Below are 70,779 nucleotides of genomic sequence, written 5' to 3'. Positions count from 1 at the left end.
CTAGCCATTTTGGAGTCAGGAAGGAATTCTTCTCCATCTGAGGCAAATTGGTGAGGCTTCAGATGGGTTTTTTTGCCTTCCTCTGGATCAACTAGCAGTTAGTCAGATAAAGAAAAAACTAAAAGGTTGAACTTGATGGACGTATGTCTTTTTCAACCTTACTTACTATGTTATATTGGGTGGTGTTGTCATGCCTTGTAATCTATTGCTTAGGGCCAGTGTCAAGAGTCCTGCTGTCCCATAGGGGGTTATTTACTAAGCTCCGAATACCTGAAATTCCCCAAAATCCGAAAAATTCGTGATTTTTTTTATAAAATCAGACTTTTAAAAAAAATCACAAATTTTTCAGAATTTATTAAACCCCAAGGGCTAAAAGCTTGAATATAAAACCACGGCATCTCAAACCTGTCGAGGTTGCATAAAAGTCGATGGGAACCTCCCATTGATTTTTGGTTGTGTTGGGGGTTTCGGGCAATTTCACTATGTTTTCGGATCTTTTGGGTGAAAACTACGAAAAATTCAGAGATTTCAAGGAAAATTCATGAAAAAATTGCGAAAATTTGATCTTTTCCCGCAAAGCAAATTTTGGGAAAATGTAATAAATAAGCATCAAAAACCTGAGCGGGTTAGATCGGAGTTTGTAGCAGCCGATATTGAGATAAATTCGGACCTTGATAAACCCCCATAATGTCTCGTGATAATTAGCTACATTGCTAAGGTCACGTAAACTATTTTCTAGTTGCGTTTTATTCATGTAGTTTAGGTAAATTAATTCTTGCCTGAAATGTCTGTATTTAATGAATGCGATATATATATTGACCTAAATACATGTTAAGAAAAACCATATAGGCAGCAAGGGGAAATACCTGCAAAAAAGAGACACATTTGGTCAAATTTTTTGTTCAAACATGCATGCCACACAAATTAATGGGGTGCAAGGGAAGGCTCACGTGTTTGCCCACAGCCACGTAACATGCAATGCTGCATGCACAAACTGGCATGACAGTAAATGAGCATAATTTAGTCGCTAAATCAGTGTTTCATGTGCACATGTCTGCTGTGTATTTGAGTTTTGAAGAAAATAGATAGAAAATGTTCCAACTGTGTTTACCAATCTAGCTTTTGGCAATGAATGCAGAAAACACATTTCCTCTGGCAAGTTAACCACGTGTGATTTTTTTTTTTTCTTATAAACCCAGAAAATATCTAAACCTAAACTTGTCCTGATCACTCTGGAGCAAAGTAGTCATACCCTAGGGCACAGATCTACAGCAGCCATCATCAGATCCAACTAGTTTGCACAGTTCTTGTCAGCAGTTCACTAGCTCTAATCCCAAAAGCATGTGTCATGTAAGAACAAAAAAATCTTCATTTTTCAGGTGCATGTTTTCTAATATTGGGGTTCTTGACCCTTCTCCTTTGTGATAGTTTGGCATAATCTCCAGACACTGACTACTCTTCACCCTTCCTTGGACCTAGAATACCATCTGTATGTTTTTTTTAATTGGTAGAGCGAATAAAACACATCCCATACATCCTATGCTAAACTTCAACGGTGGTATGTAATAAAAAAAATAAAATGTAAAGGTGGCCATACATGTTCAGATTAAAGCTGCCGATATCGGTCCCTTAGACCGATTTGGCAGCTTATCTGCCCATGTGTGGGGGCTCCCGACGGGTCCTCTCGATCGATAGGCCAGATATCGATCGGTCAAGTTTGATTTTTTTGTACGATCCAGAACCGCATCGGCTAGTTGATGTGGTCCTGAGACCCATCGCAACCCAACGGCCGAACGTTCGGATTCATCCGATATATCGCCCAGCCGTTAGTGGGCATATCGGGTTTAGATCCGCTCATTTGGCGACCTTGAAAAACGAGCGGATCTTATAGTGTATGGCCACCTTAAGAATATCATCCAAAAGTGGTTTTGTCTCTATCTGCAACTTTTGTTCTATGGTTCATGCTATTCCACAGGGCCACCGATTCTCCAGAGAATGCTAGCATGCCTTTACTACTTTATACCATTATTACCTTAATATGAACCAATGTTTCAGGCCAAAAAAGGACCATTTCAGAAGTTGTGACTACTGTATGTATATTAAAGCTTTTTATCTCTTGCTTCATACCGACATCTTGTGGTCAGACCAATGAATGTTACAAAGATATACATTGTTACATAAATGAACAAGGGGACAGTATCAATATTTAACCTAACCCATACGTTTTAAATGTAAACATTCATTTATAGATTTTGCAAAGAGAAAACGCACTGCTAAAAGCTTTGGAAAACTGTCTTGTTGCAAAGGTTCCACATATCACAGAAAATAGCATTCTCAGCATTCTTGTCACTCCCTTGTAGACCAGTTGAAATACTTTGATGATGGGGAACGCCCCATACCCCAGCAACATTATTGTCTTACTTCCTTATACACATCCCTGGAAAGAACATATTTAATTTTGTCTTTGTTTAATTATTTTTACAGCCAGGCACTAGTGGGCAACAAACTAAGTTCAATATTGTGAATCGGTTAGTTAGGACTTGGGATGTCTTTTTGTGGTTAAAGGAAGACATCTTTGTATGCTAATTCTATTTCCAACAAGACATGTCCTGTTGTTTAATGACAAAACAAACACAAGTCAGTCAACTGGTCAGATTAGTTGTACATTTCTCACAGAATCCATATGGCCATCAGGCTTGTGTGTTGATGTAGAGTGTGTGGGGGTGCATGATATTGCCTCTAATCTATTTATAGTGTCATTGATCTGGTTCATCTGTTGTTTTTATGAAAGAGCTAATGTATAGAGAAAAGTGTTATTGTAGTTAATTTTATCTTACCTCTTTAAAGGAACAGTAAGATCAAAAAATAAAAGCGTTTTTAAAGTAATACAAATATACAGTAATAGTGTTGCCCTGCACTGGTAAAACTGCTGTGTTTACTTCAGAAACACTACTATTGTTTATATAAATAAGCTGCTGTGTAGCAATGGGGGCAGCCATTCAAATGAGAAAAGGCTCAGGTTACACAGCAGAAAAAGCTCTGTAGAACATAATGGTGTTCTCTGTTATCCACTATTTAACCTGTGCCATATAGCATTTTTTCAATTTCCTCCATTGCTACACAGCAGCTTGTTTATATGAACTATAGTAGTGTTTCTGAAGCAAACAGAACAAACTTGTCACAGGGGGGTCACCATCTTGAACACTCACATGCTCAGTGGGCTCTGAGCAGCTGTTGAGAAGCTAAGCTTAGGGGTCGTAGCATATTATCAAGCAGAAAATAAAGTTAGCCTGCAATATAAGATGATGCTATGAAACTCATTATTAAACTCTGATGCTAGTTGCACTGGTTTCTGAGCTGCCATGTAGTAATTATCTGTATTAATTACTAATCAGACTTATATTCTATGTATACTGTATATTGTGAGTGGGTCCCTAAGTTCAGTAACTACAGCAGCACAGAGCATGTGCAGTGAATCAGCAGAAAAGAAGATGGGGAGATACTGGGGCATCTTTGGAAACACATCTTTACTGCTAAAGGGCTTTGGTTGACTTGGGTTGGTACAGAAGGCCAAAACATAATGTACAACATTTCTAGCCTACTTCTTTGGTTAAGCTTTAGTTCTCCTTTAAGAAGCTGATATGGTACAGCTGGAAATGGAACTAACCTGTGTTTAGAACGGGTAGGAATTGGGTTTGGGATTGGGGTTTAATTGATAGCATATGTGGTGTAGAAGCTCCTAAACCTGGTCATGTAGCCTGTGATCTGTAATCATGGAAACTAGCAGTGACAACTGCACAGTGGGGGTTCAAGTGCTTCTGGAGAAGAATACAAAATTCTGGCGGGTATAGGGAAAAAAACTCAACTGTTAACCTTACATGGACCATATCATTTTTCTTATGTAATAAGTTATATAGTGCCATTGTCTCCAACTGTGCTTTACAGAATAATGGGATATAAATACAAACCATTGAAACATAACAGCTACAGTACAATGACTGTGCATACAAGAGCTTACAGTCTTAAATTAACTTTTGGTATGATGTACATAGTGATATTCTGACACAGTGTGCAATAGCATTTCATTTTTTTTATTTATGGTTTTTGAGTTATTTAGCTTTTTATTCAGCAGCTCTCCAGTCTGCAACTTCAGCAATCTGGTTGCCAGGGTCCAAATACCCTAGCAACGATGCTTTGATTTTAAAGGTTTTATATATATATATATAACTAATAGGAGGAGCCCTCCAAACATGAGGGTATCAGCTTGCTTGGATGCAGGTAAAGCCCGAACCCCCGAATCCTTCACGAAACATTCGGCCGAACCCCTGAATCCAAACCCTAATTTGCATATGCTAATTAGGGGTGGGAAGGGGAAAACATTTTTTACTTCCTTGTTTTGTGACAAAAAGTCACACGATTTCCCTCCCGGCCCCTAAATTGCATATGCAAATTCGGTTTCGGCTGGGCAGAAGGATTCGGCCAAATCCTGAACCGCATCCTGGATTCGGTGCATCCCTTATATATATATATATATATATATATAAGAAAGGTTGGAAGCCGGCACAGCTCGTCAAAAAGTCATCGCTGCCTGGGTGCAAAATGCCCTAAAGATTAAATAACAGAGTAGTAAAGCTCGCACTCACAGGTCTTATCAAAGCAAAAAAATTGTGTTTATTTAATAAAAAACAACTAACGTTTCGGCTTGCACTCAAGCCTTTCTCAAAGTGAAAGATACAAACAAACATCAACCATTTAAACCCAAAATGGCGGGAAATAGGGGGGTGGTGACATCATAATGACGTGTGTGGGGAAATTCCACTGTGCAGACTGGAAGTGTGGGGAAATTCCACTATGTTAACAATAAATCAAGTGCAAAGAAACAGTACAAAACCAAGAATACAATAATAGGTGCAAGCAGATTCATATTTGTTACATAATTAAAAACAGTATCTGAGCAGCAACTACGTTGCATAATTATAAGTAGTGTCTATGCGGCACCAGTGTCTGTTCGCTAAGTACAATAAAGCGTCTTTGAAGCTAAAGAGCAAATCGTTCAATTCCTATATACGGTTTAAGGTGAAGACTCATATTTAGTACAGTTCATGTAAGCGCTATGAGTGAAGAGCCGCAACTTAGGACTGATCTTCAGTGATGTTAAATGTGGGAGCGTGACGTTACCGGCTTGTAACTCGGCCTCTGGACGTCTGCATTATGGCGGTTCCGTGTTACTCCAATTTACCGATCGCTAGGATATACGCGTGTCGCATGGTGGCAGGCATCCCCTGGTTTTGTCAGTGCAGGTGCTCACGAAGGGGTACTTCCACTCGGGAGGTTTCGTCGGTGCTAGCGTAGTATTCGGTGCTTAGACAGGGAACATCCGGTGGTGAGAGCGGTAACCAATGGCAACTGCTGTGCGTCTCACGGCTGTAACCTGGATGTACGATCTGGTCTGTTGTCATGTCTCCAGTGCCTAGCAACCAATCGCTCAAGGTGCTATCTGGGGAGGCATCGAAGCTCAGCGAAAGTCTGATGGATATATTATGCAGTCACCAATCGTGTCAGTCTGATTCTTTCTATAATCAAGCAAGTCATTATAATGAATAAAGGCTAGTAAAACATGGAAGAAGCAGTGATAATTGTTGAGAGCGGGGGAACACATGAGAAGGAGGAAAAAAATTTATAGAAAATATCAAAAAATATATAGAAAATAAAAAATGAAAAATAAAAAATGAAAAATAAAAAATGAAAAATAAATAATGTGAGAATCCAAAGTAACTGAGTATGTTGGCATGAGTTAGAGGATACAAACATGGGGGGAAAAAAAGGACAATAATGTACCACATGGGGGCTGGCTGATAAAATGGCTCTTGGCATCCATATGGAATGGACTGGAGGCATACTGCAGGGATACATTTCAGCACTTTGTCTCATTGTGCCTCATGATTTGTCAATATCACAGGGTGGACTGCGAAGAATCAATTATTGGTTTAGTATCGGCACTCGATATTATGAGGCCTGAAAGCCTTTACACACTGGAGTCGTAGGTAGGGTCAGCCACCAAGATGTAGTCGAAAGGGGCTAGCGACACCTAACCCGTCCAAGTAAATGTGTGTAGTAGTGATGGACTGTCCGCACATATATTCCACAATGTATGTAGCCTAAAAAGGCTACATTTATATATATATATATATATATATATATATATATAAAAATTTTGTTTTAGCCAGAGGTAGCCAAAATAAATGATGTTTATACAATTTTATTTAAGTATTTCAAATACTCTAAGGGACAAACTAGGAATGCTTCCATTATTAATTGATTTCCCCCTAGTGTTGATACTGCTGATGTTTATATACAGGTACTGTAAGTCTTTCTGTCTTATATTGTGTTAGGGTAAGGCCACACAAGGAGATTCGGGGAGATTTTGTCACCTGGCGACTAATCACCTCGTCTTTTGCGCGACTATCTCCCCGAACTGCCTCTGCGTTTTTCCCCATAGGCTAGAATGAAAAGTCGCCTGCGCTAATGCACACGCGGCGATGCGTTTTCAATAGTCTTTTTCAATGCGTTTTTCCCCGAATCTCCTCGTGTGGCCTTACCCTTAGACTCTCCGATGCTAAAGGCTGTTATTGCCGAGTGACAGATTTACACCGCTTGTGACATTTCTTCTTTGTATTCTTTTAGCATGTGTAAGAATGCAGTCAGGTATGAGGTATAGGTGCGGTACTTTACTAGTAAAGATAAGATTTGGGTGTCCTTTTACTAAAGTTTGTGAAAATTGTCTATAACTCATCGCCCATTAAAGCTGCAAATTTTCTTGCGACAAAACTTAAGGCTCTGATTACTAAAGTGAGATGCAACAAATTTGTCTTGTGATAAATGTCATTTATGCACGCATGGCTGGTAATTTCAGCTTTATTTCTTGTGAGTTTTGTGGTGCCAACTGCATAATCTGCTAAAAATCTTGCTGATTTTGTGGAACCACTGCAAATGACCACACTAATGAATAGTTTATATAAACTAGAATTTATTAGTAAATTATGACTATATTTTATATAGTGAATAAAGTACCCCCTCTTGTAAAATATAAGGATATTATAAGTTACTGAGGAGTTTCATGACCATATAAAAACACGAGGCCGAAGGATTTACATCTCTCCTATTATACAATTTTTTGGCATTTTTTCACATAACGCCACTCTCTGGATGATGCTAATAATTGGCGACCATTTTGTCTGGTGTAGTCTTTAGTAAACTTCACAAAACACCTTACATACCATTGTTATGATAGTAAAAGATAATTTTGTGTGTGCTTGTGTATGATTTTATTGCTGTCTATGGTACTATAGTAAATACATGTAGAATTTAAATAAACTTTTATTTGATAAAATGCCCCAGCGGCCAGTGGCATAATTAGATATTAATGGGCCCCACTGCAAATTCTTTTTCAGGCCCCCAAACTGTATAGAAGTTTTACCAATATTTGTTGAACTTGTATATGAATAAGACCTCATGGGGTCCCATACCTCCTGGGTCTGCTTCCTCTGTAGTTATGCCACTGCCAGCGGCCATGTTTAGGCACGTAACTTCCAGGGGCTGGCTCCCTGGCGCTAACCACCAACCTGAAAGCCAGGACGATATTGTAGTGCTGCTCCTGCCATGAGGCAAGTTCGAATATTATCTAAGATGACTGTGAGTGGCCAGCTACCAAGGACTTTTTTTTAAATGATAGCCAGTGTCGGACTGGCCCACAGGGATAGCAGGAAAAGTCCCAGTGGGCCCGGGTGTCAGTGGGCCCTCATGATTCTAAACATTTGGCCTATTTCATGGCCATTCCCTATTTCTATGAGAACAAAGAGGCCAAATAGATGGAATAATAGATTATAGTATGTAAAGAATATAGACTAGGAGAATAGAGGTTGAGTGAGGAGAAGAAGAATGAAAGTGGGCCCCTGGTCTGTTTTTCGGTGGGCCCCTGGTGTCCCAGTCCGACACTGATGATAGCACTCTCAGCACTACTGATGTGGATCTGCTCCAATGCCAAAAGCGTAGCGTGGGTGAGAAGAGGCAACAACGCAGCTACGGTCACCAACTCTACTGCACAGCTCTGCAGTGTACACAGTAAAATTGGGAAGGAAGAAGGGGGGGACCTGTTTTGTGGTCCTCTACTTTAAAATTCACCTTACTACTGTAATGTAAAACTGTCTTTAACATTAGCAAAAACAAATAGGGCTTGAAAATGTATTCTAGACTACTTCTGTATTAAATTCAATGTTATTACCTTATTTTCCCTTCCTCTTACCAAACTAATCAGGAGATTGTGTTTAATTAAAGATATTGAGCTCTGTATTGAAAAATCCTTCATCTCTGTTAGACTGAGGGCACACTAGTGTTCCCTCTGCTTCTTTCCACCATAATAAATATTAACGAGGCAGAGAGAAATGGATGCGCTGAAATCTGCACTGCATTTTTTGCGGTTACACAGAGACGAGCAGAGTGGAGATCAGCCTAAAAAAACCAAAAGCAGGCAATTTTAAACTGATCTCCGCTCTGCTTCACTCTATGTAGCTGCGCCCAAATGGAAACTGTTCTTTTAAATGCAGTGCATCCTCTTCTATCAGCCTCAATACTATACATTAGGTGGAGTGAAGCAGAGGGAACACTAATGTGCTGTCAGCCTTACACATTTACAGATAAGGAGAAGTTCATTATACAGGGATTTTATTTGTTTCGGCTAATTAAATTTACCTCCTCCTCCCACAATTGCTCTGAAGAAGCAAAGCTCCTTGAATTTCACTGATCTACATATATCTTAATTAAAACAAAAGACAAAACATATGCCTTATTCATCAAACTCTTGCTGAACACGTGTATACTGCCACTTTAAAGGAACAGTAACACCAAAATATGAAAGTGTTTTAAAGTAATAAAAATATAATTTACTATTGTGCTGTACTGGTACAACTGGTGTGTTAGCTTCAGAAACACAACTATATTTATATAAACATGCTTCCTTCCGTGTAGTCATGGGGGCAGCCATTCAAAGCTGAAAAAGGAGAAAGGCACAAGATACACCATAGATAACAGTAAGTTCTGCAGTATACAATGGGATTCTTCAGAACTTATTTGTTATCTACTGTGTATTGTGTGCTTGAATGGCTGCCCCCATGTTCACACAGCAGCTTGTTTATATAAACTATAGTTTGTTTCTAAAGCAAACACACAGCTTTTACATGTACAGGTCAACAGTACTTACACATTAAAACTTTGTGTTACTGTTCCTTTAAGTAACATTCCAAGAAGATTTACCTATTCTCATTCTTGCATGACTGCTTTTGAGTTTTGGTTACAATCCAATCTGATAAGCAAGAGGAGAGCTGAGTTTTAGCTTCAGATAACATGTTGCCTGGCCTTTTTAGAACCAGTTTGACAGGAAATATATAAACTAGAAATCACTATTGTATTATCATAGGAGACACCAAAAATATGGATGGTTGAAAATTGGAAAATGCTAAATATATTAACTGAAATGTCTAGGCATATATAAAAAAAAATAGTGCAAAAATAATTCAAACATACTCAGCATTGGGCAGGGACACTGGGAAAAAACCTGGCGCTCCCTTGCCTGGATCCCAAGCTTGTTCCCCAGTAGGAGGGCCCTTCGGTTCAGCCCCCGGGGCCCCAGTGAGTCTATTCCTTTGAGTCTATTAATGTCTATTAAGTCTATTAATGATATTGAGACAGATTGTGACTTTGCACACTGCCATCCTAGTCATAAATGAGCCATACAGATACTTTGTATGATATAATTTTATCATAATACAATCCACAAACTTGTAAGATATCAGATACATGGTCCAGTAAATGGAAAATTTGGACACCCCACATTCATTCAGAGCTTTTCCAGCCAAACAAACTCATGTTTTATTGTAATTTAGCACCACTATTATAGAGATACTAAACTACTTATCAACTATACTACTATACCACTTCTTGGATTAAAAAAAGATCCCTTTTTTCACTTTGGCTAGGCTGCAGAGAGTAATTTAAACAATGTTGATAAAACAAGTATCTAGACCATTGCTATCCAACTGGTGGCCCACAAACCCCATTGTGTGGCCCTCCACATCAAAGTTTGGTTGCTCTGAATGCTTGCCTTGTGTAAGCATTAAAAGGTATAAATACTGAGATTGTTTGCATTGTTTGCACCCCAGATTCAAACTGTAAAATCCTGCACTGTTCTCCCCGTGTATTGTTTCACACCTGTAATCCCCCTTGCATTGTTCACACCTCTTAAACCCAGGGTTGTTCACACCTCTGGCTCAGAATGTCTGCATTGTTCATCTGTTCACATCTTTCTACTCTTCCTGTCCTATGTTGCCTGTGTGTCATACTCTTCCTCCCTACTCTGCCTGTGTTCCATACTCTACCTGCCCTTTGCTCCCTGTGTGTTCCATACTCTGCCTCCCTATTCTGCCTGTGTCCAATACTCTGCCTGTGTGCCATACTCTGCCTGCCCTTTATTCCGTGTGTTCCATACTCTGCCACCCTACTCAGCCTGTGTATGCCATACCCTGCCCGTCCAACTCTGTCTGTGTGTCATACTCTGCCTGCCTTACTTTGCCTGTATGTGCCATACTCTTTCTGGAGGGGGGGGGGGTAACCTGGTAGGGTTTGTTCTGGGGTTTGTTAGCATTTTGAAATAGTTATTATGGACCCCTAAGGTGTTTAATCATGTGCTGGGTGTTGCTATACTATCCACATGAGAGGAGGAGGCATATGAATTTAAGGGTATGTCTTCATATGACAAACTTTTTTACAAATACCATGTGGGTTTTTTGATGTACTAACACCATTAATGTGGGTTTGGTCTTAAAAGTTCTTGTGATAAGAGGGAGTGGTCATCACTGGCTTTCATTATCGGCCCTCCACCACGTCGCCCCGAAAAAAAACGGCCCTCGGTGCAACACAAGTTGGACAGCACTGATCTAGACAAATTAATTATTGTTAAAAATTGTTAAAACTTTTCAAACTTTTCAAAGCATTCCTTGACCTTTTAAAAGACTGATGTGCAGGAATCACTCACAAATATACTGGTAGGGCTTCCTGAATCTTCTTAAAGGCACAAGATAATTGTCCTCCAGATACCCTGACCTTTCTTTCATCCACATTCTTATCTAAATGTGATATTTGTGTTTGTCTGTCCTAATTCCGCATTAAATGGAAGTAAACCCCTCTTTTCAACATTACTTCGGTGAAAACAGTATGAGAAGCATGGGTGTCAAATCATGTGTCACTGTCAGTACCAAGCATGTAATTATTCCATCTTAATGAACTTCCAGAATAGGAACTTGGTATACCTGGATTCCCAATCCCTTATTAGCCCTATTTAATCAGTGATAAGGGAAGATTGGTTAATGAGCTTTGAACCTTCCAGAATGGAAACATGGTATACCAGGATTCCTAATCCCTTTACTAGAAATATCTTATCAGCAATCAAGATGGGTTGGTGTTTTTTTTTTTGTATATTTCAATTTCTTTAGCAATAATTGTTGAAACCTAAATAACGACTGTTAATATTCATGATTTTCCAAATGGAGATGTAGTAATTCCAAATACACGACTTTCAGGGTTACAAATCTAAAGGGGTGGTTCACCTTAAAGTTAACCTCTCATATTCATAGTCCAGTCTTACTCAAATCAATGCATGGTTGCTTGTGTAATTTGGACCCTAGCAACCAAATTGCTGACATTGAAGGCTGGAGAGCTGCTGAATAAAAAGCTAAATAACTCAAAAACCACAAATAATAACAAATGAAAACAATAGCAAATTGTCTCAGAATTTCACTCTCTACAGCACCCTAAAAGGTAACGCAAAGGTGAATGGCCCCTTTAAGGTGTGGCATATGGGAAATCCAAATTTTCACAGACTGGGTTTTGAATATGTCAACTTTTTAAGAGGAAATATTAACATGTGATGTACACATTTCCACGCAGGTACAGATAATCCTTTATATATCTCTGCAATGCATTTTCTACCTACCCACAATAAACAGTACAGCACCAGCCGCACTTTACAGCCCCCTCTGCACAGAGCAACCAATCCTATTTAGATGTTGGGCAATGTTCTAAATCCACTAGAAAATCTCAGTGCTGTCACACACACAGGGCTTTGATTTGCCAATATCTGGCACTTTGACATAGGGCAGTATTCTACATATTCACACAAAGTGAAAAAACATTAAATTTGGTCTATGTGCAATAACCATTGTTGTCAATCTACAGAGATCGCTTATCTAGAAGGAGTAAGCTCATTGGAATGTAGGAAATGTTTGGCCTGTCACACAGATACTTGACTAGTTATGCCTTATTTTTTCAAATAAAATAAATATGCATTTTGGCATTTCTTTATATTTGCTTGTAAAGTGCGTACCTGATGCTCTGGTTTTGGGCTGGGCCACTGAAGGAGTGAGACCCCCTTAAAGGGGTGGTTCACCTTTGAGTTAACTTTTACGTGTGTTATAGAATGGCCCATTGTAAGCAACTTTGCAACTGGTCTTCTTGATTTATTTTCTATAGGTTTTGAATTATTTGCCTTCTTCTTCTGACTCTATTCCACTTTTCCAGCTTTGAAATGGGGGTCACTGACCCCATCTAAAAATCACTCTGTAAGGCTACAAATGTATTGTTAATATCACTTTTTATTCCTCATATTTCTATTCGTGCCTCTCCTATTTGTATTCTAGTCTCTTATTCGAATTGATGCATGGTTGCTAGGGAAATTTGGACCATAGCAACCAGATTGCTGAAATTGCAAACTGGAGAGATGCTGAATAAAAAAAGCTAAACAACTCAAAAATGACAAATAAAAAATGAAAACCAATTGCAAATTGTTTCAGAATATCACTCTCTACATCATACTAAATGTCAACTCAACTCAAGGCAGGGTAGGCCAGTAAGAGTCTTCCACTCATGCCTCTTCTATTCCTCACTCATTTACATAGTATTGCTTGTATAGTCATCCAATGTGATTTATTCTATGTGAATGAGTGAGGAAGAGATGGTGTATGCTCAGAAGCAATTGAAGCTCATCCTAACCCTTACTGCATCAGTATTAATAGTGCTGAACCAGAGGCTTGGATTAATACTTGATTTATAAGAAAATATGAAGAGATCAAATGCTTGTTGTCAAAAGGAAAAGCAAAGAAAATGTTCCAATATGGTGGACATCTCCTTTGAGGCCTAGGGGAACACACTGATGATTAAGTCGCCTGGCCCTAGCCAATAGTGTTACTACATTTATAAAATACTAGAGGTTCATAGGATTGTACATCAATCAATGCAGGAAATGTATAACCAAAATAATGGTAACATTTCTCAGCAGCAGCAACTTTCGCCTCACTCCCAAGCCTTCGCAGCAGCTAGAAGTCATCATTGCTACCAGGTATTCTTGTTCCTTTTCAAAGGACTCACAGCTCCAGTTAGGGCAAATTAATCAAACACCAGTAAAGATGAAAATTGTGGCAATGGCACACAGGAAATTTTGTGACCCGTTGTAAATTGTGGCTAATGTGGGCAGCAAAATGTCCCTTCTTTCCTTCCCACCAGCTATAATGCAAATTGGAAAATTTGGGTAATATTGCGTCACCACAGGTGGGAAGCGACATTTTGTTGCCAGTGGTAGCCAAGATTTGTGACAAAATACCCCATGGGCCATTGCCCTTAGACTTGTGTGGTTGGCAATGTCCCACAGAGGATTGCGCATGATGTCAGACATCGTACGCACATTTGTTCATGATGTCAGATGTCAAACCACGTTGGTTAGATGCCTGTTTTTTGGTATGTAAGGGGTGCTGTATGTTAGTTCTATCATGGAGGAAGGGGGCAGAAATCCCCACTGGGGCTTCTGCCGTAGGGGTCCCCACTTCCCCCCTGGCCCCCTGCCTCAGCTGCAACCCCCCTCTGGGCCAAAAGGTTGTTGTTGGCTGATTTGCTAGCTGGCTGTATTTTTTGTTGCTTATTGTAGTTATAAGCAGTGTCAGTCCCTCCCTACATTCAGTTTTCGGGAAAATTCAAGAATGTAGTTGTACCACTGGTTTTTCAGTAGCATCCCATGACTGACTGCATTTCTGAGAGAAGGAAATACACTCTCAAAGTAAACAGACTCTGACCATATTTTATAACCTTCTTGCGAATAATATAACTTGTACATTACCTTTTCACTGGCACCAAGTAAATATTGTAGAACAAACCAAGACATTATTATGGGTATAGAGTTAATACGTGTTGTGTCTGACAATGTGACATGAGCTTGTTGGTGTTGCAATACTTGTTGTTGCACAGAATGGAATGAAAAATAGCTGCTCAAGCCCATTAAGAGATCAAAATTGCAACTGGAGAGCTGAATATGTGAAAGGGGGGGGCTCAAAATATGTCTCTCTTAGGGGCAAAGTAACTTGTTTATGTTATGAGTTAAATTGTGCATTCTACTTTTCTATTCTCTGTTTGAAAACTTACATTTTAAAGTAGCTTTAAAAAATATACACTGTCCACTCAATTCTGTCCCTTGAATTTTCTTTTGTGCGATGAATTTAAAAAATTTGGAAAAATTGAATGAGTAAATTACTGCAATTGTATTTTTCGTTGTGATAAACTCAAATTGTGGAAAAACGCAAACCTTGTAACCCGACTATTCGACTCATAATCTGGGGCAAATCAGGCTGATCACTCATTGTCCCTAGTGTCAACAATTGGATCATCTATTGGGGCCTACACAGACCTGGCTGATGAGGCCCTCCTCATCTGATGAACAATTTAAACATGCTTGGTTGATAAATGGCCAATCCATACTGTATATCTAATACTTTAACCTCAGGGTTTCATACTAGCAGAGCTACAAAGGAAGACATTCTTTGGATGTCACTTGGAGAATATAACAATACTTCAACAGAAACTAACCTGACTAGTGTTATCAATCACAATATCTGATGAATAAGGAGCAGAGTATCCATTCCAACATTCCATTGCTTTGTCTTTCTTTGTTCCTGTGTTTTAACCTTTGGTGGCTTTGCAATTTTAACTTTGTAACCTTGTAACTAAAAACCCATTTTAAAAAATATATCCCACTCGCACGGCAAAATAACTACTAAAATAGGGGACAGGGATAGTTTATTGATCAATTTTGTGTGTAGGAAATTTGGGCAGATTATTCTCGCTTCCATTGTACTTTACTTACTTTGACATGAAGAACAGCCAAACTTCATGTGGTTGCATCACCCCGACACTGGGCCTTTAATGGTGGTCCCAAAAGTTATAATCAACCTGTGAGACATTTTTTCCAAGAAATGCAAAAATGCAGGAAGGTTATATGAGAAATATGTTTAACCAGAGGTAAAGAGGTAAATTAGGACCACCGTATGGGGTTTACCTTGATGAGGTAGAATGGCTTGGCATTTTTATAATCATAACTTTGTAAATAAAAACCCCTATTTTTAAAAAAGTATACTTTTGCACTGAATAAATAAATAATAAATGGGAGAAGGGCTGGGAATGTGCATTTATCAATGCCCTCTCATTTGTAGGCTTGTAGGAAGTGTAGTTCAGCTGCACTTCCACATTTATACAAAACTCCGTATTCTAGAACACTGTTTTTTCTTCACCTTTATACTAATGCTGCTTTTTCTTAAATAGGTGCTAGAAATTCCTGCAAAAATGAGCAGGTTGATGTTCTTAAATTCAGTACAAAGTAGCCACTTTTTGCATTTCTGCCTCCTGGATTTTATATGTCTGCATTAAGGTTTTAGAGCGTAGCACCTATCTGGTACATGGCTTATGCAATATTTATTTTGATAGTTTTGGAGTGATTGCCACTTAAGATCCCCTATAACAAGAATGCTAAGTAGATCACTTAGTTAAACACGGATCCGGGTGCACCACCCTGATCTAAAAAAGTAATGCTTTTGGCATCAGACAAAGCACTCAACTGGAGACTAAAAACTGGATTGGTAAAATAATGCAGTTTATTGCTTAAATAGCAGCTACAGCAGCCTAGTGTGGTTTCTGCTTCTACAAACACCAACTTATAGACTGGCACACCCACAGCATCACTACACTTTTAAAACAGCAATAACAACATTTAATGGCCATTAACTAATAAAATCAATTTAAATAACTACAGCAAACCATAAAAACAAATAGAGGCAATGAGGGGCTGTTTTAAAGAACAAGTTTGCCCATGCAATCCTTTCATCAAGTAATTATTTCAAGATTCACATTCATTTTTACAGTTGCTGTAATGATGTCCTTTTTTTAAAATGTATTTTATTCTTCCACCCAGAGTGACAGTCAACAGACATATGGGGGCAAAATCATCAAGCGCCAAAAATGTGCTAGCGACGGCTTCGCCTCATTTCAGCCACACTTGGTCAGGCGTAGTTTCGCCAGGGCTGCGCAAATTCTGCGCAAGATCTGAAGTTGCGCACAGGATAGCAAATACTTGCAATATAACGATACAAAGTCCAAAGTTACGCAAGCGATGCCTAATTAGCATAAAATGTGCAGTTAAAGTACAATGGACGTATATGCTGTAGCAACTAGATTACACTACACAAGCCCAGGGAACCATAATAAGATTAAATAGAGGTCTTAGATTGCCCTACACATGTTCCCACTGTATAGTTTAGGTGCCAAATGTAAGGGGGAAGGAGGGTACCCCAAACATTTTTTTCGATCTTTTTCAGCCTATCACCCAGTAAAATGGAAAAAACGCAAATTAGGATTCAGATTTGGTTTGGCCTGGCAGAAGGATTCGGCCGAATCCAGTAAAATGTAAAAAAACGCATAATTTTTTGGGACTTAGAAAAATTTTCAACTATTTTTGAAGAAACTCCAATCTACTCTATTGCACTTCGCCTGGTCTGAGCTGGCGAAGTCAAGTCTGGCGCAAGAGGTAGCGTTCAGTCAAATCTCAATCTTAATGAGTTAGCGTAGTTATGTCCCTTCGGCAGAGGGCAACTTCGTCTGGCGTTAGGGTGCGAAGTAGCGCTAGAGTATGTCTACTTCGTGAGCGAATTAACGCCAGCACCTGTTAGTAACTCGGCAAAGTGGCAAAATTACGTCACCCTGGAGAATGTTCACTAGTGTTAGCCACCTAGCCCTCTAGTAAATTTGCACCATGGAGTGGATACCAGCAAAAAAATGCAGAACCAAAACGTGACTGTCAGTGCATGTGCAGTAACGGGGAGAAATGAGAGAACTGCAGTTTGGTGCCTGCCTGAACTAATAATTAGAACATGCATGGAAATTTGCCTGAAAAGAATATTTATAAACATTTCCTTTTTTTTTTTTTAAAGGACCTTTCAAGCCAAAACCATAAAAGCATGTATTTACAAAACATTAAGTGAGAGTGGGACTTGTTTATACAAGGAGAAAGATGCCTCTCCAAACCAGAGCTCATTGCAAACAAATGCAATAAAATAAAAGACTCAAAGAAATCAGTTGTACAAATACAAGGGTATAAATAGATGGTATGTCAAGTTAAAAAATATGCTTTTTATTTTTGGTATTGCTGCTCACAAAAACATTAACCTATTAAAGAGCAACTGTCACCCTATAATTGTCTTTCCCACTAGAAGTGCAGGCTAATAGACCCTGCACATTTGGGAAACAATAGTTTTTGGGGGGTTTCTTTGCTACTTGACGGTACTAAGCCACCCACACTGGGAGGAGCAGACAGTGCAGGAGGCCATATTTAGTGTTGGCCCAACAATCCAATTATACGAATACATGTGACATGCAGTCATGATTGACATTTTTCACAAAGCTTTGCTGTTAAAATGACGCCCATAGACTCCGATGGGTGAAAAAAAATATTGTCAAAAGCATTTTTTCGCCCATAGACCTTAATGCATTTCAGTGAATTTTCGCTGGGTTAGATAAGCCCATCGCTAAGACATCACATGCATATAATGGGCAAAAATTGTGGCACTAGTCTCATTATTTATATACTACGTTTGCCAATGTATGGTAACCAAACTTTTGGAAAATAGATTTTTTGTTGTTTAGCTAGAAAAAAAATCCTCTAGATAACCTTTAAAAGACAATAACTTCAACTGATATCACAGACCATATGAAGGAATTTTTACAATGGGGCACAACACTTTTTACAGTTGCATATTTTCAATTTATTCATTTGGAACCAAAATAATTTTTTGTCTGGCTTGTAAAACAGACTGACTATTCAAAGCATTATCACATGCATGATACTATAGGGCTAATCAACTGTTGCTAAGTACAAAATACAGTAGAACTCCAGTTTTACGGTTTCCCAGGGTCCGCAAATATTTTGAGTAAATTCAGGGAAATTGTAAAATCCGGGAAGAATAGAACAATGCTTACCTGCATTGGACCACAAAAAGCAATCTTATTTCTAGGAAACTGTGTTGGCAGAAATAGCCATTTTGTTACCTACCATTCTGACCAAGCATTTCAAAAAATTAGCATGCCCAATTTTATGCTTCTGCTCAATCAGTCAGTAGACACCCACATCATAAAGGAGGCATAGGGGACAGCAGCATTCTTAAGATTTCAGTGTAAATTCCATTTGTGAACAGTTGGTGCAAGTAGCTATAGTGAATGGTGCATTGGCTGGTGCAATCATGCACCCATTTTTGCACCACTGCACCAAGAAATAAATCTTGTTACATCACTAAAACCCATTCAACAAACAGAATGGTCTTGGCAAGGGCAGTATAGGGTTACCCAGAATTCATAGAAATAAAATAGTTAAAACAAAAGATCCCAAGAATTAGTTATGCCTTAGGAAAAAAATGGGTATCAGGCACTCTAGAAACCCACAAACAGGCCATTAAAACACTTTAGTTTTAGTCTTTTTAAGCACAAGCAGGGGCGAAACTATAGAGGAATCAGACCCTGCAGTTGCGGGGGGCCCAATAATATCTAGTTACACCAGTGAGCACAAGTATGGAAAGAGTTTGATAGGCATACTTTCTGCAAGTAACAGAAATTCCTGTTTATCAAAATATGTGACATTCTGTGCAAAACCTGTATCACTGGTTTAGGAAGGAGAGGCGTGGTGAGAACAGGGCTAAATTGTGTTAAGGGTTGAAAAACTGGTGGAGTTTCAGTAGATTCTCAGCATACCACAAACAAGAGAAAAAATTATATGTCTTGTTTCTGTTCAAGGAAATAATTGTAAAAAAAATGCTGAAAAAGAAGGAAGTAAAAATATCTAGTGAAGCCTTTTAAATAGCCGAATGTACAATTGTCATCTCTCTAGATACACTGTCAGATCTATACACCTCTATAGAGTACATGAAATCTCACAAGCTATTGTTATTTTCTAAAAGCTGAAAATGCTAAATTGATTTTTGATAAATCGGAAACAAGTATTTTTCTTATTATTAATAATAATAATAATCATAATAATAATGATAATAATGTCACTGTGATTCTTTGTTTGTGGTCTGTTAGTAAATGTTGCGCATTTTGCCAATTTTCCTAATGTTGACTATTTACAAAACTACCAGTTTTAAAGGAAATGCTTCAATCTGATTCTAATATTTTTTCAACAGATATTTGACAAAATATCACTGAAATTTGGAAATCGTATTATCCATCCATTGCACAGACAGGGCTCATAGGGCTGGCAGAGTAAGGCACACACAGGTAATCAGAGTATGGCACACACAGGTAATCAGAGTAAGGCACACACAGGTAATCAGAGTATGGCACACACAGGTAATCAGAGTAAGGCACACACAGGTAATCAGAGTATGGAACACACAGGTAATCAGAGTATGGCACACACAGGTAATCAGAGTATGGCACACACAGGTAATCAGAGTAAGGCACACACAGGTAATCAGAGTATGGAACACACAGGTAATCAGAGTATGGCACACACAGGTAATCAGAGTATGGCACACACAGGTAATCAGAGTAAGGCACGCACAGGTAATGACAGTATGGCACACACAGGTAATCAGAGTATGGCACACACAGGTAATCAGAGTATGGCACACACAGGTAATCAGAGTATGGCACACACAGGTAATCAGAGCATGGCACACACAGGTAATCAGAGTAAGGCACACACAGGTAATCAGAGTATGGCACACACAGGTAATCAGAGTATGGCACACACAGGTAATGACAGTATGGCACACACAGGTAATCAGAGTATGGCACACACAAGTAATAAATGTATGGCACACACAAGTAATGACAGTATGGCACACACAGGTAATGACAGTATGGCACACACAGGTAATGACAGTGTGGCACACACAGGTAATCAGAGTATGGCACACACAGGTAATCAGAGCATGACACACACAAGTAATCAGAGCATGGCATACACAGGTAATGACAGTATGGCACACACAGGTAATCAGAGTATGGCACACACAGGTGACCAGAGTATGGCACACACAGGTGACCAGAGTATGGCACACACAGGTAATCAGAGTATGGCACACACAGGTGACCAGAGTATGGCACACACAGGTAATCAGAGTATGGCACACACAGGTAATCAGAGTATGGCATACACAGGTGACCAGAGCATGGCACACACAGGTGACCAGAGTATGGCACACACAGGGAGCATATGGAAGGCAGAATAGGTCAGAAGATAGGGAAACCTATCAGGACTACTTGTAGGGGCATATTTATTATGCTGTGTAGAAACAGAGGGATAATACACAACAAATCGTCAGGCTTTGCGGGTTTTTTTAGAGAGACTTCTGCTGGAAGCAATGTAAAATAACAGCGGTAAATCTGGCATTCACATGGGAAAAAAATTACACACTCCTTGATAAATTTGTCGTTTATTTTACACACATTTTTACACCGTCTTTTTGTGCAAATTTTGTTTTAGTAAATATGCCCGTAAAATATACACAATGCCATTGCTTCTCCTACAGTCTATGTGAGGTGTGAACAATGCTGGCTTTCTTATGCAGGGATTCAGGGATGGAGTTATATATGTAATAACGATACTGGGATTTAAGATGAGAGATGGCAATGTTTGTGTAGGATGGGGAAAGATGATGGCTTTAAAAGAAATTGATTACTATGGGTTATTCCATTACAAAAACATGGTGACAAAACGCCCATGAACTCCAAAAAAAGTCTCTGTGAAAAACTGTGTGTTTTACACTGAAACAGTTGCCGTGAAAATAAAATGTCCAATGTCCATTGACTTAAACACATTTTGCACATTTCCCTGCAGTTTCGCCATTTTTTTTTTTTTTGCCCATGATTACCTATTCTACCAAGATATATTGCAATTGTTCATTAATTCAGACCTTAATGGGCCCTAAACACTCCTGGGCCCTCCTGCAACTGCAGAGTCTGCTTCCTCACCCCTGGAGTATGCACAGATAGTAACACTGTATTGGTTCCTGAAAAACTATAGGGGACATTGTGTTCTGCAAGTGCATTCAGGTTTGGCACACCAAAAAAAAAAACAGTGAGCCCCGGCCCTAATGGGCCCTGCCAACCCTGACCTGCTCCCTGACTATAGGCCCTACCCAGTAGAATCAACAAATAATCAAGGCACAACTCATAATAGACAAGACCTCCCCTCATTTATGACCACAAGGGAAAAGTACCAGGCAGGGAGGGAGAGTTGTGGTAATGGTATGCGGAGGGCCTCACGACTGCAGCTGGGGGCCCTGGGGTGTGGGGGCAGGAGCTTGTCTAATGCTGAGTATAGTTGCACAGTTGTGCACAGCCATTTGGTATGCCTTAGTTATTTTGACTGCACCCACAGCCCTTTATTTTGCATCATGCATGTTGTGTAAATGCATTGTTTATGTTTCATGTAACCTTTAACATATACTGTAATTACATCCCAAGTCTACACATCACCCTTTGTTTTTAAAAAAAATCATTTGTAATACTTCATCATCCTATGTCCATAGTTTAAATGACCTAGAGGGGTGGTTTATCTTGAAGTTATGTTTTAGTATGTTACAGAATGACCAATTCTAACCAACTTCTTCATTTTTTATCTCGTATAGTTCTTTTAATTATTTACCTATTTTTCCTGACTCTTTCCAGCTTTCAAATGGGGGTCACTGACCTCGGTGGCCAAAAAACTATTGTTATAGTTATTATTTATCTTTCTATTCAGGCCCTTTCCTATTCATAGTTCAGTCTCTTATTCAAACCACTGGTTACAATTGCTATTGTAATTTAGCAACCAGATAGGCGCTGAAACTTGAGAGCTAAACATGAAACTAAATAATTCAAAAACCACAAAAAATAAGAAATGAAGACCAATTGCAAATTGTATTGGGATATCACTCTCTGTATCATACTAAGGGGGTTATTTATCAAGGTCCGAAATTATCTCAATATTGGCTGCTACAAACTCCGATCTAAGCCGCTCGGGTTTTTAATGCTTATTTGTTATTACATTTTCCCGAAAATTTGCTTTGCGGTAAATACTCAGATTTTCACATTTTTTTCATAGGTTTCACCAGATTTTCACTATTTTTTTGGAGTTTTCTCCCGAAACCTCTGATTTTTGCCGGAAACCTCCGAAAACTTCGGGATTTGGCACGAGACCCAGCGCAAATCAATAAAATCATTGGGACTTCTCCCATTGATTTATATGCAACCTCGACAGGTCTGAGATGCCAGGATTTCAGATTCAGAGTTTTCAAGCCTCGGAGTTTAATAAATTCCGAAAAATTTGTGAATTTTTAAAAGTCCGATTTAATATAAAAAGAAATCACAAATTTTTCAGGATTTTTGCATTTGGGGCTTAGTAAATAACCCCTAAAAGTTCATTTTTAGGCAAATAAGCCCTTTATTATTAATGTCTACAGGTACCTAATATTTAACAATAATAATAATAACAACTATAAATCTGTTTTAAACTTTACAAGACTTCGTTGTTATTTTTGAATTGTTTTTAGAATGTATAGTATTAAAATTATGCAATCAATTTATTTTAATAGTATCTTCATGAGTTTGTAGACAAAGATTTATAACACACCTGTTTGGGCTCGTGTTTTATTTAGTCATTGCCATGTGTCTCCCTTGCTGTCCTTCAATTCCTGCATGAGAGGCAATGGTTGAAATCAAGTTTAATGCCCTTGTTGTGCCATGGGATGACATTGGTGTATATAAATGTATGGAAGTTCTTGATTTGGGTGTTTAAAATAAATACAAAGTTTGGGTACTTCAAGAATTTACAGTGTATAAGAAGCCCATTAGTACTATCAATAATTTGTGGCAATAAGTATCTTTTGAGTCAGCAGTGGCATTACAGGTATAGGATATATTACCTGGAATGCTTGGGACCTCAGGTTTTCCAGATAAAGGGATCTCTCCATAATTCGGATTCCCATAAATTGACTGCTAAAATCATTAAACAGTAAATAAACCCAATAGAGTTGTTTTGCCAACAATAAGGATTCATGCAGCTTACAAAAATACAAATACTGTTTTACTATTGCAGAAAGAAAGGACATTTTTAAAAATTAGAATTATTTGCTTATAATGTTTTGTGGAAGACAGCCTTCCTGTAACTTGGGGCTTTCTGAATACAGTCAATCTATGTGGATATCTGATTATATGGATAATCATCTGATCAGTAGAAAGAGCAGTTAGCACGACTTCTTACACCTTTCTTTCTTTTAAGTTGTGGTGCAGGTTCCCGAGTGGCCACTTATCACCGGTCAATATTGAAGAAATTGTAATTGAACAGCACCACTCAGTCTTTGTAAAATAAAAATGCCTTTATTGCAGACTTCTGGGCCTCAAATGGCCTTTTATCAAGCGATAATGTAATGTGTAATGTATTGTAACATGTGGCCCATATGGATCAAGCATACAGTGCTGCATACAGGCAATATGGTAATATGCTATGTGAATAGTTCAGCAACTGTGAAGACACTATAGGGCTCATTTATCAGGATTATCTAGTGTTTCATGTAGCAATTAAACAACTCAAGAAAATATTTAATCTGACCATAATGCATAACATGTTCTTTTTCTTGTATAGAAAATCCAGTTTATGGCAGATAGCCGGGGGGGTTGTACTGCTAACAACACCTACAGATGGTGCTAACTGTTCATACGTCACTAGCGGATTATAGACATGGTATTATTCAGTGCAGCCTCAGATGTAATAGCTTTTCTCTAACAAACCACTAATAGCACAAGATAACAGCAAATTCTTTCCGTTTACCATACATATCTAGATCAAAAAGACAAAACAATCACATCTTGAAAGAACTTTGGGGGAAATCTTTTTTTCCTATCAGTCAACAGAAGGAACAGGTTTTTTTTTCAAGTTTGTTGTTCATGTGCATCAGAAAACAAACACACACGACAACAGCACCTGTATTAGACAATCTTTTGGCAGGGATGATCCTAAGGGTCTGGCCACCTGGGCAGATTCGGGGAGATTAGTCGCCAGGCGACAAATCTTTTCTTCTTCGCGGCGACTGATCTCCCTGATCTGCCTTCCCCTGCCTTCCGCCAGCTAAAATGTAAATCGCCTGGGGGCAGGCACACGGATCGATTTGTTTTCCGAAGTCGCCCATAATTGCCTCACGTCCGAATCTGCCCGTGTGACTAGACCCTAAAACTAAAAATAGCATGGAGAATTTCAGACTTTAAAAATGCCAGGAGAAATAAATTAGAGAAGTTGGGGCTAAATACGGTAGGTACAAATCATCTTTTTTTGACTCTGGTCTCCCAATACAGCTCATATATTGCTCATATGAATCATTCCCTCCAGCTGTTATCTCACACTTGTGATAAATACGGCACCAGTGGATGGAAAGCAGGGACATGCCAGCAAATGCAGGCATATCACACCTGCCTAATAAGCTCAATAAACATGGGTATGAATTGTCTCTGATGGAGGACAGCACCCCACAGACATTATGCAGCAAACAATGCAGTATGTATAAATATGTGGATCTGCAAATAACTTAGGTTTGTGGAGCATCAGGTAATGTCACCACAGCAACAGCTGATTTAGTGCGTCATGAGAGATATATGAGCCCCACCATTATCATCCCCACTGCAAATGCTCCCTATAATTATCAGCATAAATCCCCAAATAAATTATACATATTTTATATAAATGGTAATATTTGAATCTATTATTTTTGTAATGACTTTGAAGAAGTCATTTTTTAATGTATTTAAAGGGGTCATATGAATGCATGGAAATTTAAATGTAAATCCATGTTCTCCACTAAAAAATATACTTACAATATACTTCAGTATACTCTTTCCATAAAAACCCTATTTTTAAAGATTTGGTTTCTTTCTTCTCCCTCACTTCTAGCACAGTTTTAGATGGAAATTGGCTGCAGGACTGGGAAAGAATCAGCAGAGCTCTGAATTCCAGACCACAGAAAATCCCTTTAGTAAAGGTATAGGATCTGTTATCTGGAAACCCGTTATCCAGAAAGCTCCAAATTAAAATTTTAAAACCCAGTTTGCTTTTTCTTTGTAATAGTAAAACAGTACCTTGTATTTGATCCCAACTAAGATATAATTAACCTTTATTGGAACCAAAACTATCCTATTGGGTTTAATGAATCTTTTAATAAATTTAGCAGATTTAAGGTATGGAGATCCAAATTACAGAGAGACCCCTTATCCGGAAAATCCTAGGTCTCAAGCATTCTGAATAACATATCCCATACCTTTTCTCATGTAACATGCACTTGTGCCCCAGTGAATGCTGCACTTTGTGCCAAATTGAAACTGGCCTCAAGGAGGAGACTGTAGTGTCAGGAATCACAGGATTGTTTCCTTTTTTTTGCACACTGCCCAGGAGGTCATAAATGACCCCCAGTATGACATAAAAGAAGAATAGTTAATGTAGACCTATAGAGGTAATTTACTTTACTAATATTCTGAAGATTGTTGAGATCAAATGACACTGCAGAAACGAAACTTTGATTTGTCAACCACAGAAATATGCCTGGAATTTCCAATGTTGCCTAGGGGAATATGTCTCTCGCAATATTTTGTTTAATTATTTCTAAATATAACAATATATTATTTTAGATTTAGTGAGAAAACATTCAGCTTTTCTTCCTTGTAGTAATGTGACTGTACAGGCACGAATTCGCTGCAAATTTCCACATTTCGGCGCCATCGAATAAATTTGCGAAACTGCAGAAAAAATTTGTGCATCAAAACGATTCAGACACCCATTGACTTAAATGCATTTGGACAAAATAGATGTGTGTATGAAAATTGATGCAGGCGTCGAAATTGATGCGTGTCAAAATAATGTTGCCGCCCACTGACTTCAATGCATTTCACAATTTTTTTGCAGTTTCGTGAATTTCGCTGGAAATTTGTGAATTTTTATAGTGAAGCGAAACGGGACAAATTCACCCATCCCGACAGCCATCCATTTGGTGGGCCAAGAAAACTGTGGCCAACATTTGATTACAATGAAGGTGTTTTTATTGTGACCAGGCATAGACTGAATTAACTGCCACATGCAGTTATTGGTCAAAGGAATTTTCTACCAGTTCTAAACAGTATCTGAACATGTTTAATCAGATAATGACTGAGAAAGGCCATCATTACAAGGGTTGACAGGAAAGGTGACTCAGAAACCAGTACAGAGAAGGGCTGGCAAAATTTGCCCTGGGAGGCACACAACAAATTAGCCCCTGGGAAGTAGCACCGGGCCGGCCCATTGCCCACAAATGAACATTGTTCGCAAATTACAGTATAAAAGTTCAATTCAATAAAGGGCAATAAAAATGGTGACATTTTAGCATGGCAGGGATTCCCAAAAATATTACTTTTTACTGTACAACCACTGTACCACCAAGCTGCACAACAAAGCTGCTTTAAAATATAAATAAAATTATTGAGAACCAGAATATCACTGATCTGTGTGCAGTATAATAGTGCTACAGCTTTGGTCGCTTGTTTACGCAAATACTTTTTTGAAAATGCTAATTAATTCTTTCTTTCCTTTCCTTTGATTTAAGAACACAGTTTATCCATTAAATGCATATCATTTGAGGATAACTCTCTTGATACGGTTTTATCTGCACTTTCTGTGCCTGATTTTACCTATACAGTGCATATAGCCTTCAGAGAAAAGAATGACCTCCAAGGGTGTAGCACCCCATTCAATGTTCAATAGTTCCCATGAACAAAAATTTATTACAACTTAAAGGGATCCTGTCATCAGAAAACATGTTTTTTTCAAAACACATCAGTTAATAGTGATACTCCAGCAGAGCTTCTCAAAAGAGCAAACAGATTTTTTTATATTCAATTTTGAAATCTGACACGGGGCTAGACATTTTGTCAATTTCCCAGCTGCCCCTGGTCATGTGACTTGTGCCTGCACTTTAGGAGAGAAATGCTTTCTGGCAGGCTGTTGTTTTTCCATCTCAATGTAACTGAATGTGTCTCAGTGGGACATGGGTTTTTAATATTGAGTGTTGTTCTTAGATCTACCAGGGAGCTCTTATCTTGTGTTATGGAGCTGTTATCACTTATCTGGTTACCTTCCCATTGTTCTTTTGTTTGGCTGCTGGTGGGGAAAAGGGAGGAGGTGATATCACTCCAACTTGCAGTGCAGCAGTAAAGAGTGATTGAAGTTTATCAGAGCACAAGTCACATGAATTGGGGCAGCTTGGAAATTGACAATATGTCTAGCCCCATGTCAGATTTCAAAATTGAATATAAAAAATTCTATTTGCTTTTTTGAGAAATGGATTTCAGTGCAGAATTCTGCTGGATCAGCACTATTAACTGATTCATTTTGAAAAAATATTTTTTTCCCATGACAGTATCGCTTTAATGTTTAATAAATATATTAAAATAGTCCAGGGTAGTAGTGAATGTTACAATTACAATTATGGTGGGGCACAGTGTGGGCTTGGTCTCTTGCTGCGTGTCCTGGATGTTTGAGAGTTAACAGTTATCAGTAAAAACTGATTATGTAAGAAACATCCTAAGCCAGGACTAACTACAGTCCCTGTACATATCGGTGCAGCCAGCACAAACTTTTCACAACCGCACACCACCTCTCCCAGAATATATGCACAGCTTAGAGAGATCGGGTTGTAATATATATGGATAAGGGTTCCGGCGCCCTGCCCGATTAACTACAGCATTAGTGTCCCCTCTTTTACCACATTAAATGCCAATATTGCTGTATACAGTGCCCATTTTTCAAACCTTTTAGTCTTTGCAGACGGTGGATGTTGGCAGTAGATTATGTGCAGGCCCGCACTGTCAATCTGTAGATTCTGGCAAATGCCAGAGGTGCTGCTGTGATATGCCATAGACAGTCACTACTTAGTGGGCTGGTGGGGGCTGTTTGGACCTCTGTGTACTTGAAATGTCAGGACCTATTTTGAATCCCAGTTATGCCCAGAAATAAATCTCATAATGCACTTATTTCCACCCCTTCTCATTTTTAAAATGTTCCTTTTATTGCAAGTTGAATAAAAGTTGAAGGAAACATTACTAGGTCCATATCAGTGTCCCATGATGTCAAAAAGCTTGAAAAGAATTTAGGTGTCTGAAGGATGGACTTCCAGAAAGGCCACTCCTCCAGTTTCTTTCTTTTCATGCTAGAAAAGGCTTATCATTAAAAGTACCTGTTTAGAAACAGGTTGGAAGCAGGGAAAGAAACACTTTATTATTCCTGTAAATACTGCGTGTTGTGTATACTGGGATTATTGTGTTACAGCTGAGAGGTCTTGTCCCCTCTGTGGATACTGAACATACACACCTTGCTGGTAAGTAGCAGTATTCATTTCATCAACTTTGTTTTTTAACCTTTTTTATTGAAGCTTCATCTACCTAACAATGTGCAGGATAAAGACACCTCTATTATTTAAGAGGTGGACCAATATATACCTAACTTTGTATAGCTAACTGAACTGCACAAATACATAAATAAAAATAATGTATGCTATTGGGTTTCACCAATCAATAGAAATGGCTGTGGCTCGGCAATCTACTGTACATCTATGGTGCATGCAGATGGGAACAGTTAGTTTGAATTTTCAAATTTTCATCTATGCTGGAAAATCATCTAACATTAATTTGACAAATGTCCTAAGTCCTATTTCTTTCCAGATTTTTTTACTGTCTTACACCATAATATTTTCATATCAATAAATTGGAGTACATGTTTCTGCCAAAATAAATCTTTCTAAATGTCACATCAATAACTCAAGTAAAATGGAAATAACACCAAAAAATCTTGATCTAACAAATTTGTGTGGTTTGTAAAATGATCTCCTTTTTCTTTGTAATAATAAAACAGTAACTTGTACTTGATCCAAACTAAGATATAATTAATCCTTATTGGAAGCAATACCAGCCTATTGGGTTTATTTAATGTTTACATGATTTTCTAGTAGACAAACTATGAAGATCCATTTTAAGCAAAGATCCATTATCCGGGAAAACCCCAGGTCCGGATAACAGGTCCAATACCTGTATAAACTACAACATCCACCATTGCACTGAGCAAAATCTTCAGTGCCACTGGTTGTAAATTATCTATTTAAGTTATATTTAGAAGCCTTTGTTTTTGGTTTATACCTTTCACATTTTATATGTTATCCCTTCCTTTTTCCAAAGGATATGTACATTCTGTTTTTGCCAAAATATATCTATTAGAATATTTAATTATTACGGTGGCAACTTGATTTTTATTTCATTTAACTCTATTCACTTCAGTTAACGGGCTTATTATATCGCCACAGCCTTAAATCCTATGGTGTTAAACCAAACATATAATACTCCCAGCGCACACAAAAGTTGTTTGAAAGTCTGTAAATGTTAGTTTACTCCTCAGTTATTTAAAATTTTACACAGTAACCTTTGTAGCTCTGCCAATTGAGGTTAACATCAGGGAAAATATTTGCAATGTGAAAATGCATACATTTGTGCAAAACCTGGAAACTGTTTATTTTATAGTTTGTAACAGTGCTCAGTGTATTTAATACAAAGTCTTACTGAAAAAGTTGCTATTTTTGAGCCAAAAGTGTGTGCCACATTCAAGCATGCCTTAAAAATTAACTATGTGCATTAAAAATTCCCAGTACTAAACTGTCCAATGAAGAATATTACGTTGTGAAATGCAAATTTTTTTATTCTTATTTGTGCTATTTTTTTGCTTTTGGAAAAAGGTAAAAAGAAGCACAACATACTTCTCCTGCTTTTAAAGCATTTATTGCAGCAGAAATGTGGCACAAGCTTTCGGGGACAACCCCTTCCTCTGAGCAAGGGGTTGTCCCCGAAAGCTTGTACCACATTTCTTATGGTGTGCTTCTTTTTCCCTTTTTCCAAGAGATTACCATGTTGGGCTTGAGGCAGCCTGGGATTGAATGCACCCTATAATTATTAAGTAAGTGGTTTGCCGAAGACAAACTATTTTTTTGCTATAACAATTTTTATGATATTCCTCCCTATAAATTGGTGACTGCCATACCTTACTTTGCATTCCACCTGCATTGGGTGCATCACTGCAGCACAATGAGTACAAACTCCCTGTCCGGGCTGCATTAACTCGTGTGTTCCCTTATAGTAGAATGCATGAAATATCTACCACAAGGAAACACACTAGGAAACATTAATCTCTAAGAACCCATTACTTTCAATGCATTGTTCTAGTCAGTTAGCAATCTGTGGTGCTATTAATAACCAACTATAACGTTTTTACAGCTTAACGAAAGGACCGGTTCTACAGGTAACTGAGGACGGGGATGATCTATGTGCTGGTTATACTAAGTAGTTTTTATGCCCATTACGGCCTATTTGTAGGATTTGGAAGAACAGGTTTAGCCAGAATATGTGGGAGTGTCATGTCATAAAATAAGGGGCCCCTTTGTGGAACAATGCAAGTATACCTGTAATAAAGTAAGAGAGGACTTTTGTGGTTTGCCAAAGGGAACATGGAAATAGTCAGTGTTCCCCTTGCTTTTATGCCCCCCCTTATATTTATCCTTGTAATAAAATGATATGGTTTATGCATTAGAAATATACCAAAAAGCCACATAGTTCTTCGTCTTTTCTAGTTACAAATTTAGATAAAATCCCTATTTTCTGCTGACTATAACATTGTAACATGAATATAAAGATGTGCTGCCACCTAGCCATCCCAGTTACATCCCATTTACATTTGTTCAAATTATATGGTTATAAGTCAACTAACCCCACTGCTCTACTTCAGTGTGAAACAGAGGCAGCTGTTAGTATTGAATTGCTTGTGTAGCCTCTTAGGTGCTCTAAATTGGTGCTATTAGGGGCACAGCCAGACTTTGGAGCAGATTTACTAAAGGGCGAAGTGGCCAGCGCTAGCGGCTGTTTTGCCACCCGCAGGGACATCGCCAATTCACTTACAAGGGCAGGCACCAATTCGCTAGTGAACTGGACTGTCACTAGCGTTCATTCGCACTCTATCACCAGGCGACTTTTCGCTCTGGCGAACAATCGTTACTCCGCAAATTCAGTAAAGTGCGGATTTTACTGAACGTTACCTCTTTCGCCAGAGTTAACTTCGCCACCTCAGACCAGGCGAAGTGCTTAAAACATTATATCCTGTGTGCCGAAAATACATTATGTTATAAAAAAAAGTGAGGACTTTTGCAGCCAATCCCACTTAAAAAAGGAAAAGTTGCCAGGGTTTTTTGTAACTTTAATGCATTTTCAGCACACAGGATATGATGTAAGTGACAGAAGATTGAGGAAGATCTAGCTTCTTTTAAGCACTTTGCCTGGTCTGTGGTGGCATAGTCAACTCTGACAAAAAAGTCACGTTCAGTAAAATCCGCACTTTAGTGAATTTGCGGAGTAGCTTCTTTAGTAAATCTACCCGTTATGTAATAAAAAAAAGTCTAAACTAGGTCTTTTGCAGGTAATCCCGCTTAAAAAAAGGAAAAATAGCCAGCTTTTTTTTTAACTTTATTGGATTTTATGATATGATGTAAGTAAAAAAAAAGATTGAGGAAGATTGCACTTCGCTTGGTCTGAGGTTGCAAAGTCAACTCTGGCAAAAAGTCATGTTCAGTAAAATCTGCACTTTAGTGAATTTGTGTAGCGCCCGTTAGCCGGAGCGAAAATACGCCTGGTGATAGGGTCCAAAACTGCACTAGCGATGGTCTGGTCCCCCAGCGAATTGGCGATTGTGCCTGTTAGTGAATTGCCGATGTCCCTGCGGGTGGCAACGTTAGCAAATTGTTGCAAGCGTTAGCCACTTTGCTCTTTAATAAATCTACCCATGGTGTTTTTCCAGTCTATGCTACAGGACAAAGAGCCAAAATGCACCAATCCATTAAATTGGTCCATTGTGCTGAGCAAGAGGATTACTGCAGCAGAGCAACTTATTCAGCTTTTGGCTTGCTAGATGCCCCTGTAGATGTGTTTTGTGGTTAACCAGGTTTTCTGCTCCTAGTTGAGAGATCAGCTTTGTTGAGTTTGGATCATGGTATGATTGTTAATAATTGCTGCTCAAAATATACCCAGTGCTGGATGGCTGGTCTTGGGCTAGATTTGTGGACCAGAGAGTGGGGCAGCAGATGTTTATAGGTGGTACAGACAGCCCATACTGTAAAAAAAGAATTGTGTGCTTTAAACTTTTATTAGTGGTTTATGGGATGGGGTGTTCATTATTATTTTATTTTCATTGTACTGCATTTAACAGTCTTGTATACTGAGCAACACAAATAAACTATGGTTATAACAGTATAATCATGTAATACTAAGCAACTAATAAATAAAACTGAACAGTTGTAGGCTGGTTATCATCTTTCACAATATAATAATGTAGATTATTTCAGTGATTTTCTGATAAATTATCTACAGTTTGTAAATTACTGATGTCTACAGCAGAAGCTGCTTAAGGGCAGAGGAGAGAGGGGGGTTGGCTTAGTCCCAGCATCAGAGCATCCCTCCCTCTTCTTAGTGCATTGATTCTTACTTCAGACCAGCAATGACTTCCATCTTGACTTCTCTCTAGTTTTTGTTTAACTACAATTCCTATCATCCTTCTTTGGCTGTTTGTGAGACACACGTAAATTTAAAAGAACAACAAACATATGGCGACAATTTAGCCATCTCACATCTAACATTTACATTTACATTCAGCACTATAAAAAAATATTTTATCAGTTTATGACTATTATTATTAACTTTATAATAAGGAAACGTGTACGAAATGTGATGAAATATTGGTAACTGTTATTAATATCTGATTCAATGGTTTCTCCTTAGCAATATAAAAGACCATCAAAATGTGGCATCCAAGATCTGCTTTTGTTCTATTATTATTATTATTATTAGGTGAGTATAAACCTTTAAATCAAAGTTTTTCTTCCATTCTCATGCAACCATCACTGCATGTTACCCATATGTAAATATTCCTTTAAACTGTTCAATCTTTAAAGGGGTGGTTCACCTTTAAGTTAACTTTAAGGGGCTGATTCACTAAATTCGAGTGAAGGATTCGAAGTAAAAAAAACTTTGAATTTCGAAGTATTTTTTGGGCTACTTTGACCATCGAATGGGCTACTTCGACCTTCGACTACGACTACGAATCAAAGGATTAAAACTAAAAATCGTTCGACTATTCGACCATTCGATAGTCAAAGTACTCTCTCTTTAAAAAAAACTTCGACCCCCTACTTCGGCAGTTAAAAGCTACTGAAGTCAATGTTAGCCTATGGGGAAGGTCCCCATAGGCTTGCCTACCTTTTTTTGATCGAAGGATATTCCTTCGATCGTTGGATTTAAATCCTTCGTTTGATCGAACTATCTGCGCTAAATCCTTCGACTTCGACATTCGAAGTCGAAGGATTTCAATTCCCAGTTGAATATCGAAGGTTAATTAACCCTCGATATTCGACCCTTAATGAATCAGCCCCTCAGTTAACTTCTAGTTTTCTTCTATTTCCAGTTTTCAAATGGGGTCACTGACCCTATATAAAAAAAAATGCTCTGTAAGGCTACAAATGTGTTGCTACTTTTAAGTACATTTCTTTCTATCCAGGCCCTCTCCTATTGTTCAAATCAATGCATGGTTGCTAGGGTAATTTGAATGCTAGCAACCAGACTGCTGAAATTTCAAACTGGAGAGCTGCTCGCTAAAAATCTAAATAACTCAAAAAACAATATGAAACCAATTGCAAATTGTCTCAGAATATCACTCTTTACATCATACTCAACGTTAATACGTGAACAGCTCCTTTAACAGCCTTTTTCATCCATTTTTTATTCATCTCACTGTATAAAGCACCTCTCCTTGGGGCAAATTCACTAAGATTCGTAGTTGCGCCAGGCGCAACTTTGCCGCACTTCGCCGCACTTCGCAAGGCGTAGTTTCGCCAGCGCTCCGCAAATTCACTAAAATCCGAAGTTGCGCACAGGGGTAGCGTAAGATTGCGAAGTTGCGCTAGCATTGATTCGCCAAGTGAAGCGAAGTTACGCTAGCGAAGGTTAATTTGCATACGGCGCCAAATTCAAATTTCAATGGAGGAATACGTATCAGCACTACAAATGCCTAGACAACCTTCAAAACATCAAATAAAATTTTTATTTTGCCCTACACATGTGCCCACTGTATAGGTAAGTTGCCATGAGTCAGGAAATGTAGGGGGGAAGGAGAGGAGCCCAAAAAATTTTCGATCTTTTTCAGCCTATCACCCATAATGTAGAAAACACGCCAGCGTGTTTTGGGACTTAGAAAAATTTTTGACTTTTTTTGAAGCAATCCCTATCTACTCTATTGCGCTTCGCCTGGTCTGAGGTGGTGAAGGAAGTCTAGCGTAAAAGGTAGCGTTCAGTACACTGCGCGCTTTAGTGAATTTGCGTAGTTACGTCCGTAGCGAAAATTTGCCAGGCGTAAGGGTGCGAAGTAACACTAGCGAATCTACGCCAGCATTCGTTAGTGAATTTGCACAGTAACGAAAATGCCAAACGCTAGCGAATTAATGCTAGCGTTTGGCGCTTCGGCGCTTAGTGAATTTGCCCCCTTGTTTTGTAATGTCTGTGCACTAGCAGCATTGAAGGGGAGGAGGAGCACCGATAGTTCCCCTTGGGCTAGCAGTGAGAATCTATTGGGTGGGAGCAATATAAGAAACTGGAAAACAGACTATTTTTCCAAATTTAAGTAGGAAAAGCTCATATTTAATAGTAACCCTACTTACAGATTCAAGTGTATATTACCTCTTTAACACAATGTTGAATATGTATATTGTTTTTTCTACATAAACATGCTGCAAGTTACACTGCATTGTTATCCTTCAGAAAACGAATCGCAAGCTTTAATATTTGTTTTGTTCTTTATGTAAAGAAATGGGTTGGGTCGAATTGGCCATTGACACAACTACTTCAGCACAATCAACTGATGGTAAGTTAAAATTGAGAACAATTGTTTCGCATTAATGAGATCCAGTCGTAGACTCATACAAATCAAAAGATAAATTATTTCTAACAGTTGCTTCTAAACAAATATTATTATTTGAGAAGTCCTCTGTACAAACAAATCCTTCACTTCCCCCAAGTTACAGCCTATTAGGCACAGAGGGATTTTGAGAGGAGTGCTGATTTGCTTTAATTGTGTTTGGATAAACAGAAAGTGAATGTTTCATTGGTCAGATAGGTATATGGCTTGTGCCCAGCAGTGCGCTGCTCTCAGCACTGCTGAATAGTTCTCTGTTACTTTAAATGGCACATTCTTTGACAGAAAGGAGGATCTATTGCAGATGGGAGGGTTTCAATATTTTTTAACAAAAAATGGTAATTGAGCCCCTCATGAATAACTGAATCTGGTCCGATATGTGGTTTTATGAAACAAAGGCCACTGGTTCCTGAGACATTTTTTGGGATACGGCACTTAATGCACTTAAGCCCACTTTGGCACATGAGCGTGTGCACCCTTTTATGTGTATGCTCTCAATTGGACATGCGCACAGGGTAACGAGCAACATGGCCATTGCCTAGGGCGTCCGGCCGCTACATAACTCACCTCCCTGGTGGTCATTTACAAACACTGGGCAAATTTGCACTTAGGCAGTAACCCATGGCAACCAATCAAATGCTTGCTTTCCTTCAGCTGGCTGAAAAACGCTAATCGCTGATTGGTTGCTATGGGTTACTGCCCAGGTGCAAATTTGCCCAGTGTTTATAAATGACCACATCTGTGTTCATTTGCAAATGAGCACATGTGCAAAGCAGTGTGACTGTGCACAGGTGCAAAAGAGTGCACTTAAGTGCATTATTTTCGGGGGGTAGGAGACAAATCAATACATTAAAACATTACGGGGCACATTTACTTAGCTCGAGTGAAGGATTAGAATGAAAAAAACTTTGAATTTCGAAGTTTTTTTGGCTACTTCGACCATCGAATTGGCCGTCGACCATCGAACTAAATGCGGTAAATCCTTCAACTTCGATATTCAAAGTCGAAGGATTTTAATTTGATGGTCGAATATCGAGGGTTAATTAACCCTCGATATTCGACCCTTAGTAAATGTGTCCCTACATGTTATGAATGCATGTACAATCTACAAGCATAGCCACAAATCTCCATCTGTACACATATTCACTTGCTCACACACAAACACATATATGTATGTGAATCCTAGAATCTTTCCTGTATAGTTTGCTGAATTTGGTCTCCATTTAGCAAGAACAAAAGGCAAAAGGCAAATATTAACCACAGGCCCCTGCACTAGCCACACCTCTCCTCAACACAACCACAGCATGGATACACCCCAAAACACTTCTGCTCCACCCTGTACCAGAACTGCAGAACAGGCTTGTCAGCAACCATGCCTGTTTGTGTTCATTGGTTCAAGGGTGCAAGAAGTCAAGCAGACATTCATGGAAGCTGTCAACCCCACTGCATAGTCCTGCATTATCAGCATCTGTAAAGAAGAGCAGGGTAATTCTGTTGAGTGGGAGGAAGGCCAGCACACCCCTTGTTAAAAATTGTCTTTTGTTCCTCTTTTACTATTGAAAAAAAGCCATTGTTAATGTTATAAAAATCCATGTGTGTCATTCCTAATAGTATTACAGTAAATTAAAAACAAATATTTATGACTTTTTATTTTTGCTATTCTTACAGTGTCAAGTTCAACTGCCACCGCATCGTCTATCACAACAGCAGGCTTAATTACATCATTCTCAACACAATCAAATAATAACACAAATACAGCATCTAACAATGCAACATCAACTAACGGCACAGCTACAGCATCACCTATAACACAATCCAGCAGCACATCACTGGCCACACCCACAGTAACCTCAGCTCTGATAACAACTCCTATTCCCCCTGTTACCTTGAAGCTGGATTTTACGATTACCAGTAGAAATTTTAGTCAAAATCTGAGTGACCCAAACTCGGGAGAATACAAGGACCTGAAGAATAACTTGGAGAATTCGGTGAGGATGAAGCCTTTTCTGCTGTATAGGCAGAAATATATATATTTTAGAAATATATATTTTTTTTTTTTGTTTGACAGTATGATTTTTTTTTTACTTTGTAGCTTGCAGACATTTATAAAAGGAAATTCACAAATTTCAAATCTGTGAATATAACAGAGTTCAAGTAAGTAAAAATCATGGGTTTGATAAAGAGATTATTAATTATAATTATATTTTGCATTGGATGGAATAATAGCAAAAAATGGGTTAGTAAGAAAGGAAGAAAAAAAACTACAGGTAAAATGATGTGAAGGAAGTACAACAAGCAGTGCTCAAGCTATCGACCTGAAGTTCAGGGCTTAAGTATTTCAAAACAATAAAAACTGGCAGATTTGGATCCTTTTGGTCAATAATGGATACATCTTAAATTGGAAACAAAAATTTATATACGATTCATCTTATATTATATTCAGAATATATGTTCAGAACCTTTCTGAATATAATGAATAAAACATTCTGTGTCATTTCAATTATTATTCTCCTCTGAGCAATCTGTCTTTCTTTATACAGCTTTGTGTCAGAGCTGGTGTTTTAATGCACCGCTAGCTCCAATACAACATAGGCCTGTGTCCCATTGCCTAGACCAGTGATCCCCAACCAGTGGTTTGTGAGCAACATGTTGCTTTCCAACAACAATGTCTCCAAACAACTGGATCTTTGACCAATTTGACCACCTACATTTTGCCCCAAATTAAGATGATCAGATTGTTTGGCCCCCAGGCCAATGATCAGATCATAATGAGCACTTATGCAGACCAATTTGAAGAGTCCCTGACAGGACATTAACAACTGCCCAATAGATATCTGGTCAGTGGGGGAGGACCCATGCATGAAGAGGCTGAAACTGCAACTTAAATCTGACCCTGTATGGCCTGCTTATCTTTAGCTCATGTTTATTTATGTTTGGGTTTTAAATACCCTTTAAATAAGTATGCCATGTTAGCAACCAAGAGCCTAGTAATCAGCGACAGTTTAAACCTAGCAACTAAAGGGCTCCATATGCTCTCTGTGAGGACTCAGAGGTGGAATTGCCCTTCATGCATAAAGCACAATGCTAAAGGACCGGGTAGTCTGCCCAAGGAATACATGGCACCAGGCTCTAGTATTAATGACCTGATATCTGGAGAAATGGCATTTGTGTGTTATTTTTTCACAACAAAAAAAAAAGGGACACACACAGTAGTACCACATAATTAGGACCAGCAGCCATGTAAAATATGATGTAATGTATTTATTTACTGCAACAATATGTAAATATTTACATGTTTAAGAGTTTCTCAGTATATCAATACAAATTGTATGTTTTGGATCTTATTCCTTACTGGCTAACTAATCTTTTATCTTGCATTCTTTTAGAAATGGCTCAATCATCGTTGTTTCTGAAGTTTCTTTTAATAGTAGTCAGTCCCCTGTAGCTCCCACTGCAGATAATGCAGTGCGTGTTCTAGCCAGTTCCATCCAGCAAAATGGCAGCATTGGTGGATTCCAAGTGGATACTTCCACCATCAAATCAGGCAGTGAGTGTGGCAACAATACTTATGGGTTTTAATGGAAAATATTATTTGTAATAAATATAACATTTCTAAAATGAATTATTCTATTAATTGCAACATTTCCAGATTCTGCTTAAACGGGGTAGTTTATAATCCAAAAAATTTTTCAGTTCAGTTGCTTTCAGTCCAGCAGAAATAATGGCTTTACCAATTGCTTCCTATTATTTATTTTTATACCTAATATAGAAGTTTAATCTTAAAGGGATACTGTCATGGGAAAAAACATTTTTTTCCTCAAAATGAATCAGTTAATAGTGCTGCTCCAGCAGAATTCTGCAGTGAAATCCATTTCTCAAAAGAGCAAACAGATTTTTTTAATATTCAATTTTGAAATCTGACATGGGGCTAGACATATTGTCAATTTCCCAGCTGCCCCAAGTCATGTGACTTGTGCTCTGATAAACTTCAATCACTCTTTACTGCTGTACTGCAAGTTGGAGTGATATCACCCCCCTCCCTTTCCCCCCCAGCAGCCAAACAAAAGAACAATGGGAAGGTAACCAGATAACAGCTCCCTTACACAAGATAACAGCTGCCTGGTAGATCTAAGAACAGAACGACACTCAATAGTAAAAACCCATGTCCCACTGAGACACATTCAGTTACTTTGAGAAGGAAAAACAGCAGCCTGCCAGAAAGCATTTCTCTCCTAAAGTGCAGGCACAAGTCACATGACCAGGGGCAGCTGGGAAATTGACAAAATGTCTAGCCCCATATCAGATTTAAAAATTGAATATAAAAAAAATATGTTTGCTCTTTTGAGAAATGGATTTCAGTGCAGAAGTCTGCTGGAGTAGCACTATTAACTGATGTGTTTTGAAAAAAAACATGTTTTCTGATGACAGGATCCCTTTAAAGGAGAAGGAAAGTTAGGCACCCCCAGTGTTTGTAATCACTTTCTTGATACCCCTGGCTGGTAGTCCTGTTAGCAGAAAACATCTCAGAAGAACCACAATCGTCTTCCTGCTTCTTCTTCTATATGCAGGTGTGCATGCACAGTAGAGTAAATTAAAAAAAAGACTTTAACAAAAAAAAAGGCTGGCTTTTTCATTCTATTGCGCATGGATCAGCCCTATGGTGTTAAATAAAGTTCAAAGTAATCCAGGCACAGACTGCCGTCAATGGAACTCAGTGGCTGTGTTGAGCTGAGCCAAAGATAAGAAATGTATCAATCAATGTATACAATCAGAACAGTTGCAACAAAGTAAAAGCAAGTGAAAAAACAACTGAACTGAAAAAAGTGTTTGGAAGGTCAACAACACCGTTAATGTGGTATAACTGTTCTACTACACACAGTCAAATCAAGTGATGTGCAAAGGTTCTCTTAATTAGGTTATTATTTCACTCATCTCACCTTTTATCTTATTTCCCATCCCATGTGTGAAACTGTCATAAGCCTACATTAATCAGCTTGCTATATAGTGACACAAAGTCTATTAGAATTGTTTTCTTGAGTGGCCTGGAAAGCAAGACATAATTAAATGAGTAAGCATTTAGCAAAATTAAAGTAGTCAATGTAGAAATCTAAAATGAACTACAGAAAAGTGCAAATAATATAATCAGTCCCAGGCGGCTGGAATGGTACTGAAACATAAGAAGTTCATTAGTTTCCCTTGTGGCAGTCAATATTCAGAGGCTTCTATTATAAAAAAAAAAACATTATGGCCACCTGCTACTGACTATAATGAATTGGATGATATGTTGGACCACTGTGTTCCTATCTGCTGTCATAATTATGTCCACAGCAATGCATTCTTATTTAGATCACATCATGATGAATTTGATCATTTAAAAAGTTTTTTCAGGTATTTGTGTCAATGGTGTCAAACCTAATATCCTCTGGCTGATGCAGAATTACATATTCCTGACAACCTGCTGCAGCCAAGGGATGTTTGTGCAATGTCTGACAGAAGCCAGAGACCCTCAGGGTTGACACCTCCTTATATAGCTAAATGCATAGTTTATATGTCCTAATTATTTCTATTTTTGTCAACCTCTTTTATAGGTGTTAGTACTTCCAGTCTGAGTGCACTTGTAGTAACTGTCAATTTTCTCATAAAGAGGCCTTATAGTGATTCTTTGCTGCAGTCACTAAAGAACCAAACAATAAGCTGGGTATGTACTTACTAAAAATATTCCCCCTAAATGGCTTTCAGGTTGGGGCTCTCCTTCCACTGCATTAGGCCACCCTGTTGCGGCAAACCCAAAAGCTGAAAGAAGCTGCACCCAATTCTCCATAAAATTCCCCAAACTTGTAATGTTGAAAAATTGTCTCTCTCTTGGGCTAATCCCAGTTGTTCCGGAACCAAATCTATCACTGTAGCTCTAGGTCTTTGGATATATGAGACATGTTTTTTTCATATAATAATAGAGATTCTAACCAAGCAAGAAAAGTAGTTCAAACATTGCAAACAGGTTGAACATTCCTTCAATAGATAAACAGTGATCCATGATATATTGGTCAAAAAATACATATTCAGGCCAAAATTCAGGCAGCTAACATATGTTTCAGTCACAAATCTGTGGTTAGGGCAAGGAGAAAAGAACACTCATTTCAGAGTAAACCAGCAAAAACCATTGGCACAGATCTTATGGACAATGCAAGGAATAGAGTACAAAGTTTAGATTTCAAAAAGAAATTAACACTATTCCCTCCCCCCCAAAAAATACAGCATCATGGGTATGACCTAAATTGCACCAAGTGGAAAGTACTGGCACTCAATAGCAATTGCAAAGGGGTTACCCCCTACGTATTTATTAGGTCAAACAAATGCACAACGTTTCGGGGGCTTGCCCCTTCGTCAGGCAAGCCCCCGAAACGTTGTGCATTTGTTTGACCTAATAAACACGTAGGGGGTAACCCCTTTGCAATTGCTATTGAGTGCCAGTACTTTCCACTTTGTGCATTACCGAATTGTGCGGATCGCCGTATCCCCCAAGGACTAGGCACCTAGCAGGATCGACTAAGGAGGGCCACGGAGTGCAAATTGTGTTGGACCATGACCTAAATTGCGTTTACCACAACTTTAGCTTTATGATGTCACTTCTGGCACACAGAGTTAATGATGTTAATATTATGATAACAATGTGCTTGCTGTGAGTTAGTTTAGCAGCTATTTATACAGCCAACTACAATACCTAATAGGCTCACAGGTGTTGCAGAGTTCCCTGGTGTCAATGTCTGCACTTGTTCATGATTTATCAGAGCAGGATGTAGAGGTGTCTTGGTGCTTTGCCGCAAGTTGCTCAAAGGAGCATGTGTGGATTGAAGAGCATTTATGAATATAAGCAATTTTGTTTCCATTTTAGAGATTTGCACTCGATATTATGTTTGTAAATTAGCCCTACCAAATGTGATTGTTGAAATATGCAAGTGTCTTGTCTATTACAGATGTTGCTAGACAGTAACGAAGTAACAAAGTATAGATAACATTAGTGTTTATATTCATCTGACTAATGTCAGAACTTTTCACATTCACCATTGCCTCTCTTATTCCTTCTAGGTGGAGAGTGTTTTGTTAAATTTTCTCAATGCCGCAACGCTGACCACAAGAGCAGCAGATCCTAATGTCACATTTTCGTAAGTGCTGCAAACTCAGCTAAAACAAGTTCCATGTCACGAGACAATATCTTCAGCCTCTTCTTTGTTATTGTCTTATATAGTCGTTATCTGCAAACTTAGATAGGCACTGTCTTATGATACTTTTCACCTGCTAGTGCTTAGCAAATCCATTTTTTTGGTTAATAGTGTTCGGATATCTACGCATGTTAAGTAAGCACTCCATGTGCATGTGATATTTATCTGTAATAACGGAGCAATACTAAATGGAATTATATTCTTTAAAGGACATCTAAACTGATAGTAATACATTGAAACCTCTGGCTACAGAGCAAATAGTTTTATAAATTATTGTTGATATTCTTCAAAGATCTGTATATGTAAATTTCAGAAATAACACCGGTTGGGTCCAGACAAATGCTCAGTTTAGCTTCAACACCCTCAGTGTTTTGGATAAAACCACAGAAGTAATCGGCAAACTCCTTGACGCTAGAGTAAATGTTTCCTTCTCCATTGTTCCATCCACTCTCACCGTTCAGGGTATGTGATGATTGTATTGTACAATATAAAGGACATATACAAATATTTGAGTACCCAGCATGTATGACTTATGTCTCCACTCACTCGCTTTAACCTTCCTCATTTTCCATATTCCTTTGGCATATTTTTATTCCTCATATTCCTACACCATCTAAGCATCTATAATTCACCTCAACTCCTCAATACCCTTTGTCTGGAAAGCTTATCTTTTTTACACGTTATGCAGCACTGTTTCCAGTTTCTGGTGGTGGAATCAGCTATTCCCTGCTCTTTTACATTCCATTCATGGAGAGCTCACATATTATACGAGCACTGGAAGGTACAGAAGAGGGTTTAACAAAAGAAACACCATGGAAGGAGAATTTAAAAGGTGTTATTACAAACCATAGTGTTTAATAACTGTAGATTTTCAATTCTATTACAGGCATAAATCAGACTTTTATTGTACTTCAACCACCACTTGCTATCATGAACGTGACTCAAATAGGAGACTTGTCAAATAAGACCAGTGACACATTCCAGGATCTATCTAAACGTATAGAAGATTCGGTAAGACCCCCTGTGCATTGTGAGAGACATTTCATATATTGCTTTGTAATTGTGCAGTATTAGTGCTTGGCTAAACCCTCGCAAACATTTCATCAAAATAAGACACTATTCTGGCATCATATCTTCACACTTAGATTATAAGCTCTACAGGGCAGAGACTTTTTTTTATATTTATACTCATTTATTCATTGATTTAGTTAGTATTATAATGGTTTTTCTATATTATTATTCAATACCTATGGCCAAGTTGTAAGAAGTTTTCCTGCATTTTATTAAGTTAAAAAGTCACTGAAATATTTTTATTGCAGGTATAAATTCTTTATAGTGACCATGTACCGAAATTCTTCCTTGGCAGTGGATATAGCTTTGTGCACTAGAGCACAGGAACCAATTGTATTTATGTCTGCATAACCTTATTTATATAACACTATGGGGGTTATTTGTCAAAAGTAGAGTTGTTTTTCCCCCAAAAAATACAGGTTTTCAAGGGTAGTTTAATAAAAACGTAATAAAATACTCCAGCTAAAACCTGTCGAGGTCATGTAGACATCGATGGTAAACGTCCCTTCAACCATTTGAAGATGTCTGTAGCCTTCAGGATGTTCTAGGTTTTTTAAGTGGTTTGTACTTGAAAACTCAATAAATTCGAGTGATTCAAGTTTTTTTTTTCCATTTGAGTATACAGGGTTTTTATTGAGTTTTTTTTATATTATCTTCTTTCATAGATAAGAAAACATTTGAGCTGTAAGTTTATTTGAGATATAAAAAAACTCACAAACCTCACAAACTCGACCTTTTATTAAATAAACCCCTAATTGTATTTAGTGTGCAGTTCTGTATCTCTGAAATTAGAAATTAAATCACGAATAAACAAACTTTTGCTGGAACAAATCTGCCCCATTGTGTCACTTCCTGTAAGTAGCACTATACAGAGAATCATTCCTGATGGATTTGACTAATTTTCCGTAACAGTATCACTTGTTCTTTCTTACAGCTCAAGGCTATATTTTCCAGTCAGCAGTTAGTAGAACCGGTTGTTAACAGCTTCAAGTAAGTGCTCAATCAATTGCTCTACTATAGATGGGCTGACATTGACTGCTGATTTGTTTACTCCAGACCAAGTCAATAGCTTATTGGCTTGTATATAAGGCCAAAACAACAACTCTTCTCAGCCAACACTTGTCATGTATTAGCCAGGTAAATCTGTAAGTTCTATAGGGAGAGGATTTCATGAGATGACAAAGAGTTGTTCATTTCCCCAACCCCACCAAATGAGCAGATCTTCAGAGAAAATTGCTTTGCCTTTGGTATTTGGTAATGGGGAACATTATTTCTTATGACTGTTGAGCTACAGTATACCATGTAAATGGTTTAATAGTGTGCTTTCTCAAGGTAGCATTTTTCCAAGTGCAAACAACTCAACATCTACACAGTTTATCTGCACTGCATTGCAAATGTCAGTCTCGTTAGGGAATCTACTAGTTAGAGCAGGTGAAATCTGTCAATGACTCACAGTATGAGTGTGTTTCTCCAACAACAACTGTTAGGTTGAGGAGCTCACAAATAACTGTTCTATAACTCTGTAATAGGCAATCTTAAACGTATTCATCTTTACCCCACTTCCTAAGTTACAACATTAGGATAAGTCTGGAATATTCTACAGATGGGTAACAACCATCCTTTTAATAAGTGGCATAAACAGGGTTCTATAGTTGGCAGAATGGGCTGTCCTAGGCCCCTAGCATTAGAAGAGCCACTTTGAGAGAGGAAATCTAGATAACAGCACAAAAGTCATACTGTGTAGCTGAATAATGTGTAGATATGTATATACAAAAAGTATGTCTGCCCTGTGGCTGTCCAGATTTGGGTGAAGTCGAACTGCAACTCCTTATTGAGAGAGGGTGAGAGTAATAGAAGTATGACATATTAAATAACATATTTATCTCCTGAGATTGAGCCCTGTACTTCTTACATGCTCTGGGCCCCTTTTCTCTTATGTTAAGTCTCCACGACTTAATCCGAAATTACATTTGTGTTATCTTTGTTTCTGTCACAGCATGCTTAATAATCTTGTCATTGCTTCTGTGGATCTGTACTTCCCATCATCATCGACAATGAATCTTACCACTGTTGTTAATGAAATTGTGATAAACAAAACAGAGTTCATTAACAGAAACATCTCGCTGAACATTTCTTTCACATTGCCCCCAGGTGAGCCACAGTATATGAAACAGAACGAGTATGTGAATGTATCTAATATCCACCATTAAAAAAACAGTAGCTTTTTTGTTTTTCTGTCCAGATGATGGTCTCTCTGTGAGATCCAAACATCAAGTAATAAAGCTTTTTTTTTTTTTTTTGTGCCTTTACATTTTTTATTTGGTAATTCCTTAAATCCTAGAAGTGCTTGGTCCTGTTGATCAGTTCATAGATGTCAAACCTGTGGCCCTCCCACTTTTCTGGATCTGTGTTAGACAATCATTCATAGATTTGTTTTTAAATAAGTGTTGAAAACAACAGATTGGCCAATCCCCATAGGCAGGTTCACAGGCTTTGCATATTATGCAGGGCCCCCTTACCCTGAGTGCAGTTTGCAGTATCTGAGTCACAGAAAAGTTGGAGGACATTTTAACTACTAGCGATTCATATACACACTTCTACAGGGTTGCTGTGTTTACAAAAGTTTTGAATTACTGTGGTCAAATCAACTGTGTAAATAATTAAATAAATTGTCATTATAGGAGGGGCCCCTGTCTTGGAGTTAATCCATATGTACTATAATTTAAGGCCTTATTTTATTATTCAATATTATCTATATCAATGACATTTAACTAAATCTAAACTCACTGTATGTTATAAGGGAGTTATTTATCGAAGGTTGAGTTTGTGAGGTTTGTGAGTTGTGTGAGGTTTTTTCTACCTCGAATAAACTCACAGCTTGGATGTTTGCTTATTTATGAAAAAACCCAAATGTAAAAAGCTTGAATCAATGCAATCTGGGGGAAAACTCGAATACGCGAACTGCTGACACATGAAGGAATGTATACATGCATAACGACTTATACATACACTCAAAAATAACAAGACAGAGGGGAAAACATCTGTTTCTAAAATGTGCAAAGAAGAGCATTTGTGAGAAGAGGCATTCGTGCTAATGTAAAAAAATAATAGAGCATGAAGGAGATTTGTCGCTTGTGGGACAGATGCATGACCTGTGGAAGAAAAATCTACTGAAAATATCTTAGCCCTGGTTTCAGTGTAAATCACTGGTGGTAAAACATACAACTAACTTTTCAGCAGTTACATGATTCATATGTTTTACTTTTACTGCTCACGTTTTTACACTGACACAATGCTGACCTATCATCAGGAGATTTGTTGCAGCCAGTAGCACAGATTTCCTGTGGGCAGCAAATCTCCTTGTCTGACATTGCCCTAATAGTCAATAGAGGATGTGTTAGAGAAGAAAGTACCTGTCACAACTATACAATGAGTAGTAAACAACTGCTGGAGGCTTATTTAGGTAAGGAGGGATTTATTATATCACCACCTTTTTCTCTTCTTTATTTTTTTAGCACCTACTGCTACAACTGTGGCGCCAGTCACAAGCTCTGTTACAACTGCACCTGCAAGCACATCAACAAATGGAACTTCCACTAACATAACCAGCACACCGATATCTACTACGGCACCTACTCCCAGTAGTGACATTGCCCTTAATGTAACATTTAGGATTACCAGCCAAGAATTTACTGCTAACCTAAGCAAATCAGACTCTGTTGAATACAAGAATCTGAAGGGTAAAGTGGAACAACAGGTAAAGTTCCTTGATTTTGACTGATGGAATGTAGATTTAATATAGGATGACAAAACAGCAATGCTGTGTAGGGGTGTCAGAGTGTAACAACAGGGGATGCAGGCTGTTGAGGAGCCATAAACAATTCTAGGATATGTTTGCAGGGGCGTAACTACAGATGAAGCAGACCTTGCGTCTGCAGGGGAGCCCAGGGGATATAAGGGCCTAATTCATATACAATCTCAATAACTATTGTTAAACAGATCCAACTTATAGACATTTTGGAGACCTGAAAAATAATTTGCTCCTGGACTGAGTAATGTCTAGTTTTGCCACTGTATGTTTGCATGTCCTTTTGAGTAGGGTGGCTCCTGTGGGGTCAAGTTAAGTTACCAATTCTGTGTATAGTGACAGCAGTATGTATACATGTAGAGTAAAGCCACACAGGGCTGATTCCAGGTCAAGAATGAGTCCCTTTGCTCAGATCAGATGTCTGCATTCACCTCGGTGCAGGTACACAGAACAGATTTCAGCTCTAAAAATCCACTCTGTGTGTCTGCTCTTGGGCCGACGCAGTGCTACCAAGTGCAGGCACATCCAGGGGAGCTGTGCCAAAAAATATTCACATCAGACGACTGAGCCTTACAAGTTCCCAGGGGTGGTAAAATGCCACTCCTGATAAATTTAATCGCTGCATTTCCGTATTTTTAACTGTAAATTCAGCTCTTCTAGTGCAAGAGAGCGCTCTCTGGTGCAGGAAGGGTAAGCACTTCCGGGATAGGGGGGGCAGCATCGCCTTAGGCACATCAGAAAGCTTATACAAGTATAGGGGCTGATTCTCAGCTTGTGTTTGTTTGCAGGCTGAAAATCAGCCCCCTATGGCCATACCAGTATATACAAAGATTTCACTAGAATTTTTACATTTATATAACCCCTATTACAGGGACTAATTTACTAACATGGGTACAGTTACCCAAACAGCAACCAATAAGAGCTTGGTTTTTATTTCCTAACTAGTAGTAATCTGAAAAAAACAAAGTGCTGAATAGATGCTATAGATAACTATAATTTAGTACCTAACTGCACCCAAGAGAATCTCTATCTAGAAAGTAATATTAAAACTGCATTATATGAAATCAGGGGCTGTACATCTAGACTAAATACAAGAATTGAATTGACTGGGCAAGCAGTCATTTGCCATCTGTTTATATAGTAAGAAGCAAATCTACACAGGTAATAAACAATTAGAGCCAAACAGGTTTCCAAATTATAAGAATTATTGCAATTACTGGAGGCAAAAATAATATTAACCTCATTTCATAATATAAATATCTTACTGAGATACCAGTGTTGTTTGAAATGCACAGTCTATATCTAGGATTAAAGTTTTATCTTTTCCTTTCCTTCCAGCTGAAAGCAGTTTACTCAACATTCAAGAATTTCAGAAATGTAACAGTTACAGGGTTCAGGTAAGTAAAGATTGGATCTGATGGCAAACATCAGATGCAGCAGCAACAGCCAACACAGTAGAAAGTGAGAGGTTATGAGAATTCCTAGACTTTTTTTGAAATGTTTGGGTCCCAGTATATTATAAAACATTGATCCCCAGCCTTGGATGTTGCTCCCAGTGGCCTCAAAGCAGGTGCTTATTTCTCAGTTCCTGGTTTGGAGTCAAGTTTTGGTTGCATAAAAACCAGTTCACCAGAAAATGTTAGTGCTATTTACACATACGGGACTGTAATATATACATGTTCTGTATATTATTTATCAAAAGGTGAAGTTAAGAGGTCACAGTTTAGTACACGTGTGGCTCTGTTTGTAGCATTTTTGCCTTGCAGAGTTGGAGTCCTGAGTTTGATTTTGGTTTGGGCACTATCTGCAAGGAGTTTGTATGTTCTCCATGGGTCTGCATGGGATTCCTGCAACACACGAAAAACATAATCCTCCTCCTGATAAAATTGGCCCTAGTGTGAATATGATAGGGACCTTAGCTCGTAATCTGTAGTGAAGTGCAGGTCAGGAAAAATCTCCCGACCCTAACCCGCAAAACCTTAACCCACACCCACCCCTAACTGCAAAACGTTGCCATTGAAGGACCCACACCTTCTCCCTCTGTACTTTACTTCTATGTGCACCTCTGGTTCCAAGACTGACCCAATCTTTCCCAACCCTAACCTGCAATAGTTGGCCAAATCTCAACCCAATCGCATTCAACCAACCAATGTTCAACCTGGGGGTTACAACAGGTTTCAGATCAACACGCACATCACTGCTCCACTGGGGTAGGGATTGCACAGTAATATGCACGCACTAAATAACTAATAATATTATGTTCTTAAAAATCCGATACAAGTGAACAGGAAGCTTTGAAGTTTCCAACTGTTGGGAGCTTTGTTTTCACTATGTGATAAATATACCCCTTTATGTTTTGAAATGTTTTAATAATGTTCTCATAATATCTGTAATAATTATCTTTATACGTACAATAAGGGCCTGAACAACCTAAAAAATACTTGAGCCTTTGGGCTTGAGCAGTCGGCTAGTAAACACATGCAGTTTCTAAGGTCTTGCATGGTTTCCTTCGCATACCTCTGCTTACTGCCACCTTCCTGAGCGGATTTTCCAAAAAATTTAAAAGTTTGTCACTTAAAACCTGCCAAGCTTTTTATTTTTGGTTGGTGGAAAAAAAAACCCACTCAGCAGGAAGCTGATGTATTCAAAAGAAGAAACCCACACAGTTTTTTGGAACTTTAGAACATGTTTTTATTAGCCAAAGGGTTGAGCATTCTTAAATCAGGCCCTATGTGTAGTTGCAGTCATTTTTTCTGTGATGAGTAATATCAAGACTCAAAGTTAAAAATGGTTGCCCTTTTTATTGATCAGAGGAATCTATCAGGATCACATGACAGAACAATTCTAAACCATTACTGGGCATGGCCACAAAATTCAGCCAAAAAAAGACAAGAAATCTGCAAGTACCTATATCAATATATTAAGCACATTAGGATATCTGTGCATAAAGCTACTAAAAATGCCCTCCACTTTACACCAAACAGTTCTTGTTAGTCCATATATTGCAATAATTTCAAGCTGGCCAACTTGACATTGTAGCTTTGAATAGTACGAAACCCTTAGTCCCTGTGAATACTATATCACGAAATAGCAGAATTCTGAATGTACTGTATCAGATGAAAGTAGATTTGCCACCTTTTTTGGAAAAAAATACCGGCCTATATATTTTTTTTTTTCCCTATTAATAACATTGGGAGTGCAACTTTCCTATTTGCTATATTTTTTAAATGGGCAGTGTCCAGTAACTTTAGTAGCTTTATGCACAAATTTCCTAATATGGGTGAATTCTTTTGTGTATTACATGTCCAACCAACCTTTTTCTCCTTGTATACTACAGGAACGGCTCTGTGATTGTTGATTCAAATGTTGCATTTGACAGCAAAGTGCAATCCTCTACAGATGTCACAAATGATAACCTTGTACGAGCCCTAGTCAGTTCCATTGCGTCCAATGGCAGCTTTGGAGACTTCAAAGTGGATACTAACAGCATACAGTCAGGCAGTAAGTGAGCCAGCTGTGCTTATGTGATACAGATGTAGGGGTTATTTATTAAAGTCTGAATGCCAAAAACTCGAGAAACTTTTTCTATAAAATTCACATTTTTAGTGGAAAAAAAACTAGCATTTTTTGAGATTTATATTACCCTGAGGATGAAAAAGGCCAGACTCCAAAAATCCGGCATCTCAGACCTACCGAGGTTGTATATAAGGCAATGGGAGAGTTCCCTAGCCTATTTGGATGTTTCTGTGGTCTGCACTGAAATTAGTCTGAAAATCCAACTATTTCTGACTTTTTGGGCAAATATCCGAAAAATTCAGGCTTTTCGGGAAAAAGCCCAAAAAAATTTAACCAATTCGGGAAAAAACTTGTATGATTCGGATTTTAATAATAAATAAGATCCAATCATGGATTCTAGTTTGGTCAGACTTTTTTTATTAAAATAATCAGAAAATTCTGATAATTAAAAAAGTGTAACAGCATATGCAAATGTAAGCAGATCCTACAGACAAAATTTTCACTTTAGCTACATGCATAGGCTTCTGTTTTTGTAATAAGTGTTCTATTCTGACTGTATAATAACTTTATTATCAAACATTATCTATAAAATAAAAGGTATTGGCTAATTTTTTAGAGAGCTTTTATTCACAGCCTCTCCATATTCTGTGTTGGCACAAATTCAATACATGTACAACCAGTTTTGCTCATTTGTTCCCCAATTTTATCAAACTGATTATTGATTTAATAGCTGGCAGTTTGCTCTGATTCATGTGTATTTGTTTATTCTTATCTGCTTGGGTTTCTATGTTTTTTACCATATCTGTTACAGAGGCGAGTGTAACTAACTGCCAGTATTATTAAGATCTACGTTCAACATCCAATTTTCACCAAAACAATCTGTAAATTTATTGACTCTCTAATTTAGCTGGGATAAGTCCCACTATCACTAGGGTAAGCATGTAATAAGTAATAAGCTCTTATACTATTGAAAATAAAACAAGCCTAGTCTGACAAAAGTAATCCATACAAAAAAAAAACATTTTTGATATGCCATGACAATTGTATATAAATGTGTTTTGCAGGTGCCAGTGTCACAAACTTAAGTCCTGAAAACATAACTGTCGGTTTTCTGATTAAAATACCATATAATGCGTCTGCAACTGACTCACTACAGAATCAGATCACACCCTGGGTAAGTTTTTTTCTTTTAATTAATCACAAAACAGGGGAAAAAGTCATAATCCAGAGAACTAAAAAATAAACCTTTTTGTAATTATATGTTGCTTATTTGAATGGGCAAGGTGAATAATGGAGAACAAGGTACATAGATCAGATCGCTACTAAGCTGATGTCTGTGTGTGTCTTGCTGGAAGGGCAACAGAAGGATGTGACATAAAATGTATATGTAATTATATTATTACACAGTGTAAAAATATGTAGTTTGTTCAAGCACTTTATATTTTTTTCATGAAGTTCAATATTTACATAAGGCCAGGAATACCCAATTGTTTATTCTTTTAGTGTGTATTCATCTTTGAAGTGTTTAGAGAAATGGGTACAATAAAATATGTTGTGGTCTTAATTTCTATATGTTATCTCTTCAGGTGAACAGTTCTTTTCTAACTCTTCCCGGTGTCACATCAGTGTCACTTATCAGCAATAGTGTCAACTTCAAGTAAGTGCATAAAATAAAAATTACAGCACCTGTCAATAGAACAGGGCAGGGGCGTAACTATAGAGGAAGCAGACCCTGCGGCTGCAGGGGGGCCCAGGAGGTATAGGGGCCCCATGAGGCCATAATTCATATACAATTTCAATAAATATTTGAGAAACAAGTCAACCTCTAAATATTTTGGGGGCCTGAAAAATAATTTGCTGTGGGGCCCAGTAATATCTAGTTACGCCACTGGAACAGGGCAAAGGGAAGGTCTCAGTGTAATAAAATAAAATTTGCATCCTTCTCATTCACCTTTCAGTTAGGGCAAGAAAATGTGATCCTAAGATGTAATAACAGGTACAAAAGCTGTAGGTTTAGTAACATATAAGAAAACAGACTAGTGGGAAGCATGAAAACATCTGGCAACCACAAGTGCAGAGTGAAGTTTCAGATGCAAGGTGCCATGTTTGTTTAGTATGATGGAGAATAATTTCCCATAATTCCAGTGTAATAGTGGCTGCAAGGGGGATGTAGTTGCATTCAATGAATTAAAATGTGTGCTCTTCTACGCAAATCAATGTCAAGATTTTATTATTTCTGACAATCTGTGGCAAAATCACATCTACTCGTGATTCTTTAGACAGATGTATGCTGCATCCATCGATGCAGGCCACTGTGGCAATCCCAGAGCTCCAAGGTTCCCCAGTATCAATAGGCGCAATTCACAACAGGAGGCCAGGAAAAAATGCAACGGCTCCGTGCAACTATGTGGAATTTCAATGTGCAGCTTTGGACACAACCTTTGGACAGCACCCTTTAATAAATGGCATCGATTTGGCAACCACTTTTTTTTCACAGTTTTTGCACAACTGCAACTGCATTTGCGGCAGTAATTGAGCCCTGTAACATTAAATGTGGGATATGATTAAAAACAATAATAGAATAGGGTAGAAAACAAGTGGTACCTTAAAGTGGAGATATACTGTACACGTCAAGATCTGGTCATGGTTTTTTTTAGTTCTAGCAAATCATGAGTGAGATGGATAGGAGTGTGAGAAGACCAGCTGTATTAGCCATCATATTAACATACTATGAGAGTTTTTTTCAAAATAATGCTTGTGTCTTTACAGTATAATTCTGATCACTTTTAATTTTTTTTCAGTAATTCCGGTAACTGGACCCAATTCAATGCTACCTATGCTGTCGTCACAACTAACATTTTCAATCCAAACCAAGCCCTCGACAAAGTATTGGAATATAGAAGAAATGTTACATTTTATATTGTTCCATCTACTCTTAGCATCCAGCGTAAGAAAAAGTTGTATTTAATTTAACTAAATAAAGAGTCTGGTATTGTATGTGCCTATCTATGGTGGCTAGATCTGCCATTTACAGACTATATTGTATCAAATGAAATAGAGAAGCTGTGGATTGTCATCTCTCCATAGGTGAGCATACGGGGGCTTAAGCTTTGCCCTAATTAGAAGTTGAACCGAGTATACAGTGTGTTTATGTATTTCAAGGTATACAAATGATAATGTGTAGAGGCAACTTACCTAAATATACAAAATATTTACAGTTGGAAGCTGAGGATGTCAGTCAGCAAAATAAACTAATGGGAAACTGACAATATTTCTAGCCCCATGTCAGATTTCAAAATTGAATATAAAAAACATGTTTTCCCAGTATCCCTTGAAAGCCCATGACCAGGCAAAATGACCTGAGATTGCTGCCTACACACCAATATTACAACTATAAAAATACACTTATTGGTTCATGAATGAAATTGTATATGGCAGGGTGAATAATTTGCAGTGTAGACAGTGTAATTTAGAAATAAAATCTAAACCATAAAAATCATGACAGAATCCCTTTAAGCCCATCCAAATTGCTGTTCTTTGCCAGTAATCCATTTCTAGTTAAATTTATTCATGATTACAAAACTATACAGGCAATAAGTCAACACTATAACTAGATCAGTCAATAAGATAGTTTAATTTCTTTCTTACCAGAAAAAAGCTATAACAAATAAATGCTAGCAGTCTTGCCATGAAATCATTATCGGTATAAATAATCTAATCTACAATACAATGTTGCTCTGAATTGTGTAGATATGTTGGTAAATATATTCAGTAGTTGATAGTTGATTGTGTCACTTGTGCCGTCAAACTAGCAGCAAAAAAAGGTGGTCAATAATCAGGTTAAATCAGGGTCAACTGACTAACCTGCCCTGGGTTAGGGCGTTCTGGTGATCTAATCATCTACCTTGCTAGAACCAAACATGGAGTAGCTTCAGTTCCCCTGTTTACATTGTTTATTCCAAGAAATAACAAAAGCCATCGATTTTATTCATTAAAACAAAAGGCAAAAAGTATGTTCAGTTCAAGCCGTATCCATTAAATTCATGTTGAAAGAGCATACAGTACATTGCTGCTTTAGCTTGTGAGGGAAACCTAGCAAGTTAAGAGAATGCTGTTTGTTCACCATAAAGATATGTAAAGTACAGGCATATGCAGAGGTGTCCGCTGTGCTAATGAAGGAATGGGTAAAGGTGTAGCCTAACAGTTAATCTGCCCAAAATTGTTTATTTAAAGTACAATGTGATTTATACAGTATAAAGAGCATCTTTAAGTTTATTTTCTGACCAGGTCATATGACCTTATGCAAAAATACTATACCGTCATAGAGGTGTACTTAAAGGAACAGTAACACCAAAAAATTAAAGTGTTTTAAAGGAATGACAGTATAATGTACGGTTGCCCTGCACTGGTAAAACTGGTGTGTTTGCTTCAGAAACAAAACTATAGCTTATATAAACTAATTACATGGTCTTTCAAGTACCTTATGGTTCTTTCTATATTCATTTACAGGAAGTAGCAAGTCATTTAATATCTTAAGCCCAACATTGGGGATACGGAATGTGAGTTATACAAATAGTCTGTCTGATAAGACCAGTGATGCATTCAAGAACAGTGCTACAGCCATAGAAGGAGTGGTAAGATTTATGATGCATTTGGTGCACAGAACATTGCTTTGTCTTTATTTTTATGGGTGTTGATTGCTTCTAGACCTCTGCTGTACAATATAGTCTGTGTGTGTGTAAAACACTCTCTTAATCCAAGATTTATCCAGGGATCTGTTGCCCCCACTATTTTTATCCCAGTTACAGGGGAATATGCAAAAATAAATGCATGCGTCCCTGCCACAGAACCACTTCTACAGTAATCACCCACCTCTTCTGTTTCTTGTTGGTGTTATTGATAAGGATAACACTACATTATGTGCAGAAAGTTACATGTATGTAAAAATAATTATGAAAGTAACACTGACCGTCAGTATGTTATCAAGAAAAATAAATTATAAGTAAAAAGTATAAGTATTCTCAATACTTCAATACTAGTGGCATTGTACTCCCGTGCTCTCTTTTGGAATTCTTCCAGGGAGACTCACATCTTAGGATATGTAAACCTTAAAAATATATAAAATTGCTCAGGGTGATTTTCTAAGCACATTTTTAATTTACATTAGTCGTTTTTTATGCTTTATTTCAGTTTTTCATTAAGTGCAAATATAATGACTTTTGTAACAACAGTCCTACCTGCTGCTCAGTTCCTTAACTATACAGTTGGAGGAGTGAGATACATTCAGGAGGAAGACAGATGTTTTCTGATGTGGCTTTTTCAGGAAAGAGTTCAGAAGCCTCAGAACATTTTACCTATCTCTTTCCTGAGCAAATCAACATCAGTACACTTCTCTGTTGTCCTTCTGAACATATCTCTCTCCTCTCTCTCTCCAGTCCTAACATGACCCCTCCCAGTGCAGGGGGTATATTGCTTGCTAGGAGCAATTTCTGGCCCAAATAATATTGTTTTACTGTGGGGAGGAGGGGGGATTTTTATGTTGCTAGGCGCCCTTTAAGGGATATTATGGTGGATGGTTTATGCTAGATCCTTCATATTTGATCATTTAGCCTGGAAAATGAATGTTGTGGGATAAGACAGACTGCAATCTTGATATATATTATCTCAATCGCTTTTTCACAGTTAAGAGACATATTTCGAAGCCAGCAATTAGTGGAGCCAGTTGTGACCAGCTTCCGGTAAGCACTTCTTGTCTTAAAGAACCTGTAAGGAGTGGGGACATTTTTCTATCATAATTACTTAAAGGAAAACTATAGCCCCAAAATGAATACTTAAGCAACAGATAGTTCATATCATATTAAGGTGCATATTAAAAGATAAATAAATATTGCCCTTTTGACACCAGGGAGCTTTAAGAAAAGGGATAGTGCATGACACCAGGAGCCTAGAGTAGGCCATCTAAGGAAAGTAACTGGTAGGAGAGAGTAGGTGAGATAGTGCCACAGCAGATTTGGCTGAAGCTCCCTGTTGTTAGTAAGAGTTGTTAGGAGAGAGACGAGCAGTTGAGGCTCCAACAAGGAGGAAGTGAGCGACCAGTGTCCAATATTTGCCCAGTTTGGTATCCAAAAGGATAGGGACTAGGACATATAGGGCCCAGTGTACCTGAAATGTAAGTCTGAACCCTCTGCTGAAAGTCTGCAACAAGGAGTGGCGTCCCTGATAGACAAGGATGGCCTGGGAGGTTGGGGCCTAGTGCTCTGGGAAAACCCTGTAACAAGTGTTAAATAATTATGTTAAATCACTGGGTGGCTGATATATATCATTATATATTTTTTTTATCTTTTTCATAGATAAATTACTGTGTACTGCTACTACCCCATATTAATTAACTGGAGGTCTAAAGTAATGAAGGTTTAACTAATGCTTTAGGAATCTCATTGGTGTTCTTCAAAAGCCACTTACTATGAAAGAGCATAGTTTTTCTTCTTCAAACTTACAAAAACAAATTGGAAATTTGGGTTCTTACTGAATTTTAATATACTTTTTTTAGTTTAATTTTTGAGTTGAAGCGAGTTCATGAAAGAAATTGTAAATACACACTTTCCTTAAGAAAAAGAATTGGAAATGTTCTATAAACTGAAATGTATACTCTCACTTACATAACTTCTTTTACCTGCAGTAATGACAGCAGAGGTCTCATTGTTTCAGTGGATCTGTTTTTCCTCTCTGGGATTACCTCTCGGGATGTAATCCAAGGAATTGTAAATAATGCAAACCAATTCGCCAATAAGAACATCGATCTGATCACAAATATTACAGACCCCACAGGTGAGCCACTGCGTTTTAAAAAATAAAACAATCATTTTGCTTTTATCTAAATTCTTGCACTTCAACCCGCTTGTTCATTTTAGACAAACAAGTAAAGAATACATGACAGTTTTAAATAAATGAAACATAAATCTCATTTAAAAATGCCTCAGGATGGAACCATTTATTGGAATCTACTGCCAATGAGAACATTAGAACAGTTACAATTCAGACATCAAATATGAACATGGTATAAGCATTATCTTGTGTTGTAATTTACAATGCTGATTTATGATTTTATTTTATTACCAGTGCCCTATTCATTTACATTTAAACTACTACAAGACTACACAGCCGACTTAGCAACAAATAACATGAATGTCACCCTCCTAAATCTGGTGAGAATGTAAACTTTGTAAACAGCAGATAACCATTACTTGGTGATTATTTAGGAGGTTATTTATCAAAGGTCTAGTTGTGTTTTTCCCAAAAAATTCAAGGGTAGTTTCAGTAAAAACTCAAATTTTTAAGGATAAAAAAACCTCACATTTTTGGAGATGTATTATGCCCCAAAGCTGCAAAAAGCTTGAATCCGAAAATACTCCAGCTAAAACCTGTTGAGATCATGTAGAAGTCAATGGCAGATGTCCTTTGAGCCATTTGAAAATGTTTTTAGCCTTCATCATTTTCAGGAGTTTTGTTTTTTTTTGTGGTTTGCACTTGAAAATTCAGCCAATTCGAGCTATTCCAGTTTTTTTCTTCTAAAAACTCGATCAATATGAGTATTCAAGTTTTTTACCCCTGATTGTATTGATTTGATTTTTTTTCCATAAATTAGCAAACATTCAAGTTGTGAGTTTATTCGAGGTAGAAATAAACCTCACAAACTCGACCTTTGATAAATAACCCCCTTAAAGTTTAGTTTGTGTGTTTTAAGAAAATGAAAGAAAATTCATCAAACGAATGTGTTATCTAAAATGGTTTCATTTATTTTTTAATCCATTTATAGATTACAGCAGCATTAACGTCTGATCCCATGAATATAATCTCTTCATCTGTAAGCATAAGGTATGTCCGACCCTATCAATAAAACCAAGATCGCCTCTTACCTTGCCTGACCAGATCTCTGCGTATATATGATTAACTTTACTCTCGAGATACTTATGTAACCCAAAACACACTTGTACTGTATTAATACTGATACTCTAATATATATATATATATATATATATATATATATATATATATATATATATATATATATATATATATATATATATATATAAACAAACAAATGAAACCGCACTCCTAGGGCTTTGATGAAAAACACGTGGTAGGCTTTATTTCAACGTTTCGGCTACTACACTCGAGACGTTTTCAGGAAGTTCTCGAGTGTAGTAGCCGAAACGTTGAAATAAAGCCTACCACGTGTTTTTCATCAAAGCCCTAGGAGTGCGGTTTCATTTGTTCGTTTGTATCCTGTTTATAACCAGCACCCAGGCCCATGGCGTAACTAGTTGTTACTGGGCCCCATAGCAAATTCAATTTAGGGCCCCAAAATGTTTATAAGTTGGCCTTTTTTACCAAGATATATTAAAATTGCTAATTAATTAGGGTCTCACTGGGCCCCCTACACTCCGCAGGGTCTGCTTCCTCTATAGTTACGCCCCTGACCCAGGCATTTCGTTGGTTGATTGGTGCACCAGCTCTGAACTTATATATATATCCGTACAAACTGGAGTGGAGCGGTATCCCAATCTGTGACTTAGTCCACAGCTTGGACAAATAATATATTTAAACAAAAAAGTCCAGACTTCCAAATTGCGTGAAAATAAAGATTTCTTTATCAGAAAAACTTGCTGCAAAGTTTCGAAGCTCCCGCTTCTTTGTCAAGCATCACATGGCATAATTTTATTTGAAAGGAAAAGATTAACTCTTAAGATAAATTAAATAAATGCTCAGACTCTACAGCCACACAAGGAATGTTAATCAATTATAAAGAAAAAAAGGAAAGAAAAGGAACCTTGTTTTGTGACTGTATCAATTCACCAGACCTCTATATATCAAACACTTCCCTTAATATTTATCACAATGATAATAGGTTATTCAGTTTCTATTTGTTGTATGGTTTAGAAAAGGATACCCTTATCTGTTTAAATTACCCGACTTGATACTTTGTTTGCAGTCTTTAAGATAAGCTGATAACACCAGGCTATAAAATTACAATGTTGGTTATTGTTAAGATTAGGTAAGTTTCACTTCTCCCTGCTGAATATAACGTGCCACGTGCAACATTCACCTTCAAAGAACCCACAATAAAACGTTTTTAAATGGAAAGAAACTTGTCAATTAGTATTGTTGTTATTTTATTCAGATTTAACCCACAACAACAACTGAAGATAAAATTAGGAGTTAATCACTCCCGATTCAATCAATTTCATTTAGGGTGCCAGTATTATATAAAAATTCCAATTATTTCATAAGTTAATTACATTCACTCTCAACATTTTTGTCAATCAACTTAACCAATAAATAGGTTGTTGTTACAATTCATTAAATGCACAGTATAAAGTGACCTGTGCAATCGATTGTGCTTTTGATTTTTAAATTAATCGGATGTGTTCTAATTTATAAAGTGCCGTGTGCAATCAATTAATTCACCAATTCATTTAATCTAAAGTATACCATTTCAAAGTGACTTGTGCATAAATTAACTAAAATCTAAAAGTTAATTAATATGATCACAATTAAGAACCCTTGGTTATCAACCTTTTAATTAAAAGTTGAGGAAAGATGAAATTTGTATAGAGGGTGGAGTTGCTCCCAAGATTATAGCTAATAGTTTATTTCTAAGTCCCTAGGAGCACCACAAAGATGTAGAACGGCAGGAACTGTAGGGCTGTGGTCTCAATTGTACCTTCCTATCTGTATTGGAAGAGGCTAACTTAACCTACAAAACTGCAAACCCCATAGTCCTTGGAATAGAATATAGATAAGCAAAAGAGTCTGAGAATATTGTTGATAAAAGTTTTCCGATAGTCTCAATCCCACCCCACCATCCGGTGATTTTAAACTAAAATCAAGGAGACCGTCAGTTGCATATGGCATAATGACATCTCGTCCTATTTAAAGGTTACTAATTAACACACTTAACAGGTGTAAAGATAATAAACAAGGTTTAACTCACAATAGAGTCGATATGAGTTATGGATACAATAAATTAATTAATGAAAATAAGTCCGTAAGGCTGCTGCACACACTTAAAAGGAGATAATGCCGGGTGCTAACAGAAGTATTATATATAGTTTGCAAGAAATGCTGTTGCACTCTAGGGACTTTTGCTGTAAAAAAGCTTTATTAGAATCGACGTTTCGACCCTCAATGGGGTCTGAAAAGCAATGCGTAACATGCTGGATCAATGTAATATTATTGTAAAACACTATGTAACTTCCTGGTGCCATATATAAATTATCTACATTATTAAATTCAGTTTTTGGTGCCATTATATAATACTGTTAACTTACGACAATTAAAATGTAAAAATGACAATTATTTGGAAGACTGCCTATATTTTAATGTCCTTGGTTCATGTTGTTTGGCATATTGCCAGGGAACATTTAGAGCTAGAGAACACAAGCTGCTACACATGAAATAATAATGTTTTGAGAATAGTTACAATACCAAAGATTACACCTGTACTTAACTTGCATGCATAAAAAATAAGAATAAGAGCCCTGAACATCAGTTAAAGGGACAATGCATTCCATAAGTCCTCTTTGTTTTTAGAAATGATTTTGAGTAATACACAAGGTGTGGGAGTGGGCAAGATTGAATTAAGTGGGTGAGAAATGTGGTATTGTTTGTGGTGTTGCGTTTGGTAGTTAAGCAGAGTGAGGGTAGGCTTCTCGAAAGAAGTGTGTTTTAAGAGATTTCTTGAAAGCAGAAAGGTTGGGAGAAAGTTGGACAGACTGTGGGAGAGAGTTCCATAGGAGGGGTGCAGCCCTTGCAAAGTCTTGAATGTGAGCATGGGAGGAGGTAATGAGAGAAGAGTTGAGTAGCAGGTCAGTAGAGGAGCGTAGTAAGCGATTGGGTGAGTATATAGAGATGAGATCAGAAATGTAGGGTGGGGCAGAGTTATGAAGTGCTTTGAATGTCAGGGTTATTAGGTCATTAGGGCAGAACAATCTGTTTCATCATTAAAATTAACATTTTACAAGTCCACATTGAGTTAAAAATTATTGTTGCTTCTATGGAAATACTTTCCTAGTACCCAGTATAGTTTTTGTTCCCCAAAGTGCATACACAGATAAAAAAAATAGAAAAAATTAGTAGTCCTATATAAAAATATATACAGACATTCAATGTTTTAATTGGTCCCTTTAAATACAAATGCTTTTTTCTAATTCTCTCTATTAGAAATAACTCTGGAGAAGCAACAGTGGATGTTCAATGCAGAATAAACGACATATCAAAAGACAACACAGCAGTGCAGAATGCTCTTTTGCAAAACCAGATGTTTACTGATATCGTACGCATTTCAACCCTCTCAGTTAACGGTATGTAGAAATTTATATTGTGGATACAAGTGGATCATAGTGAGTCAGACAGCATGTGCCAATACTAGAAAGTTTTGCTCTGTACATTAAGAGGCAGATTTATCAAGGGTCGAATTTCTAATTTTTTTTATGGCCAAAACTTTGACTAGTGAATTTTTAAAATTATATTCGAGTTTTTAAAAAAATCAGAATTGATTTTCGAGATTTCGACTAATCACCACCTAAAACCTGCTGAATTGCTGTTTTAGTCTATTGGAGACGTCCTGGGATCAATTTGGAGTTATTTGCAGCCTTCCTGACATTCAAGTTCTTTTGGAGAAAAAACTTGAATCGAGTTTTAAAAACTCAAATCAAATTATAAAAACTCAAATCGAATGCGATTCGATTTGAGTTATTAGGTTGATCCTATTCACCTGAGTTTGAAAAATTCTATTTTTTTAGTAAATTTCAATCGAATTTCAAGTTCATGGGAGTTTGTGGAAGTGTTTAAAAACTCGCATGAATTTGAAATTTGACCCTTGATAAATCTGCCTGTAGGAGTTAGGGAGGATTTTAATATCAATGTATTTATCAGCTAAAGTACATAAGGTATTGGGGTTATGTAACAAAAGTTGCAATGTTTGCCACTGGTCTAATCACCTATAGCAACCAACCATATTGTAGCATTTACAGATCACTTGTTTAAAAGTAAATGTCTTATTGGTTGCCATGGATTACTACATCTGGACAAACTTAGCTCCTATTATTGCATTTGGGGTTTGTCTCTGTTTGAATCTAATGGAAGGCACTGCTCAAAGCTTGGGATCTCGGTTGCCTATTTGCTGTAGAAACTTTGCAGGGAGAATAGGTGCAAACAATACTGAGAGCTCTAAAGTTAGGGCATGAAAGGAAAATGACAGCTATATTTTTTATACTTCCTGGAGGGTTACAGAGATTATATATCGGTACTTGCCCCAGTAAGGCTTAGAAATCTAAGGTCCCTCTCACATTCACACACACAAAAGGTTTGGTGGCTTCCTCAGTGGAGTTTATAAGGCAAAACCACATGAGCCAATGCGCCCCCCCAGCGCTTATCTTTCCTGCATGGCGGAGGGTCCTGGGGGGCCACATCGTACTAGAAAAGCCTAAAGGTACCAGGAACTGCTTTTTTGCCACCCCTGGTAACCTGCTCGGCGCTGCTGCCTGAGGTGAGTTTTTAACTTGTCTCATTAGCTTGGGCTTGGGCTTCCTTTTTAAGTCACAAGGAGTAGGTCATGGGTGTGTGTCCATAATTTATGAAAATATACATTTTTGTATGGTAATTGCTGTTTCATACCAGATTTTATTTAATTGCAAACTGTGCACTTACTCTCTGAACGGACTAACTTGGATACATTTAAAGATCCAAGAGTAAATATAAAACTTCCACGTTTTTTTTTTCATTAATTTAGCATTGCATTTTATTTTCATTTTTAGTAGGTTCCTTACACACAAAAAAAAAAAAACACACGCAATGTAACATTAAGCTTTCCCCTTTCAGGTGCTAGCAACAAGCTTCGAGGTTATGCATACAAGCTGAGATTCACCAACCTGAATTTTAATGCCAATTTGACAAACCCATCTAGCGATGATTACAAGAATATGAAAATCAAGATTATACGAGCGGTGAGTAAAATCTCCTTATTTTAGTCTGGTTTTGCTTCAGACTAGAAATAAAGGCAAGTAACTAATCAGGTGATGTTTAGTATGTGGGTTACAAGACCTACTGCAAAGTTGACTTTTACTACATAATTGAATATGAAAACTCTAGGAGTTCTATCACAAATTCACCAAAAATGAAAAAAAGAGAATACGTTTTTGGTAGCTTAAGGCAAAAAATGCCTCAGTGTCCTTAATAAATTGATAATGGGCTGGGTGCAGAGAACCTTTTGTATTTGTTATATATATATATATTTTTTTCCAGTTAGTTTATTTAAATCATTTGAATCTTTGTCTCAAAAATCTAGCATGTACCACATTTCAAAGGTAGAGTTTCTAATAAAATGATCATCTTTGTCAAAACACACAAACATATATTGCTATCTTAGCCCTAATTTTATGTTTACTCTACACTCTCTTTAGTTGTGCTGTGCAGAAATCTCTTGGTTAGGGATCCATGTTCCTACTTTCTTATAAATCTTGCCCTCTTTGTGTTGTTTAGTTAAACTTACCCCATGCCTGGTAGGGTGGGAAAAGGAATTAAGAATTCACCGAATCCAGGATTCAGTTTGGAATTCGGCAAGGATTTGGCCTTTTTCAGCAGGATTCAAATTCGGGCGAATCCTTGTGCCTGGCTGAGCCGAATCAGATTCATAATTTGCATATGTAAAGTAGGGGTGGGGAGGAAAATCACGTCACAAAACAAGGAAGTAAAAAATCTTTTTCCACTTTTTTCTTTCCTGCCCTTAATTTGCATATGCAAATTAGGATGTGGTTCGGTATTCGGCCAAATCTTACATGAAGGAATCGGGAAGTCGGCAGAATCCCAAATAGTGGATTTGGTGCATCCTTAAAAGGAATCAAAAAATCTTGCTTCATTTATTTACTATATTCACATACTGTAGTGAGCCAATAAGGTGCTACTTACTGTATTACCATGTGAAGTTTGTGAAGTTTGCTGCAGCAAGTGTTTCCAAATCCTCAAAAACTATGAAGTGGATACTAATTCTTAAATATCCTCTCTCAAACACCACCTGTAAATGCAGAAAATACTTTTGAAAGGCCACAAGTTTTTTGTTGTCACACTTTTCTAGATTTTTGCAAGCTGGAAAATGACTGTACTTTAGTAAAGCACCTATACATACATAGTTATTTGGTCATTAAGGCTGAAAAAAGACAAATAAAACCCCAGTGTTATGCAGGCACCCAACAATGACCAAATCATGCAAATATACCTTGGGCTCATAGACTGTAACCCAAAAATGAGCAGATTGCTGGGAGTGGAGGAGGGATAATTTTGTATAATTGAAATAGCAAATTTCAATTAACAGTGTATGGCTGGTTATGGAAAATGATGCATTAAAATAAAGAAGAGAGTGTGGCTGCCCTTTTGTAAAGAGGCTACCTTTCAAACTCTATTTAAACTTTTAATACTTTTTCTTAATTTTTTTTTGTGTTTAGATGACCAGCATTCTGAGTTTCACTGGTGCTAAACAAGTCGGAGTTTTATCATTTGTGTAAGTAACTGTCCACCTAGCAAGTGGGTGCATGAGACCATATGCACCACATTTATACGTTTCATTAGGATTTATTCATCTTTCTCACTGCACAGTATGGTAGGAAACCATTCCATAGATAATTCCATTCTCTCTATGTGAGCGGATTTCACTACTACCCGCACTTTCCATATTTAGATACTGAAATATGCCTACCAGTTGCATGGCCAGCCTATGTCACACTTTTAAATTAGCCTTATAAAGTAAATGTGGTTGTCCCACTCTCTATATACCCTATTGTTATTCTGCCTTCAAAGGTGCTAACATTTCACTTGGAATATTGGTACAAGTAAAAAAAAAACCAATAGGTGACTGGTATTTGTGATGTTTCTGACTTGTACTGACTTTGTTTACTACAGATCAGGGTCTGTTATTGCTAACACAGAAGTCACTGTTCCAGATGGGGGTGCTACCTTTGACCAGGTCACTACTGCAATTGTGAACAACATCGATTCTCTGAAAAGTTCTGGACTGACATTGGATCCTCAGTCTGTAGGTGAGTATTCAGTTTGCATTGTAGGCTTGGTTCTTTTACCCTCTTCCGGTTTGTGACCTCTCTATCTGATGTCATTCTTTGTACGTCTCTTTCTTCTGAGAAATGCTTGGGCCCATTTCACATACAGTTTCCGTACATATATGTCACACTGAGTCACAAATTAATAAGAACTCATATTATTAGGGTCCTGCTCAATAGCTGCCCTACTGGACAACTGACAGCTCTCTTACCTCTCTTCTGGCCCTGTTGGGCTGCAATGACTACCCCCTCGCTGAGTGAAAACTCTCTTCTTACAGATGAAACATTTTAAAGATAGCTGTGCAGCCCACTGTGGAACACATCATCAGCTTTAATCATAATATGGGTGTTTCAGCTGTACAGGAGGCAGAGCCTAGGTTAAAGTGTTTATTGGCCATTTTTGCATTGATCTTACTCCTATGTTTTATGTTAAAGAGCTCATATTCCATTTCTGCAGTGATCTTGCTTGCCTGTCTGGGGTTAATATACTCATTATCGATTTCTGCAGTGCTCTTATTGGTATGTCGCCATAAGAAGAAAGGCCATTGACTTGAATGCATTTGGAGTGAGCAAAGTCTTGAGAAAAAAAAAAGGGCATTGTAAAAAAAACTTTAATGCGTTTTGCTAAGTTTTTGCTCATTACCAATAATGACATAATGAACAACTGCTGAAGTGTTATACATTTTATCTTTGCAGTTACGTCTACTCCATCTGGAGCAGCATCAACGGTTGAGCCTCCTCCAACTATTTCAGCATTCCCGGGTTATGCAGTCGCCATCATCGTTATGTGTGGACTGGCTATTTTAGCTCTCCCTTTCCTCATATTATTTGTGAGTTTTACATTTGTTTTTGGTCAAGGTATAGAAATATATATATATATATATATATATATATATATATATATATATATATATATATATATATATATATATATATATATATAAACAAGTCCCAAAGGTGCACTCCGTTTCCTGTGTAAATTGCCCGGTGCCAGACAACATGTAATGTTATATCTGCAGGAATAGCGACACTCACGGGACTCTTCTGAAGCTTAATAAATGTGGTACTTACTTATTGGAGACTCCAATAAAGTACCACATTTGTTAAGCTATAGATATATTTATATATATATATATATATATATATATATATATATATATATATATATATATATATATATATATATATATATATATATATATATAGAAGACAAACCCCTTGGCATAGATATGGTCCATTTGTACAACCTTGCTGTTTATGCTGGCATTCCTAAATATGTATTAATAATAATAATTTAAAGGATATATTTCCCACAACATGATGCAGTAGCTATTTATGTTGGTGTTGCTTAGATGTTTTTTTTGCCTCCATCTAGTTTGTGAAAACAGGCCTCTGCAGTAAAGTTTCCAAAGCGTGCTCCCTCAAGCCACCATATGGTGAATACCAAGGGATGATAATTCCTAACACAGGAGCTGGACATGAAAATTACAGGGTAAGGTTTTATCTTCTTGCTCCCACAGAGGGAAAATGATTAAATATATAAAACATTTTGTAGGGATACACAGGATGCATTATTTTTGGATCTGTAAAAAAAATAAAAATAAAACTCAGACAACATTAAGGGGTACGAATTTCGAAGTTAAAAAACTTCAAAATTCGAGCATCGAATTTGATACTTCCATAGTTGAAGTATTTTTTCGATCAAAAACAGTATTTTTCGATCAAAGTAAAAATCGTTTGATCGATCGATTAAATCATTCGAGTCGAATGATTCCAACGGTTTTACATAAAAATACTTGAACTACTCAAAACTTAGCCAAAGTTTATATAAGGAGGCGAAGTGTTGAAGTCAAAGTTTTTTTAAAGAGACATTACTTCGACAGTACTTCGATTTTCAAGTCGAAGTTTTTTCAATTCGAAACTAATTTTGGCCTAGTCGATGGTCGAAGTACCCAAAAATGACTTCTAAATTGGAAGTTTTTGAATTCGAAAATTCACTTTGACCCTTAGTAAATGGGCCCCTAAATGTGACCCTAATTCACATATTCAGAGACATTTGAGAGCAAAGAAATAGACATATTCTGAAAGCAAATGTGCCTTCTACTTGTCAGTACATGCATAATTATTAGGGATGCACCGAATCCACTATTTCCTTCGTGAAAGATTCGGCCGAATACCGAAAACATCTTTTACTTCCTTGTTTTGTGACAGAAAATCACTCAATTTCCCTCCCCGCCACTAATTTGCATATGCAAATTAGGATTCGGATTTGGTTCCACCCGGCAGAAGGATTCGGCCGAATCTGAATCCTGGTGGAAAAGACCGAATCACAAACCGAATCCTGGATTCGGTGCATCCCTAATAATTATTTAATATTCACTTATTTTGCGGTCAATCATGGTCATCATAAAACAGATGAACAACACAATCACTAAACATAAGCAGTATCAGGGCTGCTCCTTCCATGAATCAAGTTGAGGTTTAAGAGTCAAAATGTAATTCTAAAACTTGATGAAGTGATTTCTTTTTCTGCGGCACTCCATTCTGGAAACTGAACTGGGCTCTTCTTGCTAGGCTACTTAACCTAGCAACTAAACAGCTGCTTGAAGTTGCAAAAATGAATAGAAGAGGCCCTAAAGAAAGAGATAAAGATATATATTGTAGTGTTACAGATAACTGGCAGTCTGGTCAGCGAGCTTACATATTAACATTTTGGTTGGAAAGATGCATGCTAGAAAGTAAAAGTGCTTAGCTTTAGTCACTCTTTACTCATTTTTAGGTGAATCAAGGTCTGCCCATGCAAATACAGCACATCATACATACAAATATAAATCTAACCAAATATTTTGCCATTCTGCCCTTACAGACGCACTCTTATGAAATTTCAAATTAATAACATTCGGCATATGGACAAGACTGGAGCACACAGAACCAGTTCTTCTCTTACACAGGCACAACGATCCTGCTCCATTTATTGAACATTTGGATCAAACTTGGAACAACAGAAGTTTCAAATCAATACTTTATTTGCTTGTTGGGAACAAATATCAGCCTGTCTGTTTGTTATACTTGTGGGTTCTATAAGTTATATTTAAATTCTGAAAATGGTCAGCAAATGTCAGCAACCATTATTATGCAAATTCTGTACAGTTTGGTTTGTTTTTTTGTTCATCCTTTTCTCCGTGAAGTGTCCAACATTCCTTATGTACTGGGGCAAGGATACAAAGAACTATATATAACATTGTGCATTCAGTTCCATACAAACTTACACCAGAATTAACTTTTGTGAGAGAATATCTCAGGGAAAGAAATGTTTTCTCTTTAGATAGTCTGAAAACGCTTAGATTTATCCATCCATAAAGAGACATATACCCTACTATAGAACAACAAAACATGTTCAGAATGCTCTTATGAGCACTTTAACCATTTTTTAAAAATGATTTCTCTACTGTTTGGACAGTATAACGAAAGTTTATTTTATCGTGTTTCTTGATGCTTATCTTCTCCGTTCCATCCCTTAGGGGGATATTTATCAGAGGTTGAGTTTTTGTTTTTTTTTGTTTTTACTGAAAACTACCCTCAACAACTCAAATTTTTCGGGGAAAAAAAACAACATTCTGTGTACCGAAGACTGGGTCATTAACAATATTTTATCAAAATGTTTTTATAAATAGATTACTAATTACTGCAGCATATAATATTTTTATAAAATGTAATGATTTTTATTTTAAAGATTTGTTTCACTTCTGGAAGCTATCCTGCTTGTTCTTGAACCTTTTTATTTAGTTTAATTGCTCTGGCTCCTGATGCTGTGTGCTTTAACCTCTTCTCTGCTCTGGCACTTTAATCTTGCCATGCGTTACCCATAAACACACACTTTGTGGCATAGTTTATAGAGAAAGCCAAAACTATAATCTGTATGGCAACAGCAGTCAAGTCCTTGCCAGCTGGCTCTGCCAATTATATGATTTATGGCAGCAACCTGTGCATTGTTGAACAGTGGCTGCCAACTTACAACTGCTGCAGTCCTTGGAATTCTGGGAAAAGTGGTTCAACAACATATGGAGATTACCAATGCTTAGAGGCATATTTTTCAAGGGTCGAATTTAGAGTTTGAGAGTTTATAAAAACTCCCATAAACTCGAAATTCAAAGAAAAAAAAAAGACCAATCGAAATTTATTAAAAAATGTAAAAAAAAATTTAAATTTGGGTGAATAGGATCGACCTGCAAACTTGAATTTGATTCTAGTTTTTTCACCAAAAAAAAAAAATATTTTCAAAAGTCCAACAAACGACTCCAAATTGATTGTAGGAGGTCCACCATAGGCTAAAACACCAATTCTGCAGGTTTTGGATGGCAAATAGTTGAATTTGAATTCTTAAAGTGACAGTACATGATACATTTCGAAATTCAAATTTCGGAAAAAAAATTTAAACTCGAATCGAATTTGGACTATTCCCTAGTTGTATTACTCTAAAATAAATTTCCAAAGTAGATAGCAGCACTCCCATATAGCATTAAAAACGCCTTTATTTCAAGATTTTCATCTGGCACAGCAACGTTTCGGACCACCTGGTCCTTTTTCAAGCTAACA

At 37.5% G+C, this 70,779-nt stretch overlaps 1 protein-coding gene across 1 annotated transcript; it reads left to right on the top strand.

The window, feature by feature from the left end:
• The first annotated feature begins 28,632 nt into the window (after positions 1-28,632).
• Positions 28,633-70,447, top strand: LOC108711334 (putative GPI-anchored protein pfl2). Its single transcript, XM_018252966.2, has 30 exons — positions 28,633-28,787; positions 33,274-33,342; positions 35,351-35,407; positions 37,127-37,446; positions 37,551-37,612; positions 38,845-39,005; positions 41,047-41,156; positions 42,545-42,621; positions 42,992-43,140; positions 43,565-43,689; positions 44,684-44,739; positions 45,746-45,900; positions 47,265-47,506; positions 48,896-48,954; positions 50,895-51,058; positions 52,138-52,247; positions 52,660-52,730; positions 53,875-54,020; positions 55,583-55,707; positions 56,756-56,811; positions 57,753-57,901; positions 58,193-58,278; positions 58,890-58,948; positions 62,297-62,436; positions 63,956-64,080; positions 65,575-65,630; positions 66,029-66,165; positions 66,880-67,013; positions 67,559-67,675; positions 69,050-70,447. The coding sequence occupies exons 2-30, from the start codon at positions 33,294-33,296 to the stop codon at positions 69,074-69,076; spliced, it is 3,324 nt and encodes a 1,107-aa protein (XP_018108455.1). The 5' UTR covers positions 28,633-28,787; positions 33,274-33,293; the 3' UTR covers positions 69,077-70,447.
• Positions 70,448-70,779: the final 332 nt, after the last annotated feature.

This window comes from Xenopus laevis, chromosome 3L (assembly GCF_017654675.1).
Source record: "Xenopus laevis strain J_2021 chromosome 3L, Xenopus_laevis_v10.1, whole genome shotgun sequence".
Classification (NCBI taxonomy): domain Eukaryota; kingdom Metazoa; phylum Chordata; class Amphibia; order Anura; family Pipidae; genus Xenopus; species Xenopus laevis.
This window is presented reverse-complemented; position numbering and strand designations above follow the sequence as displayed.

Coding starts and splice junctions, on each gene's coding strand:
- LOC108711334 (XM_018252966.2), top strand. CDS start 33,294: ATGTGGCATCCAAGATCTGCTTTTGTTCTATTATTATTATTATTATTA. Junction 39,006..41,046: donor TTCCACCATCAAATCAGGCA/GTGAGTGTGGCA, acceptor CCTCTTTTATAG/GTGTTAGTACTTCCAGTCTG. Junction 55,708..56,755: donor CTACAGCCATAGAAGGAGTG/GTAAGATTTATG, acceptor GCTTTTTCACAG/TTAAGAGACATATTTCGAAG.